This window comes from Aythya ferina (genome assembly GCF_964211825.1).
Source record: "Aythya ferina genome assembly, chromosome: 1".
NCBI classification, from domain to species: Eukaryota; Metazoa; Chordata; class Aves; order Anseriformes; family Anatidae; genus Aythya; species Aythya ferina.
In genome coordinates this window covers 115,015,320-115,076,267 of record NC_140296.1, presented here as the reverse complement: position 1 = coordinate 115,076,267, position 60,948 = coordinate 115,015,320, and the positions used below count along the sequence as shown (strand labels likewise).

The window sequence follows — 60,948 nt, the reverse complement described above, 5'->3', positions numbered from 1 at the left end:
TAAGTCTTTCCTAAGCATCAACTATGGAAAAAGGAGCTGCACACATACAAAAAGTTGGAAAAATACTTATAAGTAGCATCTTTTCAAGAAAGAGAAAGGCACTTAACTAGTCAAATAGATTCAACAGAAGAGATACTAAGCACTAAACATGAATAGAAAGACTGCAGTACCCTAGATTAGAAGCTAAGCCAAAACCAAAATCATAGGATTATTCTTGATTGATAGGATATAAATCTGAATTGAAAAGCACAGAGCTTGCTTAAAGCTGATCAGTTTTCCAGCAACGCCATACTTCTGAAATGAAATTACTTTGTTAGACACGGACCTTAGTGGAATGCGTCATGACACTTTTCTTGGGAAAGTTTGCTTCCACTGAGGACACAACCTTTGTTTGTGACAGGACAAACCTGCCAACACCACCTAACTAGTGCCCATGACTACACTTTTCAGTTGTCACATGGAGACATGCTCAAGTCCACATCCTGACTACTTCATCCAAAATCTTTAACCCAAGACACAAAGAAAACACCTTAAACATATAATACTTTCTCTGGCCTCTGAGAAACGTCAAAACCTGTGTGTCAAATATAGAACAATCACTCTACAGCCTTACAACGCTTCGTGGGATGAGAGAAACCTTTTCTGCACACCTGTGCTCTTACTTTCTGCAAACGCTAACAAGTCCCTAGCAGTTTTTGCTATGAGGAAACTAGCACGCATTACTCTGTAGCCAAATCCACTGCTGAGCAGGAAGTAGTAAGAAAACAATGTTTTTAACAGGCGTGTACATGGTGAGACAAGTGGTTTTATCTGCTTACCAGATACTACTTTAAACAGAAAGATGGAACCACAACGTTGTTAAGCTGAAAGCTTTAGAAGTTGAGTGATTCAGACCAAACTCACTACTCCAATGCATCACTGACCACTTTTAAAGAATTATCTTTATAACCACTATTTCAGGTCTTCATCAGAATTTACACGCACATGGGTTGGATCTAAGATGTCTCACGAGTGCTCAGCGGCACTGCAGAGTAGTTGGCTTATTGGCAAACGTGTAACCACAGAGATTAAGTTGAGACAGGCTCATGCTTTTTTTTTTTTTTTTTCTTCTAAATTATTTCCTCCTTAATGCCTCTGACTTTACAGACTTAGGTCCATGAACATGCCCCTTGACTCCCAATGCTGTGGTACTCCTACTGCCCTCCAGCAACTGTGTCATAACAGGGGAACAGCATCCCTCAAGGATAAAAAGCAGGTAGGATATTAGAGGAGAAAACAAGGGGGCTCAAATGCTTTTACCTGCATTGTCATGGCAAGGAGAGGTGGGAGAAGCAGCGTATACAGTGGAGTCTGACTTCTAAAACATACCCCCAACCAGACAGCCTACCTTAGGTCTCCAGCAGCTTTTAAAGAGCTCAGAAGTTTTGCTGTGTCCAAAAGAGGGATTAGGCCAAAGCCCAGTTAAGAGCCAACATTAGTCATGCTGTGATAACAAAAGGTTGTATGTCAAGGGAGAATTACAAAAATCCTAAAACCAGGTAAGTGGATTATAGCAACTTTACTAGGAAATTCGTTCTTCTTGTGCCTATTGAAAGAAACACCACCAGAGATTACATCTCTCTCAGAATACAGCAGCTGTCTGAGCAGAAAATAAAATCCACTGAACTCAGTGAAAAGGCCACACTTCTGCAGGTTTTGGAAGAAGGGGCATCTGTTCTATTTGCTCTGAGCTAGTCATGCAGAGACTCTGCTCAGCAATTTCACATCACGCAACACAAAAAACCCCACCCAAAGCTGCACAAGTGTGCAGTGTTAGCTTTCAATGGAAATTTTGACAGTGCAGGATTACCAAGATAAGAAGTTTTCTCTTGCTACCTCTCTTAACAGTCTTTGATAATAAGGTTTTGTAACATTCGGAAAAAATAACCTGTGGTTTCCCCACAGGAAACCCATGATATTGCTCGTAATAGGAGCCATAATTTCAGGGGCTATTAATGGGGTAACATTGAGCTTAACATTGGTTTAAGATAAAACAACGAAATTCACAATACAATCTATAATGCACAAAAGACAGTGATTAACTTTACCATAAGTACAAAATTCACAGTATTAGTCAGAATCACTCTCTGAAGCATTTGAGGGTGGATTCAAAATTCTCCCTCTCCTCTCTCGCGTTGTTGCTATTTTATATTTACTACAGATGCAGCACCAGGTCTGCACCTGCAACCTAAGCAAAGGGCCACGTGCTAAGGTTAAAAGAATAGTTCTACATCCTTGATGTGTTCATGAGATTAGTGTCAGAGTAGACATCACTTTAGCATGAGATCATCTCAAAGCATTTGCTATAGTTGCTTTCCCCAGCAAGTCAGACAAGATTTACGATTAAAAACATATTCCCACTTCAAACAGAAAGGTCATTTACATCTTGCATTTTTTAAGACTACAACCAGTCTCTCTGTCTTCTCTTCCTTACAAAGGGGTTTTCCACGATACCATCTAGGATCATAAATGACATAATTTCTAAAAGAAAAGCTTTAATATGAGTAGCGATAGAGAAAGTAGGCATTTGAGGCCCGATTCTATTGTCAGCTGTGCAGTTTATCTTGTCTTCAGGAAGCTAGAATAAGTATGCATTCTGAGGTCTTAGAAAAGTACAACTTACTGGTGACATGCATATATTGCAAAAATGTACTGAACTGAATGAGTTCTTAAGTAAATAAGAGATGTTGATTTATCAAGTCAAATACATTAGAACCTTGTGCTAGCTGCCTTTTAAATTCTTGTTTTCTCTGACTACACTTGAAAAATTTTATATTCTTTTTTAACACTCATTTTCTAAGAAACTGATAAGGCAGTCCCCAGAAGTCTTCTTTTAGAGGCAGAGCAAAGACTTTTTCACTTGAAAACAAGGAGGAAAGAATCAAGGTGGCTTTTTGATTTCTTGGGGAGGAGGAAAGGGGAAATACAGACTGTGAAATGACTTTCAGATTGGTAAGGCTGAAAACTCTTTTTCTTTGAAGTTTGCAGTTGCAACGAGCAAATTCCAGGCTTGGAAGAGACTGCTGGGAACTACTATGGATTTCAGCCACAGTAAAATGTTCCATCCTGGCACAGTTCATCCAGAACCAGAAAAGTACTTTAAACATATATACTCCAGTAATGGTCTTGCTTTTGGAAACTTGCTGACATCCGCTGGGTCTCTGCAGTCTTTCCTTGGTCAGCCATTGCCTTAGCTCCAATGTTTGTGGCAACATACAGTGACCTCATCATAGAAATTGGATATATATATATATATATCACAGAATCACAGAATTTCTAGGTTGGAAGAGACCTCAAGATCATCGAGTCCAACCTCTGACCTAACGCTAACAGTCCCCACTAAACCATATCCCTAAGCTCTATATCTACCATGTTTAGCTGCTGTCCCATATCTCCTTCTCCAACACTGTTTACTATACAAGTTTAACAAACTTCACAGTAAGTGTGTTACCATTCCCTATAACATGAGTACTTAAAAGACAAGTACTGCAATGACTTCTAATTATTCCATTCTGTAGGTTGCACCACATATTTTCAAGACAAAAATGAACAAAGAAAAAGATTTGTAACATATTACTTACTGTTTTGTTTTGTTCCTACACTAATGTCAAACTTAGAAAGACTCAGTTAAGCCCAAAGAAAGAAATTTAAGATCAACCCTTCCCAAGTATGGCTTCCCTTCCAAACATCATCTTTCATAGCTACTTTGGGATTCTCCTGCCTGCCTTTCCCTAAAACCGCTAACAAAATAATATTTTGTAAGCTTTTCATTATTTTTTCAACTGCTCTATCACTCTGTTCACTTGATCATTCAAGTCTTCTGCCAAACTGTACTGTCTGACTCTATTTGAGCACAGATTTACTCCTTCTTATATGCCTGTGCATAACCGTATTTAATAGTACTGTATTTACCATTTCCAAGAACTTGTATAGCAAGAACCATTCCCAAACTAGTCAGTTGTCTATGTGATGTAGAATCGTGTCTTGGAGACACCAGCAGCATATGTTTACCAAAGATCAAATAAGTATGTAAATGGTCAGAGATACTTCCCCAGAATATGCCCCCAGCAGTTTACAACTCAGGGACTTTCAAAAATAGAGGAAACATCTTTGTACACAATAAATGTGCATAGAGTGACATTACTTTATGTCATGTCTTTCTAAAATTAGGCACAATTTATCCTTATCTTTATTATCCTGAATAACAAAAATTTAAGCAGACGGTTGGTTCTCTCACTCTCTCTCTTTTTTTTTTTTTTTTTTTTAAACCTTAACACAGGTATAAAAGACAGGAAAGAGAAGTAAGAAGTCATATTCACAATGGATTTTAGGGCCTGCAATGAAGAATTTTTTGCTGTTTAACAGATCTTGCAGTCTGTTGTAGGCTGTCCAGAAGAGCACATCAAACTCGTGTCTAATCCAATAGACTTCACTCCTGTGACCAAATATGCTACTGCACAACAATGATTTGCTGTTGGAGAACAGATGTATTAACATGCTACCAGGGCTACGAACCTAGAAATTCCCTACCGCATTCTCACTGTTCACCTACCCATTATGGCTCTAATTATCTCCAAAGGAGTTTATTACTTGTAAGCTTCTTGTTCAGGCTGGTAAACATTTTATTCTGAATCCTCAGCAGATCTCAGTTTTACACCTCACACTCTTAGCTGAGAAATTAAGCAACTGTCTCCATTTATTAAATATGTATTTCCCACTCTCATCAGCTTCTTCCTCAAATAGAGATTTTCTTTCATCACAGGAGGTCTTTCTGAGTTGCGTACTCTGATCATGTGGCTTCACAGCACTTCTGTTCACTTGAGCCTACGACATGGAACTACTAAATGCAGTTGTTATAACTAGTTCAGTTCTTTTACTTCCCTAAGCTCAAGACAAACCCTTTACTTTCAAAGGTATCAATTGCGGTCACCATTTCATAAAAAGTGTATCTTTTTCCCTGCTGAAAGCCAAGGTTTAAACCACAGATCATAGGATGTTTCACTTTCTGAATGGAACTTTCACTGAAAAATGGAATATAGAACTAAATGGGATGGACCTATGCTTTTTGATTTAACACTGATAAAATATATACATCTGTGATTTTGATTCTACCAACATTTATAAGTAAGGTGTCTAAACTCAGTTGCTGGCAAACTCCAAAGCTATAACCATTTAAAAATATCTTGATGAAAAATTGCATGAAAAATGACAATTATAACCTCAAAAAACATTTTAATCATTTCTATATATTAGTGTCTCATAATCAATGCACCTCATTCTGATAAAGCTCTGAGTAGATAAGGGTCTTTCTTGCCTTCGGATTAAAATGGAAGAGTATGTCATATTAATTAAGGCTAACCTGCACCTGCACATTCAAAGAAGATGCTAAACCAGTAAATTATTTCTTAAGCATTAATCTAAGGCAGTTAATATAAAAATAATATCCTGAAGTAATAATATCCCAAATAAACGTATACAGCCAAGATTGTTTCCTCCTATGTTTCTCTCAAAGAGAAACATTCTACATTGCTCCTTAGATTATACTGAGGGTATTTTCAATTTGTGTATTCCAAAAAGACAAACAGTCATGTAATTCACCTCTTTTTCTTAACCAACGCTTCCCACTTCTACATTATGCGTAATTGGAGATAAAACCATTTGCTCTGAAAACAAAGAAAAAAGCACACAAACCCTCAAAAGTTAAAAGAAAGCCTCTTCAACAGTGATCTACATGCATGCTTCCTCTGGAAGAAGCTATGGCAATTCTGAGAATAAAATGTCTTTTCTAGCCAAACACAGGCATGTTTTGCTAAATTAAAAGAAAGAAAAAAAAAGACAAAACACACACAGTAAGACACATGCTGATTTACCCTATTTTTTCCACAACTGTTTTGAGTTGTAAGCCCAGATTCACAGACTTTAAAGAACAGAGGGAGCATATTATGATATCTTAACCTGACCTTCCAAATCTGGCAATGGTGTAATTTCTGTATCATGCCTCTGTGTTGTCTTACTGACTAAACTGTAGGCTCTCTCGGTGATGGACTTCCAGACTTGGTTTAGAAACCTCAAGAAGGAAAGAGTCAAATAGCACTCCTATGTAAAACATTTCTGTAATTGAGTTTAACAGGCATCCAAAATACTTTTGTTAAAAAAACAAAAAACAAAAAACAAAAAACAAACAAAAAAAAAACCATAGCACAAATAGGAAACCTTACAGTATGGGTCTCATATGAATATTACCATAGTAGGTTTGTATCATATAAAATTGAACTAATAGTCCTGTACATGCTTTTCTGTGGCAAGACAAGTGGTTATTGTATGCAAGTGCACATATGAATATTTTATTCCCTCTCAGAGGCGTACACTCAAGGAGACCGTCAGTTTGCTAGTAAAGTTGTAAAAGCCTGAACCACATTTCCTGTCTGTAAGAATGCAGGGGAAGAAAAAACGAGAGACTTTTAAGACTGATGGCAACTCTGGAGATAGATTTATGCTGTCAGATCTGAAATAAAAGCACATCCAAGGTCTGCCAACATAACATAACTTGATTTCCTGTTGGATAAAGAGGTGGGGAGTATTCCTAAGAACAGCAAAACGAGGTGAGTCTTTTCTTTTAAGTATTATAAATTTTGAAAAAAAAAAAAAAAAGAAACAGTAGAAGTGTACTTCGGTTGATTACCAGTCCTTCAAGAAGGTTGCCCTTTGTGCTGAAGTCAAATTATTAATAATAAACATAATGATGAGGATGAGTCACCATCAACAGCTTAAACCTTCATTAATCTTCAGCTAAGTAGGCAAAAGCACTAAGGTTTGTTAATCAAGACTAAGCATTGACATCAATTTTATTCTGAAAATATTTACTGAGCTAGGGACTTCTTATTTTATAGTGTGCTTCTTTCCTTCTGAAATATGAAGTTGATATCTTACAAAGCAATTAGTTATGTATTACTTAATTACATCTTAACAAATCCTTTCCAGAGAATTAATCCCGTCTTAAAAGCTCACACAGGTGGAAGCATTATTAATGTTAATTTAACATTCATCAGTCTCTTAATGGGTTTCTTTTGGGTAGGGGTCATTGGTACAGAATAATATTTACCTCACCATTTAATAGGAGAGGGAAAAAATAATTTTGTTTAATCTTTGTCAAATTTACAGACAGAAACAATGAGAAAAACTGTTTTGTGCTCCAACTTATCTTCTAAAATTTGGTAACGATCAAAGTAATTAATCTGCTTACATGAATAATGAGTTGATATAATAGATGGCAAGACAGCTCTTGCTAGATAGGTATCTATAATCTCCACCTCTTGTTCCTTTTCTGTAGGAAAGTATAATAGAAGGATGATATAATCCTGTTACTCTTGGTGACAGATTCTCTGAATAAAATACATTAGAACAGGAAGGAACAGAGCTTAATACTTCTACCATTTACACATACGTTACTAGGAGAAAACAAATCTCTTTCTAGCCCAAATTGTTGAATCTGGCCCATTCCACCAAAAGGTAAGTACATGATTAGGAGAGGATGATTATGTTAATTCCTTCAAGTTGCAGTAATTGCAGAATTCATCCAAGAAAGGCTAGGGTGTTTTAATTTTGACTGTTGTTTTTTGTCTTTTATCCCCACCGTAATTACAGTAGAATGGACTCTGCAAACCTATGAAAAAGTCAACAAATGTTTATTTTGTCCCGTGTCCTGTATTTTTTGGTGCAGAAAGTCATCAAGAGATTTAAAAGGGAGAAACAGCACAAATAACTATGTATTTGGAAATAGTTTTGTTTCCCTGTATTTTGTTGTGTGAATTTACTAAAAAGAGTTGGGTAACACCATCCCTACAGTCAGAAAAGTAGAAATAAATAAATAATCCAGGCAGAGTAAATAATTACCTGAGGCAGATACTCTGCTTGGATGGACATCCAAGTTTGATGCCGTTTCCAAACTAGAATGAAAGAACAGCAGAATAAGCATGTACCAATAATACTAGAGAGATTCTGGTATTAGGTATGTGAAATACTGGCATCTTTGTAATGATTAACTGTAGTACCGCCTCTCAAGTACCACCTCCCAAATGATTAAATGTAGTACCCACCTACCAAGTTCTCCTGAATTAAAACTAGAATTGTTGTCCTCATGAAACCTTTGGCTATACGATGAACTCTTTTCTTTCACAGTGGAGCACATCGTTTTAAGAACAGCTTCAGTATGAGCAAGTTACTATTGCTCTTAGGCTTAGACTATTACAGAAAACTCTGATAAAAATTAGGCTTATCCTATTAGAATAGTAGTGTACTGTCCCTAGGGGCCTATTTTTTCCCCAGGACATTTTTCCGAAAGATATAAATTTTATTTTTATTTTTAAATCAGTTTGAAGGTAGTTGGGTGGAAACGTTCTGAAAACTCTTCTAAGGGTTCTTAAAAATAAATATATAATTTCAAAACGGTAAATCTAGTTTTGCTACATTTGATAATAGATGATTTAGAATTAAAATTAGAGAATGGAATAAAACTATTTCAGAACACTCTAAACTATAATTAAACTTCTCTTGCTGTCTATCTCTGTCTCCATCCGCACTTGCCTTACCTTTTTTTTGCCAGTTAGCTGTCACAGATTGCATCTGCTATCATAATGTAAAGAGAGAGCAGCATAGTTACCTGAGCAGACAAACTGCTCTTCAAACAAGTATTAGCTTTCCTTCTACCACTGCAGTTGTCAAAGTAGTAAATATTTAAATAATGCAATTATAAATGTAAATAGCTAGCATATTGGCAACAAATATAAGGGTAGCAAAAGAACAGCTGAGGGAAAGTTGGGAGTGGTATATCTTTAAATCTGAGATATAAAAACAAAATCTCTTATATTTTGTACTTGAAAATTAAGATTAACTTGAAACTGACGTTAGAAAACCATAGACCAAACACAGAGGCACTCCTGTGTGTCTGATCAAGGCCTTTACTATGGTTTTATGGGGTAACTGAAGATTGATTTTATTTCTGAAATATAAGTAGGGTTGTCTGAAAAACAAGTAGCTCATGTTGCAAAGGTAAGAGAAAAAAAAAAGACATTTATGTCACATACATGTTCTTGTACGTATATAGGTTAAGTCACATATATTCTACTGAAATACAACAGATGTTTAAAACGGCATTTTGGGAAATCAACTTTAAAATAAATTAAATAATGATAAATTAAACTGTTTTTTCCTATCTTTCCCCAAACCTATGCAAGTTTCCAAAGTAAGTATAAGAAAGACCTGTAGTTTGTAAGATTTAAAACATTGGTACATTTAATTAGAAATAAAAGTTGCTTTGCTAGAGTATTTCAGAAGTTCTAGAGAAGTGGAATTGCCCATATACTGTAGATTTTAAACTTAAAACTGAAAAGGAAAAAAACTTTTTTTTTTTTTTCCAACATCAACTATTTTCCAGTCAGTGCTTCAAATATAACTCAGAAGTTGAAATATGAATAAAAAGCTTTTCCACAAAAATTTGGTTACCTCTTCCACATCAATTAAGAATTCTCCTTTTTCTCTAGAAACACCAAGGGAAAATAGAATTCCTGAAACAGACAAATAAATGATAGCCTTCAATACCTAGAAAAAGGTACACACTCAGATCCAAGCTGTATATTTGTTATCTACTCCCTGTTTTTATTCCAATGAATCACAGGGTTTTTGTACACGTGTCCTTCTCTCAGGCTACAATACTGTTTTTGCTCGCTGAACAAAATAAAGTCTTAGGAAAAGCAGTAATAAATGAACATAAGAAAAATGGAAGGCAATCACTTCACAAGAGATAGAACACAAGAAGAAGGAAGGATGATTATTGAGTTAAACTACATTGAGACTTAAAATTTCCTGTCTTTGGCATAGACTTCTTATAGTTTTGGGCAGGCTGCATAGGATGCAATTTTTTTCTAGTGACTCATTATAGAGTAACCCGGTTCCAAACACTGGTTACTCATGATGTTATTACATATTCTCAGGGTGAGATCTCCCTTTTTCTTAATTCCTCCTCTGGAAAATTATATATAGTTATCTCATGGTGTTTTCTCTCTTGTAATGAATATCTCAGTCATGTATCTCATTGCAAAAAAGTGCCTTTCAACATGAAAAGTGTAATTGCGGTAAAGGAGAGCCCTCAAATAACTTTTCTAGAACTAAACTAGGAGAAAAATAAGGAATGGGAATGGGATATTTAGTTTGAAAGAATGGAATAAATGTCCACTGGAAGGACTATGTGGAATAAACAGTTACAAAGCTGTCAGGAATTCACAGGTTATTTGTTCTGCTTTGTTCCTTTAAAAAAGAGAGAGAAGGTAAGTGCTTCATAGTGCTTCAAGAGAGGAAGGAAAAGTGCTACAGAAGTCTACGTGACACAGTTTCTTACTAACAAGGATTATCTTATCTTGCTTAATCATCATAACATCTGTGGATTGGAATTAAACAAAACTAAAAGAGATTTTCAACTTTCAACTCTTTATGTAATCAGGGAACAAAAACCAGAAGGGGCAATTTTGAAGGTGAGCTGATGTCGGTGAGCCAAGGAACAAATCTTTGTCTTCTCAATAGGATTAAATGCATTGTTGCCCCTGCAACATGTGAATGTATAGTGATGCATTCCTTTACTCAGCTTTCCTTTAAAAAGTAAACAAAACATTAAGCCCCTGAAGGAATTCAGCTATGTCAAAGCCAAATAGGAATATTATAGACCTGATTGAATCTCACTCTGCCAGTGTCATCTAACCTCTGCTCTGCTCCAGCTACTTTTTTTTTTTTTATTATTTATTTGTTTTAAAGGCAATTAGAAAAACACTTTCAAAGCTATTCATTTCCTTTTTTTTTTTTTTTTTTTTTTTTTTTTTTTTTTTAAGCAATTTGTGATTTTTACTCCATTTTACAGGCAAACTAGTACCCCAGCCTTTGGCTGATTTGCTATGAAACCACAGCTCTGTTAACAGTTTATGGATGTTTTTTTCTTGTTATTTTGCATCTGGTTTTGATATTAATTATATAGCTCATAAAGCAATGGCTGCCACAGAATAAACAACAAAAGGCTTGAATTACAGAAAGCAAAAATCAACCAAACACAAAGAATACAGTGTAATTGTTAGACAATACATAATATAAAATGATTTTCCTTCAGTTACAGAAATGGAATGCCATCCTTCTGTCTGGGGAGTTTTGGCCTTTCTGAGTCTGGCTCTGATTGTTTCATTGATACTGAATATTTCACACTATATGAAAAAGAAGCAAGAAAGTAAGTAATGTTGTCTCTGTAAGGAAAGGAATTTGACTGTTTAAAAGCACCTTGAGAGAAACCCATCATTTCTGGGAGATGTCAAGCCAAAAGATTTATTCTTTTGAGTCTTAAAGTTATTCTTTGACAAGAATGATTCTAGCTGTCAGGATGTAACTTTTAAAATTTTTAGGAGAATCAGGTAAGATTACAGAGTGATTATTACCTGCCCAACCGACTGCTAAAAACCACTATGCAAACTTGTCCTCTGATGATAAATCAACAGAAAATATACAGGGTGAAAAAATTATTTCTGCTTAATGTTTTATTTGTATAGTGTATTTTTAAAGTCATTAATTCATTTTTTTTTTTAAGGAGTACATTTCATGTAACTTATTTATCAACTGTACTTTAAATTAAAAATGATTTTAAGTAGCTGTACTAACACAAAATACATCTGAGAAAGTTTTATCCTCCCTAAATTTCTGAATGTTTATTTGAATGTTGGATTTCATAATTAGATTAATATTGATATTAAGATTTAATATTAATATTTCATAATTAATCAGTTTAATCAGTTTACTTTCAAAACAAACCAACTTGCTTTTCATCATGGGATTCTATCTCTTAAACCAAAGCATCACTGACAATAATGAACTCATTTGTTTTATTTTTGTTAGAGGATGACTACACTCATACTCTGTTTTTAGTTAAATTTAAAAAAAAAAAAAGTTAATGTGATCGACTATGACAGTACAACCAATCTTCTGCATATAATTCTATAATCAGTTGTACAATCCTACTGCAACCCTTCAGGAAAACCTGTCTTTACAGGGGAAAATTGTACCTTGTGCTGTATGAATATGAATGGGCAGGCAAACACTTATATCGAACTACTTTGAACACTTACATGCATACGTAATCCACATAAGCAGATAATCCATATAAGCTCATATTTATAAATTGTAATCACCAATAAGAGAATTGGTATGACTACAGGCTATTAGAAGAGGTGCTGGAGTGTTCTGGGAGGGGAAGGAGAGTGTCACTTCTTTGTTTTGTCTTGATTTTTAGTGTTATTAGGTAGATATGATGAAAAATCACAGTCATTTACAAAACTAACCTTGAGCAAGGTTGCAGTCAGATTGGCTGATGCTATAGTGTTCTGGTATCAAAGCCTTACCATGGTAAATTCTGGAGTCCTGGAGCACGAGATAGAAAGTCAGGCATTCCTGAGTTATTAATCAAGCTCTAGCAGTAAATCTCTTAGTGGCTATTGCCTCTCTGCTTCAGTTTCTTCATCTGTGGATCACAGGATCTCTCTCTTTCAGAGACAGAAGCAACTAGTAAAAAAAAAAAAAACTAACGAACCCTTCATCTTCTGATATAAACACGATGCACCTCCCTAGGCATAGAAAAAGATATGTTAGAAGTAGGAGGAGGAGGAAACAAGAAATGAATCCCATGTGTTATAGTACATTTTTGGGAGAAGGGATTATATATAATAAACATATATGTTGCTTAAAAAAATAGAGCCTGGAAGACCTACTTCTGTACAGTGAAATCAAAAGTGTGTCAGTTAGGACAATTATCTGAAGCACTCTTAAATAACATATTTCATTCATTCTTTTTTTTTTTTTTTTGTTAAAAATTTTCTAGCTAAAATGTATAAAGACTATGAAGACAACAGTCCAAGGTAAGTTGGATAAAAAATTTCTTTCTGAGAAGGGCAAAATAAGCAATAAATTATGACAGATGGCTTTAGACGGAAGACATGGGGGAAATCCATTATCTCACATGGCCTGCCTGGCACTACTGGAGAGCAGGAGAGTTACGGGAAAAAAAAAAAGTTCTGTGAAGGGGGGAGGGAAATAATTTCACACAGGAGGGATGTACTCCAGTCATTTACTCAACAATAAATAACTGCATGCTGATATGATTATTTTATGTATTGAAGTAAATGCAAAACATTGAGTCAAAACACTACCACTCCAATTCAATGAATCTACTATAATTAAAGAGAACTCAGAAAATAATGAGAAATTACAGTCTGATATTTAATACTTGGGGAACAGTAACTTGTGTGTATTTACTTTTCATAACCTCCTTTTGCACATTGCATTCAAAAGCCCTAAATCAGTCTGTTTGCGTCGGTTCCAGATGCTGGACAGCTCCTGATCTCTCCCCAGTTTATTCCATATTAAAGAAATTACTTTAGAAAACAGAGATAGAAGGCACCTCAACACAAATATAAGATGCCTTTGAAACAAAAATACAAAAGCTGTTGTCCTTCTCCCCAAACCAATCCTCAAGGACGTGCTTACTTGAAATTGGGAAGTCCCTCTGTTCATTACTGTCTGTTCAGCTGATTATACCACTGAAAAAAACAGTCTAAGATTGCATCACTACATCCTCTTTACAAGTCACAGTATAGGGATGCAATGGGAACAGGATCACACTGTGCTTCACTCTAATGATTCTTGTTTTTACAAACATGCTTAAAAACATTTTCAAGAAACACCAGGTAATGGAATACAGAATACCATTAAATAGCCAAAGCTGAACTTTGTTCTGGTCTTGTCTAGGTGCATTGACATAAGAATTTTAGTTCAATCAGGAGTGCACTTTTTTAAGAACATCCTCCCCAAAAGCACCATTTAGTTCCTTAGTTTGTATTGCAAAGTGGCCTTGGAGGATGTGAATAGGGTTCCCTTCAGATGGAACCCAACTAAGAGCCACGCTCCAGGATTGTACCTCATACTCTAATTGTTAATTGGATTTCAGTGAATCAAACCAGGCTTGAGCTAAATAGAATTTATCCCTCCTTCCCAACCACATGCAGGTTTATCTACTCCTTAGCAACAATTGTTTGACTCTAAAGTTGCACTCCTGTTGTGCCACACTACTATACTGGGCCTCTTTGACCTTCACCTGCTTCCCCCAGACTTGTCAAATTTAGCTTGCAAAGTAGAGGTTCAGACGGATTAAGCAACCTCAGCACATGAAGTTATCATCTGAAAGGGAGCACATTTCTGTAGGTTAAAGAACTTTAGCTTGAGGATGAAGGCGTGTAACTCAACAGTGAATGAATTTTATTTTGGTCTTTATCACAGCAGTCTCTATAAATATGAGTAGCAGAATTAGAAAAGTTTGACGTAGTTCTCAAATGATTATATGGTATGTGAGCCAATAAAGCAAGAGATTGGTTACATTTACCCATGAAGTCCTTTTTGGGCCACTTCTCACAGTTATCTCACTGTTACTAAGAGATCATTAATATTTTTAGAACTCCATCAACCAGTAGCTTAGTAGTCTTGAGACTGCCTTTATACTTACTTAAGTTACAGGAAAGAAGAGTTCTATCCTTGGCTAGATAATAAATTTCTCTTCAGAATATTGACAGTGCCTTTTCTTCCCCTTCTGCAAATACAGTGTTATTACCTCCCATCGCCCCAGATATTCTTCTTGTTGTTTTTTAGGTCATATACAATCTTTTACTGTAGATTTGTGTAAAATGTTCAAAGTAGAATAGTGGGGTCTTAAATAAAGCTTATTATGTGATTTTAAAATATCTTTCCATTCCCATTCTAGCTATGATGACCATTACACAGAAGATGACCCAGTTTACGGCAATCTCAGTCAAGAAGTTTTAGGTAAGCCTCACGTTAAAAACGTGTCTATTTGGTGGTTATAAGAAATGTGAAATTGAAAGCAAAATGACCAACACATTCTGTGTTTCTCAGAAAACCTGAGAATCCTTTCCTCTTTTAATTGCTGTACTGATATCTACTTGGGGTAGAACAGCAAACCAAAATACTGCACTGTTTATAAGACCAGGTCATCTACTGAATAGATCACCTCTACTGCCAAACACTTTGGTATGTGAAGTTACCCTCATATGTTCTAGCAGTCTAAAATGATGTCCCTTTAGTGAATAAATAGAAGCTTACTATCCACATGAATAGAACATTATTTTCCATTTTAGAGTATCTGTGCCTGAATTTCTAAGCTACTCTGTAAGCAGAGTAAGAGACTTGTATGTCACTTCAAAACAAGATAAGCTTCTATCAAAGTAAATTGGTGGGGGTAAAGGGGTGGGGTTATTTCTGTCAGGGGGATTTGTTAATTGGATTTTTTTAATCCTCAGTAGGATGTCTTTAATAACTAAAACATTTTTCTACTTTGGTAAATTACAGAGGAATGTTGTTATGAGCAGATGAAGTCCCAGCCTCAAATGCCAGTTAACCAGCTACAGGTATCTTCATTTTTAAATTTGGATATCTGAATGAGGGTAACAAGGCCTGTTTCAGACTTTTTGTGGTAATCCCATGACAATAAGTAACTCAAATTCTTACACTGCTCATCATAAAAGTTACCATGCTTGAGTGTTTCAGTTCATCAGGAAATTTAAGCACTGACTTGACACTTAGTTCAGTCTAGGCCATTAGTAAAGGAAGCAGGAGAATTATGGACTGCTCATTTCTATCCATATGGCATAATAAAGCTCAGTCACAGGAATGTAGATCAGGCTCAATTAAGCATGCATCTTCTGCCATGGTTTATATGAAGAATTGTATTTGTTTTGGACATCAACCAAATGAAAACATAAACTGCATCACATGATAATCGTGAGTTTGACTGACTTACTCCTGCCCAGCACAAAAATCTGTCTTAACAAATGAAAGACAACTGATTTTCTATTGATTTTTATCTTGTTGTTACTTGGATACCTAAAAGCATACAAGCTTCTATTGAAATTTGTCTGTAATTGACGCATTCCTAGTATCAATTTTTGAATTGATTTCCAGGTATTTCATAAGGAGTTATTTCCAGCCTCTCTCTCTCTCAGGATGCTTCCAGGGGGAAGACACATCCTTTCTTATCTAAAGATCTGTTAACATAAACTTCACAGAAACAGAATCATCTATGAAAATTCCAATGCCAAAAGCACTTAACAATTTGACTTGAAAAACATATAGAAAGTAGCAGTGGATACACACATACACACAACATACATTTTGCACTGGAAATCAGATGAGGTATAGAACAAAGAATCGCCCAGCTTTTGTTTTCCACACAAAGCCTGCAAAAACTGTTGTCGCGAACAGTGGCGTTCTAACAGATCAAATGGGGGAAGAAAAACAGATCCAACAATGCCTTGCATCCCAAAGAACTTGGGCTGATTATATAAGCTATTCTTATTCCCATAGAGGGAAAAATACCTTAATTATTTTTTTTCCTTACTGCCATTATTTCAAGAACATGAGTCATTTACCATTAGGTTCTTGTTGGTCTGTTTTCTGTGCTGCCATAGCTTAATCATCTGTACTTTCAATTAGTTCATTTACAGCTAGTTTGTGTAAGCTTCAGCCCCAACCACAATAACAATACAGATGTACTGGAAGCCTTAGACATAATTCTAAATCAAGCATGACTACGGAATGTTAAATGCAAAGTGAATTTCCTTCTAGGTGGAGCCTGACCATCAGATGTGTTATGCCTCACTTGATCACAGTGTCAAGGGAAAACGCAGAAAACCAAGGAGAAAAAAAGACCCTTCAGTAGAGGATGAAGAAAGATCATCCAAACCCACCATTATCACTTCAAAAGTTAGCATTTACCTCAACAGTGATCAGCTGGCTGCTGAAAACACAGTCAACATAGAAGCCATTCATGATGATCCCATAAGACTAATGGGTTTGATTCATACAACAGATGGAGAGAACATTTGAAGTAGCTTCATGAACCAAATATGCAATCACAAAGTGAGATCTGCTTTGGTTGTTCTGGAGGAAAGGTGAACAATTAAAATTGTATCCTGTCAAACTAACATACCAAATATAGGTGTAAAACAGGTAAGTGAAATGTTCCAAATTGTCTTCCAAGCAAATCCACGGACTAAGCAAGAACTAACTATAGGTCCAGACTGTCACTTTAAAGGGCCTGTCCTCCTGAAGAAGTTTTGAAAGGGAATTGTAGGAGCAGGATTCACATGGTATTCAAGTCAAAATTAAACCTTCGTTTAAAACAACCATCAACCTTCAAACAGTAACAAAAGACCTACTCATTTGTGTGTAAGAACTCCTGCACAGTACGACTGTTCTTCTGTATAGGTTTTCACAATACTTTTGAAAAGAAATGGTGTTTTGCACAAGTACACTTAAGGATTTAGTTGTTTTCCCAGTTAAACACTGATCTGCTATTCAACATTGTGTACTTCCTCACTGTCAGCAGCCTACGGTATTAAAAGAATATACTTAAAGCTAATTGCAGAATAATTTAACAACTTTTTTTAAGTAGTACCTGTACATCTAGGCAGATTTAAAAGAAACTCATATATCTTCAGTTTCCTTCTGTGAACAATATCAACATACATATCAAATCTTCATTCCTCTACTAACAGTATTTTATTCATCTATATTCAAGAATAAGATATTGACAAATGATCTGTACCAATAAATCTCCTGTAGAGGATTTTTTCCTTCTAAAATTATATTTGATATTTAAATTCCTACAAGGTTTTACAGTGCATTTATCTTTTTTTTTTTTTTTTTAATAGGAAGTTTTTTATTTCCTAAGTTATTTACATACTGGTTGCACTCATAAGATAGCAAGAACTTATAGTAAGGATTTCTTTTTGTAGCACATTCTGGGAGCCATTAAATAGTAGTAGCAGAAAACAAGACATGCTGATGTACCATGCCTACCTCTAGATGTCAGAAAGTTCTGCCTTCTCAAAAAAAAAAATATTAGTGTCTTTAAAATCTATGCAGAGCACAGTGCTGAGGAACTTGAAATGCTCAAGGACATTCAGAAGCCTGACAGCATCTCAGGTCCTGAAGGAGACAGCAGCTTTGAAAGCAGTTAGAAAAAACAAACAACTTATAGTACAAAGAGCCAACACCTCTGGAAAAAGCAGAAGTGGCTGCCTCTGTCAAGAGATGCAACAAATTTATGAAGAAAAACAAATGTAAAAGTTGTTTGACAGCCTGGCCCACATTTAGTTTAGCTTAGTTAACAGATCTCTCTCACATGCCTTAACTTCTATGCTAGACCAAGAAGAATGACCCAACCCCTGCAGACCAAGCTGCTCAGTGTCTTGTACTAGCATGGAGTTTTATGTGCAGAGATCAAATCAATATGTTTGACCACTAGATCCCAGAAACAAGGCAGACTCAGTAGCATTAAACTGATTGTTATCATGGCCATTGACCGATTAACATTGGAGAAACAGGAATAAATATTTGTGAAGAATCAATTAAAAACACGCACACCACCACTGTAATGAAGCATCATATTAAATGATGATGCTAACTGAAATCCCAAGGAGGGGAAAAAAACACAACAAAAGTCAAATCTAAAATCCAAAGCTAAACAGCAAGATTATAGAGCACAAAGTACTACCTTAATTTGATCAGGTTGTAAAGAGCACATTGTTTTTTAGCAGGAGCAAAGGAAGAATAAACAAGCTATTTACAAGCTCTTGCATAGCTTCATATATCAAAATAGTTTGACTAACATTAATGATACATAAAATATTTCAATTTAACTGACACCAATCAGATGCAATACTCAGCCCTGTGAAGCAATTAGAAGTGAAAGCTTTCTTAAACAGCCTTCTTAACAAGCTTTCTTAAACAGTATATGAGGAGAGTCCCATGGAGCTTATTGTCATTGTTTTTCCAACACATATACAAAAAAAGGGATGCTATTATTTTCAGTTAATACAATTTGTGTAAACTTTGTTCAAGAGTTGCTATTTCCCAATTTTCTCTCAGTGTTTTCACTCTTGATTACATGTATGTCTTCACTCTCAAAATTCCAAGATCAAAGAACTTCTGAGACTGATGATTAGAAAAAATATCAATAGAAATGAAGCATACACTTCTCATTGAGTATACACATAACAATAAGCCCACTGCATAATGTTTTTGGTACATTTAGTTTCCTCTGTATACTTAGCTTTCATTGTTCAGTCCAGCTATTTATTTACTAAAATATTCATCTGCTGCTTTTCTCTACAACTTTGTTTCCTAAAAGAACGGAGTTCTTTTGTAAATATCCTCCTTCAATATACACTTTCTTTCCAATTTAATCACTGTTATCAATAAATTATTCATTGCTGCTCTCACAGCATCAACTTCAGGATCATCTTTTGTCAGGCTTATCAATCCAAGGCATTACTAATGCTGCTACATAGAATCATAGAATCATAGAATCATAGAATATCCTGAGTTGGAAGGGACCCTTAAGGATCTTCAAGTCCAACTCTTGACACCGCACAGGTCTACCCAAAAGTTCAGACCATGTGCCTAAGCGCACAGTCCAATCTCTTCTTAAATTCAGACAGGCTCGGTGCAGTGACCACTTCCCTGGGGAGCCTGTTCCAGTGTGCAACCACCCTCTCTGTGAAGAACCCCCTCCTGATGTCAAGCCTAAATTTCCCCTGCCTCAGCTTAACCCCGTTCCCACGGGTCCTGTCACTGGTGTTAATGGAGAAAAGGTCTCCTGCCTCTCGACACCCCCTTACGAGGAAGTTGTAGGCTGTGATGAGGTCTCCCCTCAGCCTCCTCTTCTCCAGGCTGAACAGGCCCAGTGACCTCAGCCGTTCCTCGTACGTCTTCCCCTCCAGGCCTTTCACCATCTTCGTAGCCCTCCTCTGGACACTTTCCAACAGTTTCATGTCCTTTTTATACTGTGGTGCCCATAACTGCACACAGTACTCGAGGTGAGGCCGCACCAGCGCAGAGTAGAGCGGGACAATCACCTCCCTTGACCTACTAGCGATGCCGTGCTTGATGCACCCCAGGACACGGTTGGCCCTCCTGGCTGCCAGGGCACACTGCTGGCTCATATTCAACTTGCTGTCTACCACGACCCCCAGATCCCTCTCTTCTAGGCTGCCCTCCAGCGTCTCATCGCCCAGTCTGTACATGCAGCCAGGGTTTCCCCGTCCCAGGTGCAGGACCCGGCACTTGCTCTTATTGAACTTCATGCGGTTGGTGATCGCCCAGCTCTCCAACCTGTCCAGATCCCTCTGCAAGGCCTTTACGCCCTCATTTGAGTCCACAACTCCTCCAAGTTTGGTGATGTCCAGATTCAGTTTTATTCCCCCAGATCTCTACCTTCTGTTTGCTTAAATAAGACACTAACCCTCCTCCTCCTCCCCCCCCCCTTTTTTTTTTGCGTGGATTGTTTTTAAGTGACTACTAATTTTTAAATGAAAGAGCATGTTCAATATTGCTTCATCTTCAAGCCATTGACAAAGACTTATGTAAGCTACCATGCGTTTCTTAAATTCATTCTGTATAGTTTCTTTAAATCCATTCTGTATAAAGAGTTTCAGAAGTAATTAAAGCAAAATCAGAAAAGGAGATCCTAGGTCTTGTTTTGTACTATCTCAGTAACTTAACCTGTTTTTATAGCATTCTTCACAAATATTTTGAAGCAGACAGATGCAGTTTGAAGCTGTCGTTATAACAGTAAGCTTAGCATTTGACTCAATTATCAGTTTGGTGGAAATGTGAAAAAATAAGCCTAATAGGAATACGGTGGCAGAAGGAGAAGACTGCTTGGAATTCAAGAATAGATATCAAAACAGAGTATCAAGTAGCACCATTAAATTTTCAGAGGTCTAGAACAGGTATCCTTCAGCAGTCATGACAGACCCTTGGTGATATCACACTTTTAAGAATCAGAAGACAAACAAGTGGATGTTTTCAAATTCCAAAAATAGTTGTGTAACTTTCTCCCATTCCTTGCTACTGCTGGAATCAAAAAAGTTGCACCGGGATGAGCTTATCTTCCAACACCAGGAGTTTTTCCAAGAACTACCTCTTAAAATTCTAAGCCATTTCCATAGATGGAATGAATTATTGCTAAGTTCTTTAAATAAACTTTTTTTCCTACCTTGGTTCCTTGCTTTTTTTTTCCTACCTGTGTAGAAAACATATTTAGACACGTCCAAAAGTGATTCTAGTTTAGAGTTACTTCAAAACAGAAAACATTAGTGCAATTTTGCAGTCTTTTGGTAGTGGTATCTCAAGAAATACTGGGAAATAATTACCTCAATAAATAAATTAAAAAAAAAAAAAAAAAAAAAAGGTAGTTAATAACGCATTTCCCTAGTGTCCATCCATATCTGGGGCCAGAAGTGAGCCGCCACAAAAGCATAAAGCATCTCTAAAAGACTGTTGTTGTGATTCAAAGATAGAAGCCGAAATTCCTTTAAGTGGTATATTCTTTATTGCAGCGCTGGATGCACGGGGGATCTCTCCACCTATCGTGCATACCTAAAGCGGAAAGCAGTCTTGAATTTATACAATCAATCTATCAATATTCTACAAGCACCTATACATATGCATTACCTATCCCCACCGTCCCTTGCTTCTTATGCTAATTAGCCTTTTGGCACCTTGCGCCTGCGTAGAGCCTTCCAAGAATTGTGGGCAGGGGTCTTTGGGAGGAAGACCCCGAGTCTTCCTCACAGTGTACTTTTCACCTTTGGTCAGGAATCTGCTGAATTGGCAGGTTTCTTAATTGCAAGAGCTGGTTGTTGCTAATTCTTCCGTTTGTTGTATCTTTATAATGAATTCCAATGTCCAGTTTTGAGATTTATAGTCCTTACGTTTGTTTCTCTGTCCGTCTGCCGCTTCCTTATCATGAGTTCCAGTGTCTTGTTTCGAGATATACAGTCCATGTCTGGGGATTGTCCTTGCCTCCCCAATGCCTCCCCAATACCTCCTTAATCAGTTGAAGACCCTAACATAGGAACAATGAGGGAGGGAACATGTGCATACGCATTGCAGAAGCCACCCACTGATGTTTATTGTCTTACTCTAGAGTAAGCGTTACTGAAGTTGACTTCTTGTTCCATTCAACACCACTTAAAAGTAACAAAAAATCTGGTTTTAAGTGCTATAATAATGTAAAGACAAAGAAATAAGCAAGCACATCACAAACAGCAGAACACCAAAACACAATAAAAAAAAAAACATGCCCAGAAAGGAAGTCAAGGAAAACTATTTTTCCTTTTCTGAAGCCTGGAAAGCTGACACTGGGCAATGCTGATAAAAGAGTGCATTTGACCTAACGCTTACCACTAAAACAACCCCCTTGCCAAGAAGGAGCACAGCAATGAAAGCCTGTGGGATCCTGCCACATTGTTCTCATGTATTTGTTGTAGGCATACAAACTTGTCCTGAGAATTTATACCTAAAATAAAATTCTGAAAACAGGTATTAGTTCAGAGTATGTATTTATTTAAAATATATGGTATGTCAGGTAGAACTTGGTCAGAACATAGAGATCAAATCTAATATTGTATGAAGTTTTATTGTACAATCAAATCTGGTGAGCTATTTAGAAGATTACACAGTAAAATTGCATAGAATGCACATTAAAAGTTACAGTGTATAATACTGCATTTGGACCACCCAGCCCAGTTCAGATTTCTTTCATGCATCTAGTACTGACACATCTATAAAGCACGAAGGGGGTGGGTGGGAATTAAGCAGACACAAAACTTAAAATTGCAGTATTAATAGATTAAAAAGCAAAGTTCCTCAGCAGATAAAAAGATAATACAAATCATGTTCTATTATTAAAAACAATACCATATATAAAATTTAAATGAACTGATACATAGAAAGGAATATTGATTCTTTGCAATACCTGATGAAGCCCAAGGAGTAGGGCGTACACTGTCAGAAGGGAGGAACCAGCTTCTGAGAATTTATATTACAGGGAAGTATAAATCAGGACTAATTGTATACTACAATAATGTTTTTCCATACTATGGATCTTGTGCTTAAAATATTTAAATTAATAATAGATCTGTGATTCTTGGAAAAAAAATAATAAACACAAATCAAAGATTATAAAACAATATTTTCTCTGTAACAGTCCATGAAGGTTCCTTGATTACTTTTTACCACGACATCATCCAAAGGATTACTAGGATTTCGGTTTTTTCCATTGCCGTAACTTAGTTTTCTTGATACCCTGTAAAAAATATTTGTTTAGAGCATAAAATAAATTTCATAAAAATACTATATTTGCTGACTATCTGATGAACAGAATGAAAGTGAAACAACACACTAATGCAAGATACATGAGCACCTTGATTGTGAACAGTAGCAGGACTCCTTGCCTGCATTCCTATGCGTGTTCAGCTGAAGAGGAAGCTTTTCATCCTATGTCAAGTTCAATATCTCAGTAAAGCTACGATATTAACATAAATTACATTAATGTAACTATGTATTAAATTTTCAGATGCAAACATTGAATGTATTCAGAAGTAGCTAAAAATTAAAGATACAAGTGAGAATACAATTATTTCTTTGCTAGTTACTTAAGAAATGGCATTTAATTTTTTAAGATCTATTTTAAACTAATTTGGTGTACATTTACAATTAAGTATAGCCGTGTAGTTGTAGAACAGCATTCCCATGTATTTCCTTTTCTGAAAAAGGTCTTTTCCATAATCAGCTTCTACATACAGACAGTAGAGTTCTAGACAGGAAAAGTCTCCTTTCCTTTTCCTTTCCCAGAAGCGTGTCTTCCTCTCCTCTCCACAAACAGTTATTACAACAAACAGCATTTTGGCACCTGGCTTAGGCGTAAAACTTTTGAGGGTTCTGAAGCCATTAAAGAGCTTCAGTCCTGGCAAGTGTATTTCAACCATAGAAGGCTAAGAATATCACACCACAGGCCTAAGGAATCTTGCCAGCTGACAGACCATTTTGGCTACGTATCAGCAAACGCGTGTTTGTGTAATTAAGGAACAGAGCAATAGATTTTCTTCCAGATGGCTTGGCAAGAAAGCACACAGTGACATTCTGATTTCCTACACTTTCTCAAACTTCTCTTCTTGCATGCATTAATGAAAGGAAAACCTTTTTCTTCTTGAGAACAATTACTAATTGAATAGGGAGGGCTATTTAGTGTGGACTTGGGGAAAAAAGTAAAAGACGTTTAGATGTAGAGCTTAGGGAAATGGTTTAGTGGGGACTGTTAGCGTTAGGTCAGAGGTTGGACTCGATGACCTTGAGGTCTCTTCCAACCTAGAAAATTCTGCGAATCTGTGAATCTGTGAAATAAAGGAATTAAAAACGGAGCAGAAATGCACTCAGCTAAGTGGTTATATTCAAGATCACTTAAACATCCTTTTATAGTCACCAACACACCTCCAATCTTCCACTGATTCAGAAATAATCCAAATACAATCTTTATTGGTATTATCATATACTTGTAATGCAAGCTTTTCGGTTTTAATACCATCTTTGCTTAAATTGAGACTTTTTTGATATACAATACAGCCTCTTTCAGATTAAGTTCTCCATACAAATAGTTCAAAAGCGCACTCAGGCTTCCTTAGAAAATCAAAATTTTAATTTGAGCACTGTCAGTTTTATTCTATTTATTTATTTTTAGTATTAGCTGTATGATCACCCTAAGCGTAGTGAAAGCATTTATTGACTTCAAGTTCGGGAAGGCAGTGTATCTGATGGTGCCAAAACAGACTTTTTGGCAAGAAGAATGTCAGAAAAGTTTCATAAAATAAAACTGTTTAGAGAACTTGTAATATTTTTTAAGCCTGCCATCTATTGAATTAGTTACTAATTGAAAAGCGAAGAGATCAGAAACTTTTGCAGAAGTCATATTTTCTAAGGAAAATGGATGTAGTAGGTCATTTTCCAGGGTGCTGAAAGGAGTTTTCTCCATCCAGAGATGTCAATACATTGCCAATAGTAATAACAGAACAGGAGGCAAGGATCTCTGATACCTTCCAAACATATCCATTGCTTGTTTACACAGAGCCAAAATGCACATAACCATGACCAACTGCACAGAAGCTGACTTTTGGAAGTCCATCTAAATGGCAATATACTATGCTCTCCAGAGCTTAAGGATACGAGAAAACTTGTCAGCTCAAGCACACAGCCAAAATCAAAACAACTATATAGTCACATAGTGGCTGAAATAATAAATATCCCTATAACAAACACAAAATCAGAACTGGAGTAGCTGATCCCTTAGGCCCATCTTGTATTCAGTGCCACCCACATTGGTCTCTGGCTAGTTTTGTTCACACTTGCCTCCTAAAGTTCAAGTGTGCAGTCTTAAGCTTGCATTCTCTCAAGCATCCATGCTCATTTTCATTATAGATGCACTCATTTAAGCAACAAACCCCCTACATTTAATATAATGTAGCACAGTATGAATTTCCTCTGAAATTTCTTTTATCCAAAGGCACTTACTTTTGATGATTTTTCTGTGCACTTCCAGGACAGCTGTAATGCTGTGTTGTCCTATGCCAGCTAGAGGCATCAGCAGTCCCAGATTCTGGTCATGAAAGACAGTATCAAAGGGGTAAGAATGATGCTAAGTAGCATAAAGAATAAAATACACTGTAAAAATACTAGCCTGTTAAGACACTGGTAATAATCACCACACTTCAGTCAGAAAATTCTCTTCTGGCCAAACTTAATTTCAAAAACATTTTATGCCCTTTATTCAAAAGCCTCAAATATATTTACATATAAGCTAACTTTTTTCCAAATACTTATTATTTAATGACCATTAAAAAAAGGTACAAGGAGAAGAGTTATTTCCAGAAAGAAAATGTGACAGAGGAATTAAAATTTGAGTGAGGCAAAATAAGACAGATAGGATGCATCTCAAATAATATGTCACCTCAAATAATCAAATTCTTTGTAAAAATTATTTATTGGTAATGAAAATGCAGTAAGGCAAGAACCATACAAACAAATTCATTTCTTTTGCCATTTTCTCTTTGTATATCAGTTAACAATTTTTTTTAAGTAATCTTCTTCAGTATTTTCCCTTGCATGTTAATTAGTTATTTGATGACCCAACTCATAAAAATGAGGTATAGAAAAGAAATATAATCAATTTTGACTAAGCTGGGAAAAAAGTTGCATCATGTTAAAAACATTCTTTAACCAAAATCAAATTATTGAAGGAAAATTATAAAATTAGCATCTAGAATCTTAAACTAATTTTACTGGTCTTTCAGTCCAGAGTTAATAAAATGATACTGTCTTGACTCAGCAAAAGTGGTCTTTTTCAGATCAACAATCTGATTCACCTAAGCAAGTAACAATAGGCATGCAACAATGCAATTGCACATTTTTGTAAAGCTTAAGAAACCACGCAAAAGCATTTGATTATTCAAGTGCAGGATTAACAAACTATCCATTTCCTACAGAACATTTATATATGGAAAAGTAAAGTTAGAAAAAAAAAAAAAGGAAAGAAAACAGATAATAAGCAATAGTTTAGTAGGAAAATTCCTACAGAAAAAGCTTCTTAAATTACTGTTGTGAGATTCAGGAAACCATTTTCTATTTAGACTCCTTACTTATTAAAGAAAAACAAACATCTAATTATTAATGAGGAAAGAGAGCTGTCACCTAGACAGGGGTTTATAGAAGAGATCTATAGATCTACCCTTTAAAGAAGTAACTGGTAAAATAATAATTCACCAAGCTTCTGAAACTAACCTTTCAGGGAAATAACAGGACTAACAAGAAAAGTTCTATCTGAAGAAGCGTGAAAACCAGAGTCCTGAAAATAAAGCATAAACATACCACATCAACGAAAACACTCTATTATTATTTCTCAGCTTGCCTTAGAAGAAACAACTTGAAACTTGGAAATAAGGGCCTAATTTAAACAAGTCTGGTAATTCCAAAAGAGCTTTTTTTTGGGTCTCACCTTGCTAATGTACATAATGAATAAAACATAATAGTTTCAGAAGGATAATCTGTTAATTAACGGTCACTGTATGAGAGTATTTTAACCAGTGACTGAGTATTAAAAGTAAGAAAAAATCTTTTGCTGAGCATTTTAAAACCACTTTCCGTGTTAATAAATACAGTGAGCTTCCTCACAGGATCCAGGAGACCTGACACAACTTGTATTTTGTTTAGCAAATAAAATCCTACCATGCTCAGGAAACAAATGCACCCAAATAGCACTGGAAATAAACACGTGGTCACTAATCTAAAGACCGAATCTGTCTAAAGGCTTGAATCCATTTCTAAAGCATTTCTCTAAATATCAGCAAACAGTACACAATCACTTTTTATAATGTCCCACAATACCTGATTCTGACAGTTGCGACTGTTAAAAAAGCTGGTGCTACTGCCATTGTATGGGCTCAAAAAATCCACATCAACTGTTTGAAGATTTGCGTTTTTCCTGTGAGAAATTTGCTGATGTTTTGTTGGAAAAAAATAATGTTCAGGTATATTTTTCAGTCTCTTTACTGGTGAACAAAGAAGATCATTTTGAAAATTTCCTAGTCTCTTAACTCTGGGAATTGCAGATAAAGATCGAACAGGTGAGTTAACAAGAGCATTTACAGTTTCAGACACCTGTATTCCTTCATATTTCCTTAAATTTGAAGCTCTCTGAAAACCAGGAAGTTTTGAAACTGCCTCACTAGACAATTGCTCATAAATCTTCTCAAATGCTCTGTCATACTGTATATTGGACCTCACAGACCCACTGAAATTATACTTCATTAATCGTCCTCTCTCTTCAGGCTTCTGTGAGTTTGAAAGTGGTTTTGTCAATGTCAAAGGCTTTTGGATTTTTTTGGAACACATTTTGTAGTAGAGTTTTTCAAATGCATCTTCATATTTCTGGGGCATCTTTGAAGGACTGTGCTTCATAGACAACGAGGAAAATGAGTGTCTGCGCTGGAAAGAAATCTCTCTTTCAGAAATTTTTATCTGAGGATTTATGACAAACGTATTTGATGCTTTCGCAAGAGAATGATTTGTGACAGGTGCAAAAGTGCTACTATTGTCATTGAAATAGCAAGTAGATGAACAAAATCCTGAAGTATTACCAGAAGGACAATCAATTTTTTGAGTTTCACTCTCTTTTACCAGAGTAAGCGCTGTTGAGTCTGAACTGGCAGTAGATGTTAAAAAAGGGTATTCCAAAGAACATTTGTAAGCCAAGTTATCACTTGGGTTGCATTTCAAATTATTCAGTGAGACAGTAGTCGGTAATGGATCTTCAACTACAAACGTCTCTCCCATTCTAGCCAAAACATTAGGAAAAGCAGTCCATTCAGGAACGTTTTGTCCCTTTCCAAATAAGGAATGATGATCTACACTTGAATTAGAGCAGTCCGTTTCCATTCCACTACTGTCTAGGTAAGAATATGGTACCAGACCAGATAAATTATTAATAGAACACTGATCATCACAAGGTCCACTATTCACATTTACATTATTTCCTGAAGTTTGATTCTGGATGTCTTTCCTACCACTGCATATGCCGGGTAGTGCTTTCTTCAGTTTAAGTGGTCTGAACCTCCTTATTTTGTCTACAGTGACATTGAGCTTTGGTCTTCTAGGACACCATCTTTTGTTCCTACAGTGCCCAAACATGTATTTAAATGCTTTTCTCTGAATCTGCTTTGTCATGAGCTTTATCAGTGTCTCTACCATTGCAGGGTACAAGTCTGCAAGAGTTATATTGCTCCAGGAACATTCCTCATCTGCAGACTGGTATTCTTCCAAGACACTGTCATAGCAAGTTTTATTAATTTCTTGAAAAGGTTGAAGTCTGGGTACAGTTACGATATCTGGTAAAATCGGGACACCAGAAAATTGGAACTGGTAAGGCCTGGATGAAGAACATGCATTTGTCAGCTCTACTTTCTTTCCGAAAACACTGGCTTGGTTGCCTATTCAAAAAACAAAGAAAGAAACAGAAAACTTAAATCGCAAAAGAAAAATCAGAAAAAAAAAATTAGGACATTTCAGTAACGTTACATGACAAACAATTGCAAGTGGTACATATATTCTTTATGTGCTAACAGATTTCATTAATCTTTTCTGCCAAGCTAAGCGGATGATTACATACAATTAAGGAAAATTAAAATATCTTTTTAACGACATTGAATTAACAGATTAAAGACGATGGAAATTAAGTATTCCTATGGAATTTTTGTAATTTCTGTGGAAATTAAACATTTAAAATATTTTTTTCAATATTTGGAAAATAACTTAATATAAAGATAGAAAACATCTTAATTGTAGAGGCAGATTGTTTCACTCTCTAATTCCTAACCAGGAGGAATAGATTCTACAGATTTTGTTAATCTATTTCCATATTACTTGAAAGCTTGGTACTTAGTACCAGTGCAGCTTCCCTTGAAGTAAAGCATGAGGAGGGTAATGTTTTTTGTAGTCTTTAGGCTTAAAATATTTACACCAAAATTCTACCTAAGGTTTGCTGGGGCACGTTTGGAGATTTGAAGAAAGAAAGCTTACTAGTGAAGTAGTTCTTTGTCTACCAGAAAACAGCAGACCCAAAGCAATTCCTCAAATTTAAAGTAAATAGTACCAAAAAGTCATACTTTCATTTAACTGAACTTAATTCTGCTGAACTTTGTAACTATGCATTTTTCTTGGGTTGTTTAACAAAAGCTGCTTTTATGCATACATGCTATTTATTTTCTGTTTTTCAATTACAGTTTGCCATAAGCAAAATCATATCTAACTTCTTGGCAATAAATCTGCCTATAGAACTGGTCTGTTGGTTAATTAGTCCCTGTGTTTTCAATAAATTAAATACTTATTTCTAATCAATTTCAATTAAAAAAATCATAACTATCATATTCGACCCACAGACAAGAGATTTAGTTGTACCTATCATTACTGGCATTGGTGAAACTAAGTGAAGATCTTCTGACAGTCCTTGAGGTGCTGCCTGAAAAATAAATGAAATAAGAACCAAAATACATAAATCCTGAATTCATCTTTGATTTTTGTATGTCAAAGGTAATATAAAAATCTTATTTGTGAATCCTTCTACCCTCTCTTTACTATGCTTGGTCCTGTGAAGCAAAATTAAAAAGAAGTAAAAAAATCTAGTCTAAGATTCCAGTAAGAATTCTTGAGAATGACAAGTTTAGTCTTGGAAAGCTATTATAATCTTTGCAAATTCTACATTGTATATAATATTTTATTCATTTTTCTTAAATATTAGATTGTATGCATAAATATGTATATTTAAGTACATTAAAAAAAAACTATTCTTTATATATATATATATATATATATATATATATATATATATATGGATAATTCACGTATCTCTGGCAACTTGAGTAGGAAATAGACGCTGTAGTATGTAATGTAAATAAAATAAATTTAAAAGCTCAATTATTTCCCCCCCTCTACAAACCTCAATATTTAGGCATTTCAGAAGACTTACTGAAATGAAATCCAACTCACACATCAGGGTAAAAAGAACAAAGCATAGAACTCGAAAAAGAAACATTTGCATATTGTCTGCTCCTTTTCTTATAATTGTTGCTGCCATAGATCTGAAATACTGTGATATTTATGTAGACAGCAAGCAGAAGAATTGCAATAATGAGAGCAGCAGATAAGTTATATTATGATTCATTGTGCTGCGCATAGTTAGAGAGTCATTATGTTATTCTAATTAGCAAGTAACTTCTACCAGAACAGGAGAAATATGTTACCGTAATCCACTTGGGAATTCTTCTTGAATCATCCTGTACTATCACATCCACTTGAACTTTAACTTCTTCTGGTGTTTTCACATTATCTACATCCAGATTCTTGGGGCGGGAGGGAAGGATTAAAACACATAAAAGGTATTGATACAGAAGAACACAGACGCATTACTTCGATATGCTTCAAACTAGTGTTATTTGATAAAGATTTCCTGCCTGCATAAAACTTATTTATTTACTGTACATTTCACGTCAAAGAAAAAAACACTCAAGAAGGAACTATGGCAGAAAACAGAAAAATAACTAGCGAGTTAATTGATCCAAGGAAAAGCACATGCTGCCTCTTTAAGGTCGAAGACATGAAAATGCCTGGAACTAACTTTTGTTTTTTTGCTAAACAAAAGAGGAAAGTAAATATTTTTACAAACTGAATACAGGATTAGAATGACTTCACACACAAAGCATATATTGTACTTTTCTTCACCACTGTAACCTGTTTGGGTAGTCCTAATACCCATAGTCTAGCTTTGGCAAAAAACAGCAGAATATTCCATTCTGCTTTTGTTATGATGGTCATTATTTAAGGTTTGCTTTTTAAAATCATGTTGCTCTGTTCTCCTGAGAGAATCTACGATAAAGAATCATATTTAAAGTGTCTTCACATTGTGATTATTTCTGGTTATTCATTTTGCATACCCATAATAAATTCTATCAGAAGTGCCTGTTCTGTACAATTAATTGATGTTTTGGGATTATAAGTATACTAGAGAAAACCATACAATTACTTCATATCGTTCTTCATGACATTATTTATTGAATGTCTCATTTGCTATATTGACAATAAACGTGCATTAAGATGCAGACTGCAGAGTCTTATACTGTCAGTGCATTAACTCTTCAGGTACATATATGCTATTCGAATAGTTCAATTATTTCTATTGAACATGAACTTCTTCCATTATATTAAACACCAGAAATTTTTACCTGGAAGTGGATGTCTTCAAATCTTTTTCTTACTGTAACTAGATCAGCATCACTTTCTACATCTGCAATTTGAACATAAACACTAAATAAAACGTAGTTTAACTCAAACAAAACCAAAATCAAGTTTTTTGGAAATGCTTTGAAACAACTAGTAACTCAAGTGGTTTCATTTCAGAAAAGTGTTTTCTACTATGAGGCTTTTTATCTGTATCACATTCCTTTTAAAATCAAATTGAAAAAACATGATTTATTGACTCAAAAATAATTTTGTTCGGGCAACAAAGAAAAATTAAGATAACTTGTCTGTAACCAGTTCAAGACATATGCTAGCCATTTCAGAAGGTAAAATATTTTCAAAGCACTGCTCTTCAGGAGTATTCACGCATCATTCCCACTTCCATCCTTCTACATTTCTACTTATTCCAGCAACAACAGTAAGTTACAACAGTGTTACTTGCTTGTACCCATGGATCCTTTTCTTAGTTTCTTATTATCAAGACAGCCTTAGAATTGTCTAAAACTTTAACTCAATTTTTAGGTATTCTACAAGTATTTTTGGAAACGATTTTGCTAGAGGTAGCCAGATGTTTCCATTAATTACTAGCCTCAGTCTTTCATGATAACAAAACATTTGACTGTATTGTAAGCCCTGATTTCTCAGTTTCCTTGGCTGTTATGTATTTGTCCCATGATTATGTTTACTTCAGGAAAAGAAAGAAGAGGGAAGAATAACCCTGAAAGGGAAAATAATGACTGAAAAAAAAAGTCTTGTTTATGATATTGAGCACATAATTGGCCCTTCATACTTTTTTTAAACCACTTAAACCAAAATGAAAATCTTTTCCATATAATCCCATAATCCTTTTACATTCCCTGTCATTGCAGTCAGTCAGCTCTGTGGGCTGCTGCCATCGTAAAGCTAGGATAAAGATTCATACGAAATAAACTGTTTTTAGAGGAGCTACACAATTCTGTATCCACTGGTGTGAATGTTGACCAGTTAGAGGGCTGGCTTTGACAGTCTAACCCGAGTTGAACTATTTCATTAGAATGGAAACCCATACCTGCCAGGTTGCCAGTTTCTACCCACATGACTAATAGAAGACACAGTTGTGGGCATTTTATCCACAGTAAATCAGTTACTAAGCATCCATTGTAGAGAAATTAGTAACAACTTTAAAATTTTAGTTTGGAAAAGTTTCGCCCACCTATTCCTTTGTAACAGATGATACTCTTTTTCTGCTATATAGTCTTCTTCCCCAGTAGTTAAGCACAAAATTGGCAGACTACTCTCTAAACAGTGACTGAAATGACCAGACTAGACTACTACAAATATAGGATAATCTATGAGATAAAGGTCACAGTTCTAGTGTCCAAGAAGGTTTCATTCCATCATGCCAATCACTGAACGTTAGAGAAGAGTTTGCATCATAGAATGAACTGGTCTGTAAACTAATTCAATACTCTACTAGAAACGAAATCTCAAAAAAAATGTGATTCTAGTACATCTTCACTGTATTCGCCATCAGATGTCAAAGCACTGGAACATTATCAGTAGAGAACCACGGTACAGCACAGAATGGAAGGAAGTGAAATATTTGCTCCAGGGCATCTGAAGGTGTTTTAAGGGCCAAAAGGGAAGTCAGGCAACACCTTTGTTCCTCAAATGCAGAAGCGAATTAAAACAAAAATGCCCATTTCTCTCTGGAAAATTTGTCTTATAATACAGGAACTTATTTCACTGTAAATGCACATGTAATATATTATTATTACCTAAAAGATCTATTATATTGAAGAGATGAACATTTCAGTGAGGGGCTTACCGCCAAATTTAAGTTTTGACTTTGATATGATCCTCTGTTTATCTCAGTGTATTATAGCTTAGATAATTTGGATTCAACTTCCCCCTTTCTCTCCAAATAACATGATTTTTCTGCGATCCTAACAGATGCAACAGGTTTTTAAAGTATCACTATGCTTTGCTATGCTATTTCCTGTGAAACCAAAGGAGGTAGGTCCTAATCATTTTCCCTATCAAGGGCAGACCAATACTTACAGGTGTAGGTGAGAGCTGTTTTACTTTGTTTGTACTTGCTGTTGACAGCTTTTGTAAACTTTTAGAACAACATATAACATCAGAAGAATCACTGCCTTTACTTAGGAGTGTGAAGCATCCCATAAGAATATTAAAGATGAAAAAAACAACACCAAAAAAGTTTTAGCTAAAGTAGCTAAACTGCTCTTTAAATCATTAAATGCAGGGTACACCTAGTCCTAGTTTAATTTATGGAAAACAGTATGTTTTTACGTGAATGAGAATCAAAAAGATATTGTGCAGTAAAATATTGAAGTATTTTTAAAACAGTTGAAGATTATTATTACAATCAAATAATTATTTGGGAATACAAGATTAAAAACACTAAAGCTTTGCAGACAGGCCACAAGACTGTTACTGAAACTTACAAATGTTAAATAAAATATAGCCAGCCTCCTGAAGACATAGTGGCAATTGAATTTAATATTCCTGTTAACTGGGCCAGTAGAAACTAATGTCCTGTTTCCACTCATGTAAAACTCCTGATCTCACCATTCCTTTCAATTTATTAAGAAAATGCAATTGAACATCTTCTACATTGGATTTTCAGCGTATCAGGGATTCAGGACTGAGATTTAAAGAGGAATGTGGACATTCATAGCATTAAAAGTACTTTGGTCTCCTGTTATTCTCTACTTTGCAAACATGGATGAAAATTACTTTTACTATATCATAGAATTATACAGAGTAATTATTTATAATCTTTTGTTCCAAAAGCTATTAAAAAGTAAATTACAAAACTTACCTGCATCAGATACATCCACAGAAGAACTCTCAGGAAAATCCTTAAAAGCAGATGAAAACAATTTTAAGACTAAGCATTTAAGCATAAGCTATATTAACTAGCCTGTAGAATTCCCTGCTTGTTACCTGGGGAAAAAAAAACAAACAGTTGCATTCCAGAAACTATGTCCAAATGACACTATCTTTATCAACAAACCTATGTACAAATCTGTCTTACTTCACATCTGATTATACAATGGGGAAAACTACTTTCTTATCAGCCCTTCTATATTCAGATGAGTAATGTAAAAAAATAAGAAGCTATTATGCAACAAGAACAAAGAAGAATTGACAAATGAATTTTAATTACCAAAACTATACCAGGAAGTATTCAGGGTTCTCTCTGTTTCCATGTAATTTGCCCACTCAAAGCAGTTCTCTATGTAACAATTCCTTTTTTTTTTTGCATAAATACTTATTTAGAATGGAAGAAACTTTTTCAAAATGCTTACAACCCACAACTCAACAGAACTCGCCAGAATTTCTTTTTAAAAAAAGTGAATGACCAATCAGTATCTTTATAACACTCTTCAAATCCTGACTATTTTCTCCTTAAAATCAAGCATCTGAAGAAGTTACTCTAGACACTTACAGAGTTTACAAGTACTAACAAAAAAAGCTAGCCACACACTGCCTAACTAAGAAGACGTCTGATAGCTTAAAGCTTATGTCTAAATGCTATCTTCTACTTTAAATAAACCTCAAACAGCCGGAATTCAGCTAAAATCCATGGCTTATATCAGAGTTAATATTTGATACTCCTAATATCACAATGCGACATGTAATTCTATGAAACATACATAAAAACTACTAAAACCAACATGTGTTACTCATCAAAAATTGAACAAAAATAAAACTGTTAACTTTTAGTAGAAATAAAGAATGTTATTAGTGTACTACTACATGGATTCTGCTCAAAAACAAACTATCCTATGTCACTGCAGTTTTAGACAAGTACAAATACTGGTCTTTCAATCTTCTTTGAGACCTCCATCAAAACGAAAAGAAAAACTAATCACAAAACAGACTATTTCTGTCCAGCTATGGGCTCCTTCAAAATATTAGAGCTAGATTTTCTTCCTGCATCAACCGCAAATAATAATTGAGGCACCCAAAATACTACTGGGGTAAGCATGGAAGGATTATATTCTGAACAAACAGGGACATAGGAAACAACAAAATGCAAATTCACCATCACAATATGTATTAATCCAGCAATTACTAAGTCCTCTAAATATAGTTTCATAGATCAATAATTTTTTAGCTTTCTTCTAAATAGTTTCATAGATCAATAATTTCTTAGCTTTTAGCTTGTGACTACGTAATTGTTTTTCCTAACAAGGCTTTAAAAAAAGTAGATGAAATAGAGCACCCATACTTGATGTACTGTCGAATGTCCATCTTCAAGATCACCAGCATGTTGCTTTGACATTTCTTAGTGTGCATATGGAAGAAAAAATGCACACCCATTAGATAGTTGACAGATCAATGTTGCACATGAACTCATGAATTCTCCTTTTATACATAAAACACATATTTTGAACATATTTAACTCAAACATTTAACAAATGGAGAACCGGAGCAAAGAACAGACAAGTGACAGAACAACATTATCATCAAACAAAGTAGAGTAATTCTGATCACAGTCACACATCTAAAATACTAGCCGTTTTCTTCTTAACCTATGAAGGGACACAGAAAAAGAAATTTGTCCCTTTTGGTATGACTTGCAAAAAAGAAAGACAACTACAACTTTTTTTGCGCACTTTCATGGCATATGTTGAGAAGAGAGAAAGAGACTAATTGGTCCTGAAAAATAGGGGTAGAATCCCCAGTCTTTTATTCTATGATTCTATTTCGTCATCAAGGGAAGTTCAGACTGATATTAGGAAAAGATTCTTCACTGAGAGGGTGGTCGGGCACTGGAACAGGCTCCCCAGCAAAGTGGTCACTGCACCAAGCCTGACAGAGTTTAAAAAGCATTTGGACAAAGCTCTCAGACACAGGGTCTGATTTTTGGGTGGTCCTGTGTGGAGCCAGAAGTTGGACTCAGTGATCCTTTTTGGCAAGTAAGCCTTCTAAAACTGTTATGCCTGCCTTCTGTTACAGATAGGCCCACCAGCGATCTATTTTTATTTTCTCCATTTATTTCATAAGAAGAAATATAAAGAACAGTCTAAGATGTTCCACATTTCACTAAAAATCATTAAGCTGATTTCCCCTTTTGACATTTCAATCTATATATTATTCTACATTAACTATAACAATTCAAGTACTCAAGCTGATTTCAATAAAATCAAAACATTAGACCCACAGAGAAGCAGCTGTCTTCAAACAAATCTTACTTATGCATAGACTAATTTCACAATTAGCCTCTAAGTCAGATATTGTTGTTATTAAAATTATTCAAGACTGAAAACTGTTTTGACAGTGCTGAAAGAAGTTACATTTCTAACTGTCATCTTGTTAGATTTAAAAAGGGGATCCACAAGCTATAATGTCTGGAGTTTGTATACAGACCATATGATTATGACATGCACCTAAAAATTATTGCCTACATCTAGTTAATGTTCATAATGCACAAGTTACAGAAATGGGATCTTCCCCAAAAGACAGGATCTATATCTTCAAGCACAAGACATGCTTATACTAAGACTGTAGCAGGGACTTATCATGGATGGATGTGATACATCGTTTACGTTAACTCTATGTGCTTTAGCAGATAATGCTTATACTACTCAAGATGGTCATCAAAGAAATTTCTGCTTAATGCAGAATTTATTATTCTTGTTTCCTCTATATTTGTTTCCGGATGAACTGACGGCAAATAGCACAAGGAATTTACTTTTTTTTTTTTTTTCTACCCCCCCCCCCCCCCAGGTGGTAATGAAATGTATCTAACATCTAACTGAAGCACATAGATATTATTTACTTCTGTAAATATTTCAATTTATTTAATAGTGTTAGGCAGATATCTAAAGATTTCCCATTTCCTAAAAGCTTCAAGTGTACGGAGAGGAACCTAAACATGCCATCTACTCGTTCTGCCCTTCAGGAGAACAACTATAGCAGGAACAACTATACCTAACTTGTCTCTAGAAGTTTAACTCATTGAGAGCAACTCCATAATCTCTAAGAAACATCTGTCAGGGCTTTCTTTTATTTACGTTTGGAAAGCTTTTCTAATATGTTTAACCTAGGGATTCTCTTTTGTAATTTTTTTTTTTTTAATTCCTCCTTTTTTTTTTTTTCTTTTTCTGATTCAGTCCAGTTAGCCAAAACACTATGCAAACATAATGGGACAAAAAACTGATCTCCACTATTTTACACATATAAACTCCAGTAAAGCATTCTTCATAATACATTAGCAATATGTTTTTAAAAGCTGAATAAAGCATTTTTCTGATGTGTCTGAGCTAGGAACACAGAAAATCAAGATAACATGGTAATGTCCCATTAAAATCCCTGCTGAGCAAGAAGTATGAAATGCCACAGAGGGTGTTCTGTTTTACAAAGTTTTCTGCTCAAGGAAAGAACGAGTTTTATATCAATAATACATTACCAAAATATTGTTTTTCCTGTATGTTGAAATTTAACATAGAAGATTCTCCCATACTCAGAACAGCCATACAAAAACCACTCAAAGGATTGTCACGCGAGCATGTAAAATTTCATAGAGCTACCAGGCTGTTTATCTGAATAGTGAACATGAGTCTAGCAAAACTCAGAATTGAGAACTGAAGAAATAACACTAATAATACGAAAAGGGCAGAGGGGGCATCATAAGTATTTGGACACTATAACAATGCTTTACATGTCCACACTTCACATTTAAGTAACCTATTTGAAAACACATGGTCAGGAAAATCTAAGAATACAGAACAAGATGAGGTAAATTGTGCATGCTTAGCTTCAATAATCCATAGCCAGAACCTGTCGGTGATATTTTTATTATTAACACCAACCACAACAAGCCAGTTCAAATGCTTACAGCGTGTACTTCTGTGTTGAAATAGAAAGGTCAGTGCAAGACATGGCTTGCATTAAGTAGAACAAAATCAACGAGATTCTCTAACAGCATATAGAAATATGCATATATAAATAACAATCTGTAAGAAGAGGTTTTTCCGTATGCCAACCACTGCTAACACCTCTGTTATTTCTCCACCTTCAATATTTATATATTTCTTCTCTATGACAACTAAAGCATAACTAATATAATAACAACTAAATAATAAATACTGCTGAGTTGTATTGAAAGCTGTTAAAAGTATTTAGGCTATCAAACTTCTGTTCCTCTACCTCATATAGTGTTCTGTATTATAAATACACAATTAATTAGATCTAGTCTTTGTAGCACTAAGAATCCTTCAAGAGGTAAAGTGCTTTAATAAGAACTTCAATGCCATTCAGACCTTAGGTCAAAAATGAAGACTAACAAACAGACAAAAAAAAAAAAAAAAAAAAAAACCACTCTAGAAGAATTCAGGTACTTTTCTTTTAAAAAACTACCTGCTAGATGCTCTCGCTTTCTGAGACTGTAGTAAGAAAATGACTGGCTCGTCAGAACCATCAGCACACATTTCCTAAAAATTTCAGTCCAAGATCTGGACCGTGTTTTTGAAGCAGCACCTTATTTCCCAGCTCAACATTTAAATTCTGTAGGCTGATTCAAAATATACATACACGAACCCTGTATAGACAAATTTCTGGTAGGATTGTAGAGGAGGGAGAGAGGCACACACTGCATTTTGTTTTGTCTCCAAATATTTAGCATAAAAGACTCTTGGCTGAATACAATAAAATAAAGAACAGATTGAAAAAAAAGATCCTTAACATCTTAATAAAACAAAGCCCAACATACTTTTACTGCACTATATATCATGTCTCCCTCATCATTTATCCCAGTAAAAAGACATGTATTTTGTTGGAACACAGTTTCTTTTCAGAACAAAGGAAAAGGGAGAAGCATAATCTTCAGATGTTAAGTAGTATCAGAACTACACTTCATGTGCAATCTTGATTTAATTTCCATCATGACACTTGATCTCTAATTAAACATCTACTTTTTCTGCAGGTAGCCCGATACATTCAGTGTACAGAACAATCTGCTAAATTTGTGATCACTCACCACGCAACTTCATGGGATTCTTTCAACACCTATTTTTGAATATGTCTACTTGCCTAATTATTTTCAGAAAGCTAGCAAATTATAAATTCTTCTATACGTACACCCAGGTAACTCAGGGTAGGATTTTTAGATTCAAAGAACGTCTGACAAAAGCTAAAAATACAAGATAGAAAACTGTCTGTACAATTGATAAGGGGAGATAATTTTAAATCAAGTTGTGATGATATCAACACCAATTATAAATTACTAATTTTAAAGATTTTTGGCTACATTTCAGAATCCTTATGCACCTAAGTGTTGATGTGTTTCTTTATTTGTTTGTTGTTTGTTTTTTAAAACCAGTGAGTATCCCAAGGAATTTGACATAAAAACGTTATATTTTCTATGAAGTCAAGACTCTTTTGGATAATTTATAGCACTTGTTTTTTCAAACACTTTACCTGTATTCCTTTGACTTCCTGTATGATTCTGCAATTATAAACAGAGGAAAAAAAAAAAAAAAAAACAAACATCAGAAGAACCTTAGAATAATAAGTTTACTTTAACTGAAGCATTTTTCTTTGGTATATCTTACAAGTTGTCACTTTGTAAATAATTATTCAGTTTCCTTCAGCTTTTGCACCACCTGACTAGCAAAGCAACAAATACTTGTTAAAACATACCTGATCATTCAATTCTTGCCATGCTGTTACTATTAAAAGCACTACAAAAACATAAGCTGTAGTTGACTTAACACACATGAGAGGCTACAACAGAATCCTTACAGTCCTTAATGGATTTAGACTGTAAAGTTGTGCAGCCACTTGTTGCAATGCTTAGATGATGCACAAGATATTCCCAGAAGTTCAAAAGGAGAGAAACACAGCCACATTTGCCGCCATTAAATCCACTTACACCTCAAGACTGAATTTCACTCCTCACACCATGGGGTTCAGAACAGCCGCTGCATTAACTAGTAAGGCACACAACTCAGCTTTACTTTCTCGACAGGTAACATAGGGAACAGAGAAGCTAGGTGACTTTTATATGGTTATTGAGAAACACGGTGCTTTTGACCAAATTCTCTGTTAAGCTCTTATGAAGGAGTTTAGGGAACAGATTAAGAAGTGACTGCTTGTTTAATATGAATACTTAAGAAAAAGAGCATACAATAAACAGGCCCACAACACTACATATGGGAAATACTACTCCAGGTTAACAAGTGGTATTAACCAGTAATAAATACATCATCTATTTCTATCCATCTAATCTGATGTTCTTAAGCAACCTATCCTAAATCCCTATTTTAAGGTAGTTAGTGACTTCATTAATACCTCCTGCAAGTATTATATAGCATAGCAAGATTAGAATCCATTCCTATATAAAATACAGGAAAAAAAAAAAAAGAAATATTACGATATTTTGACTGCATAGTGGGACTATATTAGATACCTGAAGTAGTTTCTTCTTCCATTTTTTAAGACTCCTGTTTGATACTTCCCCCCATTGTTTTGGTCCTATAAATAACAAGAGATGTTTATTTAAACAGCTTTTCTTGTAACACTGTTTATCTACACTGAGTAGAACTCTAACACATAGAAAGAACATATTACATAGTAACAAAACATTACTGAATCTAAACAATCTCCAATCCAGTTGTTGAAACAAAAACTGTCGTGGTTTAACCCGGCTGGCAGCTAAACACCACGCAGCCGTTCGCTCACCCTCCCCCCTCCCTCTCTGGGACGGGGGAGAGAAATGGAAAGTGAAGCTCGTGAGTTGAGATGAAGACAGTTTAATAAGACAGGAAAATAATAATAATAATAATAATAATAATAATAATAATAATACAATGATGATAATAGTACTACTACTAATAATATGTACAAACAAGTGATGCACAATGCAATTGCTCACCACCCGCTGACCGATGCCCAGCTTAACCCCGAGCAGTCCGGCCCCCTCCCCCCGGCTAGCCACCCCTATATATTGTTTAGCATGACGTCAGATGGTATGGAATACCCCTTTGGCTAGTTTGGGTCACCTGTCCTGGGTCTGTCCCCTCCCAGCTCTTACTGCACCCCCCCAGCCTGCCCGTTGGCAGGACAGAGCAAAGGCTGAGATGTCCTTGGCTTAGTATAAGCACTGCTCTGCAACAATTAAAGCATCGGGGTGTTATCAGCACTCTTCTCATTCTAAGCCAAAACACAGCATTCCACCAGCTACTAGGAAGAAAATTAATTCTGTGCTAACTGAAACCAGGACAAAAACTTATAGGAAAACAAAACAAGATAACATTGTAATTACAAGTCATAATTGAGAAGCTGGTTAAAAAAAAAAAAAAAGTAAAAAAGAATCAAATAAATGAGTCTAACAACACTCTGCTAAAACCTAAGAGCATTAACAACCCAGATATTATGAAGATAAAAAAAACAACATATATTGTTTTATTTGAAAAAAATAAGTTGTACTTAGCGCATGCAGGCTATATGGCATTTGAAGTTATTTAAATAGGATATGTAAATTAATAGGATATGAAGTTATTTAAATAGGCACAGGATATGTTTCCAGCCATCCGGTGGTTGCTTCCACCATTGTAAGTACGTGGCGCTTGCCATTGCGAGTTTGAGGGAGTGTGATGTAATCAATCTGCCAGGCCTCTCCATATTTATATTTCAGCCATCGTCCTCCATACCAAAGAGGCTTTGACCGTTTGGCTTGCTTGATTGCAGCACATGTTTCACAGTCATGAATAACCTGTGCTATAGCGTCCATGGTCAAGTCCACCCCTCGATCACGAGCCCATCTGTATGTTGCATCTCTACCTTGATGGCCTGAGGTGTCATGGGCCCATCGGGCTATAAATAATTCACCTTTATGCTGCCAATCCAGGTCCACCTGAGCTACTTCAATCTTAGCAGCCTGATCCACCTGCTGGTTGTTTTGATGTTCTTCAGTAGCCCGATTCTTGGGCACATGAGCATCTACGTGGCGTACTTTCACAGCCAGGTTCTCTACCCGAGCAGCAATATCTTGCCACAATGCAGCAGCCCAGATAGGTTTGCCCCTACGCTGCCAGTTGTTTTGCTTCCATTGCTGTAACCATCCCCACAGGGCATTTGCTACCATCCATGAATCGGTGTAGAGATAGAGAACTGGCCATTTTTCTCGTTCAGCAATGTCTAAAGCCAGTTGAATGGCTTTCACTTCTGCAAACTGACTCGATTCACCTTCTCCCTCAGCAGCTTCTGCAACTCGTCGCGTAGGACTCCATACAGCAGCCTTCCATCTCCGATGCTTCCCCACAATACGACAGGACCCATCAGTGAACAGGGCATATTTCTTTTCATTCTCTGGCAACTGGTTGTACAGTGGGGCTTCTTCAGCACGACCCACCTCCTCCTCTGATGATATCCCAAAGTATTTGCCTTCTGGCCAGTCCATGATCACTTCCAATATTCCTGGGCGACTGGGGTTTCCTATTCGAGCCCGCTGAGTAATCAGTGCAACCCACTTGCTCCATGTAGCATCAGTTGCATGATGCGTAGAGGGGACCCTTCCCTTGAACATCCAGCCTAGTACCGGTAATCGGGGTGCTAGGAGGAGCTGCGCTTCAGTACCGACCACCTCCGAAGCAGATCGAACTCCTTCATATGCTGCCAATATCTCCTTTTCAGTTGGAGTATAGCGGGCCTCAGATCCTCTGTATCCCCGACTCCAAAACCCCAGAGGCCGACCTCGAGTTTCCCCAGGTTCTTTCTGCCAGAGGCTCCAGGTGGGGCCGTTCTCCCCGGCTGCAGTGTAGAGCACATTCTTTACATCTGGTCCTGTTCGAACTGGCCCAAGGGCTACTGCATGGACTATTTCCTGCTTGATTTGTTCAAAGGCTTGTCGTTGTTCAGGGCCCCATTCAAACTCATTCTTCTTACGAGTTACTTGGTAGAGTGGGTTTACAATCAGACTGTAATTTGGGATGTGCATTCTCCAAAACCCCACAACACCTAGGAAAGTCTGTGTTTCTTTTTTGTTAGTTGGTGGAGACATAGCTGTTATTTTGTTGATCACATCCATTGGGATTTGACGACGTCCATCTTGCCATTTTATTCCTAAAAACTGGATCTCCCGTGCAGGTCCTTTGACTTTATTTTGTTTTATGGCAAAACCGGCTTTCAGAAGGATTTGGACTATTTTCTTTCCTTTCTCGAAAACTTCCTCTGCTGTGTCACCCCACACAATAATGTCATCGATGTACTGCAGGTGTTCAGGAGCTTCCCCCTGCTCTAGTGCAGACTGGATCAGCCCATGGCAAATGGTAGGGCTGTGTTTCCACCCCTGGGGCAGCCTATTCCAAGTATATTGGACTCCCCTCCAAGTGAAGGCAAATTGTGGCCTGCACTCTGCTGCTAGAGGGATGGAGAAAAATGCATTAGCGATATCAATTGTGGCGTACCACTTGGCTGCCTTCGATTCAAGTTCATACTGAAGTTCCAGCATGTCCGGCACTGCAGCACTCAGTGGTGGCGTGACTTCGTTCAGGCCGCGATAGTCCACTGTTAGTCTCCACTCGCCATTAGACTTTCGCACTGGCCATATGGGACTATTGAAAGGTGAATGAGTCTTGCTGATCACTCCTTGGCTCTCCAATTGACGAATTAGCTTATGGATGGGAATCAGGGAGTCTCGGTTGGTGCGATATTGCCGCCGGTGCACAGTTGTGGTAGCAATTGGCACTTGCTGTTCTTCGACCCTCAGCAACCCCACAACAGAGGGGTCCTCTGAGAGACCAGGCAAGGTAGATAATTGTTTAATGCCCTCTGTCTCTAAGGCAGCAATACCAAAAGCCCACCGGAACCCTTTTGGGTCCTTGCAGTATCCTCTTCTAAGATAGTCTATGCCAAGGATACATGGAGCATCCGGACCAGTCACAATGCGGTGCTTTTCCCACTCATTCCCAGTCAGACTCACTTCAGCCTCTAATACAGTCAACTGCTGAGATCCCCCTGTCACTCCACAAATATAGATGGGCTCTGGTCCTTTATAGCTCGATGGCATTATAGTACATTGTGCACCGGTGTCTACTAAAGCCTTATACTTCTGTGCGCGTGATGTGCCAGGCCATCGAATCCACACAGTCCAATAAACTCGATTGTCCCTTTCCTCCCCCTGGCTGGAGGCAGGGCCCCCCTAATCCTGGTCAGAATCTTCCTCGTTTCTGTGTTTGAAGGACTGTCTGCTGGAAGTTGGAGCAGCAAACTTTTCGGAGAATCCCTTTTTCCTGATTGTTTTCTTTTGCAACTCACGTACCCGTGCCTCTAGGGTCGCGGTAGATTTTCCATCCCACTTTCTCATGTCCTCTCCATGGTCTCGTAAGTAAAACCACAGGGTGGCACGGGGTGAGTACCCACCATATCGTCTTCCTTGTGTGGGTGAACGCCTACCCCTGACAGCTGAAACACTGCTTTGTACAGGTGCGAAGGAGAATAATCTCTCTTCAAGTTGGTGAACCTTTTCAGAAAGTTTCTCCCAAGTGTTCTCCTTTGGTCGGTGGGCACTGGTTGGTTCAGGTGGGGAGGACAATAGATTCTCTTCAAGTTGGTGAACCTTTTCAGAAAGTTTCTCCACAGCTGAGACGCAGGCCTGTAAGGAAGAGGAGAGACTTTCTTCGTACTGCCGGAGTTGTTTAGCCGCTTCACCCACTGTGGGTTCCTCATCCTCTTTCCAGGCCATTATTGCCAATGAGCTGGCATATGATGATGGTGCACTCCGTACAAACTTCCGCCACATGGGTCGTGTACACTTGACTTCATCTGGATCTGTGGATGTTTGTTTGAGGTCTGGATCCTCATAAATCACTTCCCGTACGGCTAATTCCCTCAGGTACTGGATTCCCTTCTCCATAGTGGTCCACTTGCCTGGTAGACATAAAATATCTTCCTTGAAGGGATACCTTTCCCTCACAGCTGAGAGGAGACGCCTCCAGAGGCTGGTGGGTCGTGCTCCATCTGCAATTGCTTTGTCAATGCCGGCGTCTCGAGCAAGGGATCCCAGCCGCTTGGCTTCCCTGCCGTCTAATTCCACACAATTGGCTCCAGAGTCCCAGCACCGGAGCAGCCAGGTGACAAGCTGCTCACCTATACAGCGACCAAAATCTTTTCGCACATCTCGTAGCTCGCGCTCGTTTAGGCTTCGGGTAGTTACTGTTGCTCTTTCGGCATCCTCATCTTCCTCCTCCTGAATCCTTGACGGCCCAGCATCGTCATCATCTTCGTCATCTCTATACTTAGTTTTGGCAGAAGCCTTACCTGGATTGGCAGAAGACTCTCTGCGTTCTAAACGACTTGAATTTCTATACCATATTTTCACCTTCTCTACAGGGGCAGCTTGCACTGCTACTGCTCGTTTCTCTGACTTTGTTACAGGGTCTGCCACAGGGGTTGGAATGCCCTCTGCAGGGTCAACTTGCACTGCTACAGCTCGTTTCTCTGACACGGCCACAGGAGCTGGAGCGGCTACAGGAGCTGGAGTTGGAGCTGGAGCAGTTGCAGGAGCTGGGACTGGAGCAGCAGTAGGAGCTGGAGCTGGAGCGGCTTCAGGAGCTGGAGCTGGAGCGGCTTCAGGAGCTGGGACTGGAGCAGTTGCAGGAACTGGGACTGGAGTAGCGGCCGGAGCTGGAACTGGAGCGACTGCAGGAACTGGGACTGGAGCAGCTGCAGGAGCTGGAGCTGGAGCAGCTTCAGGAGCTGGGACTGGAGCAGTTGCAGGAGCTGGAGCTGGAGCGGCTGCAGGAGCTGGGACTGGAGCGGCTGCAGGAGCTGGGACTGGAGCGGCTGCAGGAGCTGGGACTGGAGCGGCTGCAGGAGCTGGGACTGGAGCGGCTGCAGGAGCTGGGACTGGAGCGGCTGCAGGAGCTGGGACTGGAGCGGCTGCAGGAGCTGGGACTGGAGCGGCTGCAGGAGCTGGGACTGGAGCGGCTGCAGGAGCTGGGACTGGAGCGGCTGCAGGAGCTGGGACTGGAGCGGCTGCAGGAGCTGGGACTGGAGCGGCTGCAGGAGCTGGGACTGGAGCGGCTGCAGGAGCTGGGACTGGAGCGGCTGCAGGAGCTGGGACTGGAGCGGCTGCAGGAGCTGGGACTGGAGCGGCTGCAGGAGCTGGGACTGGAGCGGCTGCAGGAGCTGGGACTGGAGCGGCTGCAGGAGCTGGGACTGGAGCGGCTGCAGGAGCTGGGACTGGAGCGGCTGCAGGAGCTGGGACTGGAGCGGCTGCAGGAGCTGGGACTGGAGCGGCTGCAGGAGCTGGGACTGGAGCGGCTGCAGGAGCTGGGACTGGAGCGGCTGCAGGAGCTGGGACTGGAGCGGCTGCAGAATCCACCGTAGGGGTCACAGTGGCCGTTGGATCTGTCACAGGGTTTGGAGTGGCCGCAGGGTCTGTCACTAAGTTGACAGCAGTATCAATGGCAGCTCGATAGGCATGAGCCAGGCCCCAGCACGTTACAATGATTTGTGTTACTTTGGAACTGCCAGAATCATTACACCTTTTTTTCAAGCATTCTGCCAGTTTTTGAGGATTTTGCCATTGTTCAGGGGTGAATTTCCAACACACTGGGGGTGCCAACTGCTCTAGATGCCTGCCCATATCCACCCATACTCCCTGCCACCCACAACTATACTGCCTCCGGGCAGATCTCCGGATGAGCTTCCTAAGTAGTTGTTTAACTTTAAGCAGAACTTGAAGTGCATTCAGGAGGCAGAACAACAGGACTATGCTGGTCTGAGTATCCCAAGGATATTCAATATCTTGGAGAGCTATTGTAATAAACTCGGAGGATAAGAGGGTGGTGAAGGAGGAAGGGAGAGTGATCAAGGAGGGTACAGGGGTGGTGAAGGAGAAAGGGAGAGTGATTAAGTAAGAAAAATTATCTTCCCCTTTCCCCTCCACAGATTGACTCCCTAATGAAAAAAGGCAACAGATACAATTGCTAATAGTTTCCAAAATACAGTTTCCAAAGTATAGAATCGAAGATGTTACTGAGTACAAATACCAGGTTAGAGTCATGGCCAGATATTTCATCATCTCATAAGCCACTGATACAACACACAGTACCATAACGGTCTGAAACCAGGGCCCGGAGAGGATAAACAACATGACAGAGAGCACATACGGAAAATAACGTGCTATAATACTCAATTTGGAAAACAGGCGCAGCACAGTTGAGATTAAAGCAATCAGCATTATGACAAGTGACTATTAAGCAGGTCTAATACTTATACCAATTTTAGTTTAACACACTCTGGTCAGATCTGCCGTTATCTCAACCTTTCGTGCCCCACGTTGGGCGCCAAAAAGACTGTCGTGGTTTAACCCGGCTGGCAGCTAAACACCACGCAGCCGTTCGCTCACCCTCCCCCCTCCCTCTCTGGGACGGGGGAGAGAAATGGAAAGTGAAGCTCGTGAGTTGAGATGAAGACAGTTTAATAAGACAGGAAAATAATAATAATAATAATAATAATGATAATAATAATAATAATACAATGATGATAATAGTACTACTACTAATAATATGTACAAACAAGTGATGCACAATGCAATTGCTCACCACCCGCTGACCGATGCCCAGCTTAACCCCGAGCAGTCCGGCCCCCTCCCCCCGGCTAGCCACCCCTATATATTGTTTAGCATGACGTCAGATGGTATGGAATACCCCTTTGGCTAGTTTGGGTCACCTGTCCTGGGTCTGTCCCCTCCCAGCTCTTACTGCACCCCCCCAGCCTGCCCGTTGGCAGGACAGAGCAAAGGCTGAGATGTCCTTGGCTTAGTATAAGCACTGCTCTGCAACAATTAAAGCATCGGGGTGTTATCAGCACTCTTCTCATTCTAAGCCAAAACACAGCATTCCACCAGCTACTAGGAAGAAAATTAATTCTGTGCTAACTGAAACCAGGACAAAAACTTATAGGAAAACAAAACAAGATAACATTGTAATTACAAGTCATAATTGAGAAGCTGGTTAAAAAAAAAAAAAAAGTAAAAAAGAATCAAATAAATGAGTCTAACAACACTCTGCTAAAACCTAAGAGCATTAACAACCCAGATATTATGAAGATAAAAAAAACAACATATATTGTTTTATTTGAAAAAAATAAGTTGTACTTAGCGCATGCAGGCTATATGGCATTTGAAGTTATTTAAAACCATAATCAAGGCTTTATGGACTAAGATCCATATTCACAGAAAGCATATACAGAAGTTACTAAATCAAAGCCATAACCAAGCCTTTTCAAATCCAAGACTTTATATTACACTGTTGTATTATATTACACTGTTGTATGTATGCAGGAACCTCACCCTGCCCCCAACATTTGGTAAATATTTGGTACAACAATTACATTGGACTTGACCCTGTGTTAGTACCTCTTGGGTATGCGTAGGAAGCTGTTCTTTAGGAGAATTGACATGGCAATTACGCATCGTAATTCACACCTCACTAAGGATAAAAACTGGCAGAACATTTCATCTTGCAGTAACGCCACCCATCTACTAAGTCACAATTCCCGCTAAAACTCAGAGAAGTCAATTTTCAAAGTTTCTTTCCCCTCAATAAGCTCTTCGTAAGTATTATTCACTGTGTAACAGATTGACAGTTATAATGAAACACTAGAAAAATATGACATGGCATAACACCTTATAGATTTATGCTAACCACATGAACATTCAATGAAAAATTAAAGAAGACACTATCTACCCATTCCACCCTGACATTTGATGTGCTGGAAATTTATCATCTTACAGCAGCCTTCAGAATGCTAAGCAGACCTGAAACTACAGAATCCAATCATGCATATCAACTTCCTGCTATTAGCTCTGTTCCTTTGCTTCCTCTCATCCTTCTCCATTTTTATTCTTTCGTTCCAAGTTATTCAAACATTACCCATTGTTTTCCTGTACTTTGCTACTAATTCTTTTCCATTGCCTAAAACAGAGCACACGATGGACTAAGAAGTTGCGTGTGAACCATCTCTCCAGGTATTTCTAGCCAAAGTTTACAGATGAGATACCACACCTGAGTGCAAAACACCCGATATTTGGTGAAATCTCATGTTATGTAACTGCTTGCAGTTGTGTAATACGCAGCACGCTTCGCTAAGTCTAAATACAGCGAAGTAGCATAGCTTAAAGAGGTTCTTACCATCAGGGGTGTCAAAAGTGAGGGTTTCCATGGAAATAAGAAAATCATCTTCAAAAGGACGATTATACTAAACAAAAAGAACCACGCAAGATTAGAACAAATGGTTAACAAGGCTTTTAACAGGCATTTTAAACAACTTTGCTTCGAGCCAGGCATGAAACTGACAGCGTGCTGCTATGTTATTGACATCAGCCGGGAGCCAGCGATCTGGAAACAGGAACTCCAAGAAAAATAAAGAGGTGAATATATATATTTATACAAAAAAAAAAAACAAAACATATATATATATACAGCAGGCACGCCGCAGCCCCACCCGTCCCGCTACCCAAGCACCCGGGCTGGGTGAGAGCAGCCCGCTGCCAGCCGGGGATCCCCGCAGGACGCCCGGTGCCGGCCGGCCGGGAGGCTGACGGGAGGCCTCACCCACTCCAGGATGCGGTTGATGGAGGCGACGAAGCGGGCATTGCTCTGCCGCAGCCGCTCGCCCAGGTCGGCGGCCATGACGCGGGACCAGAACACCCCGCCCCGCCCCGCGCCGATTCAAACTGCGCGCCGCCCGCAAAGCTCCTCGCTTTCCATTGGGTCTCGGTCGCGTCACTCCCGGAGAGACAGCCTATCGAAGCGCGCAGCGTCAGCCCTCCTGGCTCTGATTGGGTGGTAAGGATGCCGAGCGCCCACCCGCTGTCGCGTCACAGTCAACACGGCTCAAAATCCTGCCATTGGGCACTGCGCTCACGGCTGACAGCGGCCGAAAGTCGTTGTTCTACCTAGCAACAGACCCACCGGGAGCTCCCATTGGCTGCGGTGTCAGCTGCGGGCTGCGCCGCCCGCCCGCCCTCCGGCAAGAGGCAGAGCCGCGCCGTTCCGTTCAGCGGGACTCGCAGTGCCTCAGGCGGAGCGGGGCCGCCTTGCCAGCGCTTCCTTGCCCGCTGTTTTTTGCCATTTCAGTTTTAAAAAGCACTTTCACGCTCCCCCAGCCTCCTCGCCCGGACCCTTACACTGTAACAACCCCCAACAGGGCGCTCTGCCTGCCCCTCAGTGCAAAAGCCAGCTGCCCAACTCACCATGGGCGTGCCGAAACGGCAAACCGCGCTGCTATACACAACGGGCAAAACGTAGTTTAGCCTTAGCTGTGTCTTGCCGAAGGAAAGCATAAAAGGTCCCCTCCCTGCAGGGCGATGGAGAAATCCTGGCTCCGACTCCTGGGGATGTGCTGCTTTCACATGGGCGTATCACTTACTGCACCGTTCCTTCAGAAATTGAACCCTCACCCCACCCCAGCTACTTGTGTCTATACCTAAAGCGTGGACACCGAGCCACTGCAGTTGTATCCTTGATATATCAAGGTTTTTGATATTCCAAGCTTGTATGTCCCTGTCAGCAACCCTGCTTGGGCTAGGGAGCACAACAGGCAAAACGTAAAGTGCAGAGGCAGCTTCTGAGCTAGACCGCGTTTCCAGTTCACCAGAACTGTTGGTGTGATGTGGTAGAAGGCCAATATTTAAACATATTAAGTGCCATTTGTGGTACAGGAGAAGCCTTTTTTATTCAACCAGCTTTATCAGGTCTCCTCCAGACAGCAGGGCCTGGTTGTGAGGCCCTGCCCCTCCACCCACCATCAGGGAGCAGCCTGTAGGCAACACCACGCAGAACATAAACCTTTCTGCTGGATTCAGCAGAAATGGCCAGAGAATAAATGACTGGAGAACTGAATGCGAAATGGCTGCCAAAGTTCCTGCCCTGTCCAGTCGTTCTCCAGCTAGCCCATAGGGTTGTGGTACTGGGGTCACAGAGGAGGGGACTGTCACCGGCATCACTGAATGTGTCACCTGGCCACCAGCACAGAGTTTTCTGGTACCATCCTATACCATGCCATTCCTCTCCAGTATTCTTCGAGAAGCCATTCCTTTTCTATAAATAATGCTAAGTAAAATAAAATAACACGATATCAGCACATCAAGTGCCCTGGAACTGTCCATTATAAAAGCATTTGGTGTTCTGCCAACATAAAGACATAGATGCATTTTTCATAATGGCTAACTGTCTAAAGCTGATTTATATTTATCTATTTACTATTTGTGAGTTCAATTGTAATAAATCTTATTTGAAATGAAGACATTACTGGCTGTTTTAAGCATTGGTACTGTTATGTGGTGGCGTTCTGTAGCCCACAAGTTCTGCAGTAAGGCTTTACTCTTCTGGTGTCAACAAGGCTCAAGTTTTCTGTCACCGCTGCATGAACCCCTGTGCTCAGCGGTTAAATCACTTCTGTGGTGAGCAAGCCAGCCACAAGAGCAGTGACATGGATTGTACTCAGGCCTGGGAGGCCGCACCTCAAGTACTGTGTTCAGCTTTGGGCCCCTCACTACAAGAAGGGCATCGAGGCCCTGGAATATGCCCAGAGCAGGGCTACGAATCTGGTGAAGGGCCTGGATCAGAAGTCCTATGAGGAGCAGACGAGGGAACTGGGGTCATTTAATCTGGAGAAGAGGAGGCTCAGGGGAGACCTCATTGCTCTCTACAACCACCTGAAAGGAAGTTGTTGGGAGCTGGGGGTTGGCTTCTTCTCACAGATAACTAGTGATAGGACTAGAGGGAATGGACTCAAGTTGTGCCAGGGGAGGTTTAGGTGGGAAATGAGGAGACATTTCTTCTGAGGAAGAGTAGTCAGGCATTGGGACAGGCTGCCCAGGGAGGTGGTGGCGTCACCGTCCCTGGGAGTGTTTAAGGAGATTTTGGACATGGTGCTTAGGGACATGGTTTAGTGGGTGACATCTGTAGTAGGGTGATGGTTGTACCAGATGATCTTGGAGGCCTTTTCCAACCTTTATGATTCTACGATTATATGATTCTATGATTTGTGTCAAAGTACTGAGTGTCCTCTGTTTTTGGCAACTTAATCTGAGATGCAGAGAACCTGATTTTTTCCAAGTAGGTACTGTTTTTAAAAGTCTTACAAAATTTATATAAAGATTTATATTGTCAAAGCATGGCTTCAATCAAAGTGAATAGCAACAGAAAGCACGGAGAGCTTCTGCAAATCCATCCCCTCATAGAGTGATGAGAACTTATCCAAGACTACTCAAGTTAGGTGATCACCAGTGTGATTCTGGGTCTGAGGCAATTTGTTCTGCATTCATACCAGTGGGATGAGATTGAGAGATGTTGGGGTGCAATCTAGTTTGTCGGCTTTGAATTACCAATTCATCCTTTTGAATCATAGAAATCATAGAATCATTAAGGTTGGAAAAGACCTCCAAGATCATCCAGTCCACCTAAGGTGTAACAAAAAAAAATAAAAATAATCCAAATGAATTCAAACCTTAAGAATCAAAGTCAACATATATTAGGTAATGCCTAATGCCAAGGGATGTGTTTATGGAGAATACAAAGCAATGTAGTGTATTAACCTGTAATCAAGCAAGTGAAGGGAACCAAGAAAGAACAATGTTAAAACTTTGTCTGTTAAGGTCCCTATAAGAAACAGAGCAGCTGTCATTTGTCGTGCATGATCATGAAGTTAGAAATTTTTTTCATAGTGTTCCTCTGTATTTCCTTATGCATCTGTTGCTTGCCATGCCTTGCTTAATTATTGAGATTGTAAATTAACAAGGAGTACCCATTCGTCTTGCATTTACATAACACTTACCATAACAACATCCTTTTCTTAAGTTCTACTCCAATAAAGATACTTAACAACTCGTTAAAGCTATTTCTGAAATCACAAATGAGCTGAGTATTGGGAAAAGTGTTTTGCAATCCTCATTTGAGTGGGGGTGGCTGGGCTGTGAGGAGACATGGGTCTTGGACAGTACCAGCAGAGAAATGACAACGTCCCAGTCCTGCAGTCAGTATGCACCCAGACTTCTGAGACTTTGCTTTTAAATAGGTTCTCACTCGTGTTCTGCAGTAGGGGAGGGGCATGCTGATACCAGCAGGAAATTTCCTGTGGTATGAAGACAGCCTACATCTTTTTAATCTTATGATTAAATAAACATTGAACATTGTGTCTTCTTTTTTTTCTTTTTTTTTTTTCTTTTTTTTTTTTTTTTTCTTGCTATAAGAAAGAATATTGCTATTTAATATGATCCAGAAGCCCAGACATTTGAAGAATTATTTTTTTTTGGTCCCTGTGAAGTGCTAGGTCTGCAAAGAAATGGTTGACAGAAGACTTAACCTCAACTTCTCTTTAATTAAGTTTGGCTTAGAGAAGAGTAATTGGTAGGATAGAGCTGTTTGTGCCATTGCTCACCCTGTGGTGCATTGCCATGTGTAATTGCTTTATTCATGGTGTTTACATCACTCATATATTTCAGGACAGCTATGTTCTCTCTAGCTCCTCAGTTAGCCTCGCCTGAAGCTGTATTTTGTCCCTTTAATCTTTTATCTGCCTTTTTTTTTTTTTTTTTTTTTTTATAAATCAAAACATCTGTGCTAAGTGATCGTTTTTACTGTTCTGCTCTGAACTCTCTCCAGTCAGTCAATATCTTTTACTATTTAGGCATCTGGAGTAGTAAATCATTTTCTGGAAGCAACCTCTGAAGAACCGTATAAAAAGGAATTTACACATTATTTTCTGTAAATGTTGATCTTCAGATACAGCCAAAACATTACATTGACTATTTAAATGGCAAACTCATCTCTCTTCAGTATATTTCATTAGGATTACATGCTGCTCTCACTCTTTGTACAGGGAAGTGTGCAGGCATAAAATAACTGCTCCTTTTCAGAAACCCTTGTAGAGCTCAGCTTGTGTCAAGTCAGTGAATATAACCAGGCATGAGGAGGCCATGCAAAACCACAGGGTGGTGGAGCAGGGTGTAGCTGTAGGCAGGGAGAAGAGCTGGCTGCCTGTGGGAAAGGCAGCGTGAGCATCCCAGGAAAGCACAGGGTACCTCAGTCTGTGCCTTCCATGCTCTTGCAGAGGTAGGACTGACACGGTTTTGTACTGCCCCATACTCACAACTCTATCCAGAGTCAGAAATCAGTTCCTTTATGTCAGGCAGTCCTCACATGAGTGCCTCAGTTAAAAGAGTCAACTGGTTTCAAACCAAAAACACACCCAAGCAGTCCATAACTGCTTTTATATATATAATATATAAACACCAGTGCCAAACCAACAGTTGGCCATCAGGAAGTCATCAAAAATCTTATCCATCAAGGCAAACAATGTGCTGAGCTCCCAAACACAGCAATGGGCTGAGAATGGTTATTTAGCACCTACCGCTGAAGAATGTGTGCAGGCCTGCTGGAAGGGAATTGGAGCAGCCTCTAAGGCTGCCCTTGCTGTTTCGCCCATTCTCTGAATGCTGTTTTCTGCTCTCTGTTGTGCAAAAGCACGTTTAATTTTGTGGGGGACTAATTTAAGTGGTTCTGTCTTAATCACTCCTCTGCACAAATGGGGCTTTTGGCTTTAGTAGCTTCTTGCTATTTTAATTTCTTTCCTGGTGTGCCGGGTCATCTTTGAGATGATGTTCATTTTCCTTATAGCAGCCCCTACGGTGCTGCGTTTTGGATTTGTCATTAAAATGGTGTTGGTAGCACACCAATTAATACTTTGGCTGTGGCTGAACAGGGCTTGTACTGTGTCAAGACCTTCTCTTTTTTCTTCCCCACTGTCCCCCTTGCAAGTAAGAGTAGGCTGGAGGTGGGCAAGAAGGTGGGAGGGGACACAGCAGGACAGCTGGCCCAAATTGGCCAAAGGGATATTCTGTGCCATATAACATCATGCTCAGCAACAAAAAATGGGATAGAGGAAGAAGGTGGTGAGGGTTTTTCTCTTCCAAGATGGCCTTTCCTTGGAGACCAGCTGGGCATGCCTTTGCTTGTGGGAAGGAGAGATCCATTACCTTTGCATCCCTTGTTTTGTTGTTTCCTCATCACCATCCTGTCCTTCACTTGCCCAAATGTCTTTATCTTGACTCAAGATTTCTCACATTTTCTCTTCCTATTTTCTCCACTGTCCCACTGGGGTGAGCAAGTAGCTGTGTGGGTACTTGGCTGCTGGCAGAGCTCAACCCGCAGTACTTGGTTACTTCTAAAGCCTTCTGAAGGCTGAAATATTTGTAACTGCAACCTTATATAAAGGCAGGGCCAAAGTTCAACCACCATGTCTGAGAACAGAGAGACAAGCAATTACCTTGAAAGGGTCAGTCTTCTTTTCATCAGCTGTGGAAATGGAGAAGCGAGAATAAAAGTCACTTTTTATCATTAAGGAATCAAAGCACAAAGCTCGGGAATCAGACCTAGTAAGATTGTACTGCCCTAAAAGCCAAGAGTGAGAATTTCCTCAAAAAGGAATGAGTGCTTCTTGCTCCTTTCACTACTCACCACTTTCCCCCATTTCTCAGTATCAACTAAAACTAACTGGATTGACTTTTGCTCCAAATCCTTCACTCTCTAGCATTTTCTAGAAGTATCTTCTTCCTTTATTGGCAAAGATCTGAGTGTCATCAATGTGCTGAATGAATGCCACCACTCAACAGTCACATCACAGCTCTCCTACATAAATTTCAAACTGTTTCAAAAAATATAGCAAGAATTATTATCCTTGCTTGATAGAAAACCTGAGGAACAGAACTAAGTGATTTGCCCGAAGTTACGCATGTGATTGGCATATTGGTCAGTAGGCTGTCAGCATCTAAATTCTAGTCTGGCATCCTGTTGCTTGACAGTATTGACATCTAACTAATTGTAGGTAATGCCTCTGAGTGCTCTCACAAACATCAGGATGGAAGGCTCTGGGTCTGTCCCCAGTGTGCCAGTCGTCACGAAGAATGCATGACTGCCTGCCACATGCCTTTAGGCCTTGCTTTAAAGGGAAGGAAGTGACCAGTCTGCATGACCCAAGCCATTCCTGCTAGCTTGCCCAGATGAGTGATCATGATCAGATGGCATTGGAGGCAATATCAAAACATACTCGTCTGTAACAGAGGCCAGCAAAAGATATGCTGTAATCAGTATGGCTACCTAACCTCTGTCCTGTGTAGGCAGATTAAATTGTTTTGAAATGTTTGAACACAGCACCCATTGTCATCAATGTCATTCTGTTGATCACATCAGCGGGAGTGAAAAATAAAGCCACATTTACTCAACAACAAATATTGGCAGTGCTTCTGAAACAGGCCAAGGGCTTATTGAAAAGAATATTGATTGAGCCAAGAAAACATCAAGCAGTTATAAAAGTTTAATCATATTCTCATTCAAGCCTGCCTTCAGTGCCAGGAATTAAAATTCTCACATCTCCTGAGGATGGAAGATACATTTCCATAATGTTCTGTAAGTTCCAACGCTCTGCATCTGTACTGAACGGTAGAATTATTCATTGCAAATGATTTAGCTGAGATACATAGCCCTTTCGACTGCAAGCATACAAATTATGCATAAACAAGCTGTGATTTTTTGAATTTGTTTCTCATTTGCAATCGTTCAACAAAGAGCTGGGCAAACAAGTGTTAGCCCGCGAGGTATTTTTGAACTGGTCGAAATAAATATTTGGTCTGCATCATTCAAGAGCATATGCCCGGTCACTTGAACCAGATGAAATTATGGCTGTTCCTCAGCTAGAAAAGATTAGTTGCATTAAAAGGACTTGTCCGTATCCTTATTAGAAAATTGGTCATAAACATTTGCAATTCCCTGAGAGAACTGTAGTATGCAGAGAGTAAAAGGTCGTTTTTGGAACGGCATACTTTGACACAAGCGTTGCTGTGGAGCCTGGATAAAGAAGCATTATGTGGTTTAAGAGCACAGAAGAAGTTGGTGCTCGTCAGGAGAAAACAGGAAATGGTTTTGCTGGGCTGCAGTTATGAAGGTTCACACCTTTCTAAGCTAGGCTCGCTGCTGTGGAGAACAAAAAGAAAATAGAGCTGTACCTCAGCACTTCTTTAACTCTCCTCCTTTTTCGGCTCTCTGCTTCTCGTACAGTTGTGGCAAACTTTTTGGAAGTTATCTCTCACCAGCTCTGCCCTGCAAGCGGAGATGTGAGCGTAGCAGGGGCAGCAGTAGCTCAGCAGCTTCCAAACAACTAGAAATGTAACATTAGCAAGGAAGGTAATGCTGCAGGGGGCACGAGCACCCCCTTTTTGCCCCCAGGAGCCCTCGAGCACACTACTGTATGGTCACTGTGTAGCTAAGCTAGAGTTGGGTGGCATGTACTCCCACAGGTTGTAAAATTGTCTTATATCCTATCCAAAACAAGGTGCACATGTGTAAGGCCCTTCCTCTGCTACAAAGCTGGTAAAAATTCATGGCTACGAACAGGGAAGAGTTAAACCATCCAAACACGAAACCTTCAGTTTTCTTTGTGTGGCTTATCACTTCTGAAATACAAAGGCCAGTGGCATTGGTGTGTGGAATTCTGAATTTCTGATCTTCCCCTTCCTTGCCCCCTGCCTCCTTCTGTGGGATCTCTTCAAGCAATTGTGAAGATATTTCATACATGAAGATGGCTTTAAGATTAAGACAAGGTCTGCGTGAAGGTGGCTGGAAGATTGGGTTACAGAAAAAGAAATTGATGGGGATGGATAAAGACTTGGTAGCAAAATGCTAGGGCAGAAAATCAAAAAAAATTTGCACATTGGTAGTGGTAGCCTGCATGGAGATGGGTAAAAACAGGAGCAGGGCCAAGAACAGGGAAAGCCAGGAAAACTTCCTTGAACCCTCAAGAGATGGTTCAAGTTGGGATGCTTGGAGGCCCTTTTCTCAAGACATGAGGAAGAACCATACTTCTCCTGCTTGAAAACAAACAAACAAACAAACAAAACCCAAAATTATTATTATTATTATTAATAATAATATTAATAATAATAGGAAGATTTAGACTCAGTCCTCTCCCAGTTTAGCTGGGAAGGAAGCAGTCAAGTGACAAGCGAGGAGTGTAGGCTTTTGCACAGCTGCTGTGTCCTGAGGCACCCTGCCTGCTTTCGCTCATCTCCTCTGTCTCTAGCACTCAAGGATTTGTACTGGAGTACCACTAGCTCCAGCTGTACACTTGTAACACAAGCCACGACAGTGTTTCCTAGCGTCACCTCTGCTTAAAAAAAATGGTAAGAGCATCATAACAAGATAGGTGCTGGGAAGGAACAAAGGAGCTGTTATACAAAAGTTTCTATGTCCTTCTTAAATGTCTTAAAGGCCTTTGGTGATATCATAAACAGATTAGCAGCATGTGGGAGAACATATGATGATCAGGAATCCTGCACAGATACAGATTCGGATTACTTTTAGAGTAGAAATGAGAGCTGGATTTGTACCTGGTGACCATACTACTGAAAAGTTTATAGTAAGGTTAATTTCAAGCAACGGGTCCTTTAAAAAACATTTGCCTTCATTCAGGCTTTTCTACCTTTGCGCTCATTTTGGTATCATAAAAACATGTAAAGATAGATGTGTTGCCAAATACTAATCTCATAAACTCCACAAATGCTAACTAACACCATCTGTGGCAATTTTTACTGCAAATTATCCCAACATGGGAAGTGTTTCTTCAGTCCGATAAGCAGAGCCTTGCCATGGGAATAGTGTCACAATGCCTCCTTGCACCATGGCTCACATTTCCAAATATCTGTTTTAGATATATATGAAAGGACACTTTATTATCTCTTTGCAATAAACAGGAAAGTTTATCTTCTGAGTGCGCCTTGAATGTCAATGCAAAGCAGAAATCAAAGAAATCAAAATAAGCAGCAAGAGTAGCACATCTGTGGGTAAACAGTTTTCTCCAGCAAGATGCTACTCCTTAGATGCCAGAAAGCCATTTCTATCTGTCCTCTCCTGCTTTCTGTCAGGGTTTGACTCCGTCTCCCTTGAGCTACCAGTAGTACTTTGGGTAAAAAGAAGAAAGCAGAATGAATTTGTAGGGGGAAAAAAAAAAAAATCAGCCACAAGCAGATGGAAACTGTGGCAATAGGACAAAGACAGGGACAAAAAAGCCATCATGCTCTGTTCATATCTGACTTGCTTATGTCATACAAAACTGATATTCCTCCTAGCAGCAGATGACCACACCACAAACATACATTGCCATCATCACTGTCATGAAAAACTCTGGGGGGCTGCAAGGGGGCCTTGCTTTGAGGATTTCTCTGCCAGCTGAAGCAATTGTATGGATTATTTGTTGTACTGTTTTCCCCTAGCTTGTGTACCTGCAGGGCATGCACTTATGTCCATCTCTTACACCATCCCCTTCACTATGAGCTGTCTTATATCATTGATCAGCACTTACCTTCAGTCCTGGGAGCAGCTTCTTGGCTGTTTTGTGCATTTGGCTTCTGTTCAGACACCTGGCAGCATTTGGCGCTTTTTGAGACAGGAGACAGAGAAGCTGACAGCAGAGCACATCCTGTATCTGAATGGGCACAAATGTGCGTTCTGAAATCATCAAAACCCACCAGGAGACACCAAATTAAGATTTATAATTGTGTTTTCTGAGGCATTCACTAACCCTGGCAGGCAGAATACATCCTTTTTAGAGCCTCTCTTTTTCTTTTCAGAGCAGTATTATGCCCTTCTTTTCTTTGATTGTTCATATCTACTTCTTCAGACAGTAAGTAATATTGATGCTCTGCCCTGTGGACACAAGTGCTTTCTCTTTCTGCCATCCTGGGAAAGTCAGCTCTTAAAAATGAGCTTGGATGCTCAGGAATCTTACCAGTTTGGATACTTTGGAAAAAATGACTGACAATTAGGAACCTTGGATTTTTCATGTATTTGTTTTCTCTGTGCACTTTGAAGTCCTAGAGAAGAGCCTAAACTTTCTTGGAAAACTGAAGAAATACTCTGCTTAGAATAGTAGGTAGGTAGTTCTGGTCACAAATTATCCTTTGTGTTTTGTGAGCTGTTTGATGTTTACTATTATAGAATGTTCTTGGAAGTAATTCCATTAGTTAGAAGATAACTGACTTATTATGATCGTCACTGTTTGCTAGCTGACACTACCATCAGAGGCTGAGCTGGTGAACAGGACATCAGAAGGAAG

General features: G+C 38.6%; 2 protein-coding genes across 2 annotated transcripts; one reads left to right on the top strand and one right to left on the bottom strand.

Moving 5' to 3' along the window:
* Positions 1–6,384: 6,384 nt before the first annotated feature.
* On the top strand, positions 6,385–19,414 carry TRAT1 (T cell receptor associated transmembrane adaptor 1). The gene is made up of 6 exons (XM_084535890.1): positions 6,385–6,641; positions 11,189–11,302; positions 12,941–12,977; positions 14,873–14,934; positions 15,478–15,536; positions 16,753–19,414. Exons 2-6 carry the CDS (start codon positions 11,197–11,199, stop codon positions 17,011–17,013), a joined length of 525 nt encoding a protein of 174 aa, XP_084392016.1. The 5' UTR covers positions 6,385–6,641; positions 11,189–11,196; the 3' UTR covers positions 17,014–19,414.
* Positions 19,415–22,521: 3,107 nt separating this feature from the next.
* HJURP (Holliday junction recognition protein) lies at positions 22,522–50,517 on the bottom strand. Its single transcript, XM_084526123.1, has 13 exons — positions 50,394–50,517; positions 49,971–50,037; positions 41,240–41,304; positions 40,249–40,276; positions 36,056–36,111; positions 34,640–34,679; positions 31,800–31,861; positions 30,822–30,920; positions 29,980–30,040; positions 27,412–29,012; positions 26,809–26,872; positions 25,543–25,627; positions 22,522–23,284 (listed from the first exon to the last, which is right to left on the bottom strand). The coding sequence occupies exons 1-13, from the start codon at positions 50,469–50,471 to the stop codon at positions 23,158–23,160; spliced, it is 2,433 nt and encodes an 810-aa protein (XP_084382249.1). The 5' UTR covers positions 50,472–50,517; the 3' UTR covers positions 22,522–23,157.
* Between the last annotated feature and the right edge of the window lie 10,431 nt (positions 50,518–60,948).

Coding starts and splice junctions, on each gene's coding strand:
- TRAT1 (XM_084535890.1), top strand. CDS start 11,197: ATGGAATGCCATCCTTCTGTCTGGGGAGTTTTGGCCTTTCTGAGTCTG. Junction 11,303..12,940: donor TATGAAAAAGAAGCAAGAAA/GTAAGTAATGTT, acceptor AAAATTTTCTAG/CTAAAATGTATAAAGACTAT. Junction 15,537..16,752: donor TGCCAGTTAACCAGCTACAG/GTATCTTCATTT, acceptor ATTTCCTTCTAG/GTGGAGCCTGACCATCAGAT.
- HJURP (XM_084526123.1), bottom strand. CDS start 50,471: ATGGCCGCCGACCTGGGCGAGCGGCTGCGGCAGAGCAATGCCCGCTTC. Junction 30,921..31,799: donor TTGAAGACATCCACTTCCAG/GTAAAAATTTCT, acceptor TCCCGCCCCAAG/AATCTGGATGTAGATAATGT. Junction 23,285..25,542: donor GCACAGAAAAATCATCAAAA/GTAAGTGCCTTT, acceptor TATTTTTTACAG/GGTATCAAGAAAACTAAGTT.